The sequence below is a fragment of the Rhipicephalus microplus genome, chromosome 3 (genome assembly GCF_043290135.1).
Source record: "Rhipicephalus microplus isolate Deutch F79 chromosome 3, USDA_Rmic, whole genome shotgun sequence".
Taxonomy (NCBI): Eukaryota; Metazoa; Arthropoda; class Arachnida; order Ixodida; family Ixodidae; genus Rhipicephalus; species Rhipicephalus microplus.
Genome location: NC_134702.1, coordinates 87,781,889 through 87,853,977, shown reverse-complemented (window position 1 = coordinate 87,853,977; position 72,089 = coordinate 87,781,889). Strand labels below are relative to the sequence as shown.

General features: G+C 44.5%; 3 protein-coding genes across 3 annotated transcripts in view; 1 reads left to right on the top strand and 2 right to left on the bottom strand.

The window, feature by feature from the left end:
* The window catches only part of LOC119172655 (uncharacterized), a 6,308-nt gene extending 6,110 nt beyond the window's left edge, over positions 1 to 198 (top strand). The window contains exon 3 of the mRNA XM_037423810.2: positions 65 to 198. Within this exon, the coding sequence (XP_037279707.2) occupies positions 65 to 66 (2 nt within the window). The 3' untranslated portion in view covers positions 67 to 198. The remainder of the gene's footprint in view (positions 1 to 64) is intronic.
* Positions 199 to 24,869: 24,671 nt separating this feature from the next.
* On the bottom strand, positions 24,870 to 51,030 carry LOC119160421 (uncharacterized). Its single transcript, XM_075887912.1, has 5 exons — positions 50,971 to 51,030; positions 45,043 to 45,829; positions 41,845 to 41,981; positions 25,289 to 26,138; positions 24,870 to 24,993 (listed from the first exon to the last, which is right to left on the bottom strand). Coding segments are annotated over exons 1-5 (1,779 nt in total). The 5' UTR covers positions 50,974 to 51,030; the 3' UTR covers positions 24,870 to 24,991.
* Positions 51,031 to 60,411: 9,381 nt separating this feature from the next.
* Positions 60,412 to 72,089, bottom strand: part of LOC119160454 (uncharacterized) — a 15,460-nt gene continuing 3,782 nt past the window's right edge. Inside the window, exons 3-5 of the mRNA XM_075887911.1 lie at positions 62,038 to 62,096; positions 60,756 to 61,545; positions 60,412 to 60,511 (exon numbers count right to left, since the gene is read on the bottom strand). Coding sequence (XP_075744026.1) covers positions 60,510 to 60,511; positions 60,756 to 61,545; positions 62,038 to 62,096 — 851 coding nt within the window. The 3' untranslated portion in view covers positions 60,412 to 60,509. The remainder of the gene's footprint in view (positions 60,512 to 60,755; positions 61,546 to 62,037; positions 62,097 to 72,089) is intronic.

Genomic DNA, 72,089 nt, shown 5'->3' with positions numbered 1-72,089 from the left:
CCAATGATATGTAACATTTTGTTACGGAAAATTCTGACTATTGTAATCTTTCTTTCTCTTTCAGAAATTATTCATCACGAAAGAATCGGCATGAACATCTCCCTATTACGTCTTTGGAAGCTATGGAACCGGCGTTTTACTACGCTCATCATTACCTGCGAATTCTCAATAAAAATGTTATGAGATTTGGAATGTTAACACGTTTCTATATTTGTCTGTACGGCTTTCCTACCAAGCTTTACAAGTCAGCTTCTTCATTATTGAAAATAAATACTAAATTAAATTTAACAAATTTCGCCGTACAGGAAAAGCAGAAAATCAAACCACTTTATTACTGTAGTTCTTGCTGAATGCGGATCATCCCAATTAGCTTCGACATATAAAAAAATGCGGAGTGTTTCTCGCTGAAGTTGCTGCTGATATAAGCTTACTTTCCTATGCGCAAAGTTCCTATTTAGAGGGAGGGGGGCGAAAGTTTGGCAAAGCCTCCCCCTCCTGGTTACTTCCACGTATGGGTCAGACTACTTCGCCGGCACGCCTCTTTAGGTGTCTAGGCAGAGCTGCTCTGAGTATAATTCTCGACTGTCTCACAGAAAGCCAGGGTTGAACTCAAATTGGATTCTGGACAATTTGTATTCATTTCTTTGTTTTTCTCAATTCGAGCGATAACGAATACGTGCGATGGGGGCAAACAACTACGGAATTGGTAGGATCTCATAAAATATTTCGCAGTAAAATACCGGTAGCTTCTGAAGGCTACTATAGGTGCTTTGTGTTCAGTCGCATGCAAAAAGATTAGCCTTAAAGGGGCCCTGAAACACTTTTTTAATTATCATAAAATTAATTTACTGGAAATGCGTATTGCCTAAAAAATCAACGCCGCAAAAGTGTTAAGAATATGTCCAGTACGAACCGAGTCCCAAAGATTTGTCACACGATTCAATCGCATTCTCTCTTTTCTCGTCCCGACGAAAGCGCCCTGGAAGCTAAGCAAGAAAGGATGGGAGGGGCAAACAAAAACGTCATGCGGGCCTCCTGACCTTTTTTTTTCTACGAATGCGCGAGTTATCAGTGTGATCACGCGTGCACGCTTGGACAAGTAGCGCCCTCCAACGGAAATCTCTGTAACGACCAAGCGCGCGATGTTCAAATCACCGAATGGCTGATAGATGGGCGTACTTTGATAATTTATTGTCAATTCCAGGCCACGTGCAGCGCTCTAATATTTAGCTCACGTGTTGGCGGCAGCTTCTTCTACCGATCAGCAGCATTTTCTGACAATGCCCACAAAGTGTTGCAGGTCCCCTTTAAAATGTAGGGTACAGCTGAAATTGGCTGTTGCCATCAGAATTATTAGTTATGTAACACGCCTTTGTGCAAGTGTAATGTTCTTCTGCTGATAATATTTGTAACTAGCTACTTCGCCACACTGTCGGAACGGCCTGAATTATTGCAGAAAAATTAGGCATTTCTGAAGATCTTTATAAAGGTATGACTCATAAGCAGCCCAATATCAAGGACAATTACTGGCATAGTCATAAACACAAATGCATAATGGTGCTCGCCATACTTAAATAAAAATTCTCTAGGAGTACTATTATTTCCCTTCTTCTCCTAAGGGGTCACTTTTGCATGCTTTCGTTTGAATGCATGTAGAAAAAAAAACTACCGATATTCGTCGGAAGCATCATCCCCACGCTAAATTGCTTGTTTTTACATATCGGTATTTTGTCTAATATTTCATACTGAGCTCTGAAAATTTTGTGATAGTAGATGTGAAGCTCTGTAATAAAGTTTATGCCAGAAATTTCGTTATCCGGTGTATGAGCATGAGGTATGTCTTACACCGATGTACTAACTGCTCGTTTTTTTCCCTGCCCAACCCCTTATTTTCTTCTATTAACTTTAACAATTCACATAATTTACATCATTCCTTCCAGTCAAGTAGTCTGAAGAAGTCTGAAATGATTCCCTGGTCCCTGCAGGTGTTCTTTCAAACTTTTAGTTAATGCCATAGAGTCACAAACTAAGTGGCACACATTAAAAAGGCAGTTACGGGCTATTGGCGGTTGTATTCAGGAGAGAACATCGATACATGTTCGGCGACCAACTCTGGGGAAAATGTACAGGACAGCGACCTCAGCCTAAGCTTGAAAAAAAAATTTTGCCTTCGTCCCCGTAAAAACAAAAAAAAACGCGAATCAAAGACTTTTCAAAATTTATGAGAAAAGAAACCCCAAAATATATACACTGTCGCAAAACTCAAGTCAGCACGGAGCACATTTTAACAAAGGCGTACGACGCTCGCTGTCTGCGTAAATTCCCCATGACTGGTACTAAATTGTGATTACGTATTCATTTTCTTTTGCTGTGTCTTTGAAGAATTTGTAATGTATTGCAGCTATTGCAAACAATATTTTTTCACACCTAGGTTTAGAAAGTTGTGATTGATGCGCACCGAACACCCAATCAAATTAATCGCCTGAGCCCTACTACACATCCACGTTACACAATGTGGAAGTGGGTGGTTTGAAAACTCAATTCAGTGGTTGAAAACTCAATTCATGAAAACTCAATCAGACTCCCTGATTTAAAGCTGCTTAAAATCACAGAGTTTAGGAAGACACCTTGCACCGGTCTGCTAACGATTTTTAGGGCCTGCCCTGCCAGCTCAGTGATTTAGTGCAACATTGTCAAGACCATTTGAGAGTCTCTTTAAGCAGTGCCGAGCTGAGCAAGTCTGCAAGGTGTGAAATTACATTACAAGTTGATTCCTTTGAATGGCCTTCATACCACACCCTTTTTCCCTAAGTATGAATGAACATGTAGAAACGATGCTCACACCATCAAACAATTCTAAAACGCCATGATACTGTGAACGATAGTCCAGTGGGGCTGAACGTTTACTACTAAGTCTAAGTAAGGTAAGTTGCCTCCGATATTTGCCTGGTTTTCCGGTATTGTGTTAATGTGTGCCCTGATTAAATTTATGTAAAGCTCTTGTCTGTACAAATAATAAAGGGGTCAGTAACAATCGAAATAATTTGTCTTGATAGAGCTTCGAACATTTAAATAGTTAAAATAGTTTTCGGGAAAGTACGCGTCACTGCTCTTGCCCGGAAAACCTAAATTCACAGATTCCTGTACCGGCATGGGTAATACTGCTACTGACAAAATGTAGCGCGACATTCCCTCGTTAGAGTTTCAGAATAAAGCTTTACACCATTGTACTTTATATACAGCAGTTCCTGCGGGATGGCAACGCCTGCACATTGATTTGCACAGCGTGCGTCATCTAGTGAGAGAAAGTAGAACGCACATATATATCCCACGGCCTCCAAGATTAGCCTGCGGCGCGCCGTTGCTACTGCCGTCCCATTTGCACACAGAGTGCGTAATCGGAGGAGGGTTAACTACTCCCGCCGCAGCACGGAGGCGCATGCCCCCAAGGCTATCTTGCCGTGATGTAGGCACGCGCAGAGGACGAACGCGTGGCAATCGCAGCTCTGTGCGACGCGTAATAGCATATCGCAGCACGCTTGTGCCTACTAAAGGAAAAACGCCGCTCACTGGTGCAACTGCGCTATTGGCTGTATAGATCCCAAGCATACTTAGGACTACGGCGAGAGGCACATTGCCGAAAAACCATTCGCTGATGCCATACGTTACGTTTCTTTTTTTTTTGCTATACGCATTGGTGATTTTTTCTCGGGGACGATTTACAGCAAGAAACATAAAAATGGAATAGGCATGAACGCTGGTAGGTCGTTCTGCGCGTTGTACTGCGGTTGTTGTTTTTTCTGTTTTTTTTTCCTAGAAATCCTCCAGAGCTCGTCTTTGTTTTCTCGGTGCAGCTTCCTGGTGACATCTGCTTTTCTGAATACTTGCACTTTCAATCGGTTTATCGTCCCTAAACCTGACAACCTGCTTGGCAGCAGCTCATCGCTAATTTGCGTTGTAAAATCAACTGTCTCTTGCTTACCTTCATGAGCTGAAGCAGGTGCACCTAGTTCCCCACATCCTACGACCACAGAATCTTCAGACACATATGTGGGCACACTGCCTAAGCGGAGCTTGTGGTGATTGACTTGATTCCTGAAGTGCTTCTTCATTCAACATGCTATCTTCGCACTGTAAATGCAACCAGCAGGCGACAGTTTTCGAATTGTTTGTGCTGTTTTCATTACCATGGCCTGGATCACAGGCTGAATCACTACCACCTGTGGAAGTAGATGTCGTTTCTACAAAAATCGCTCTAATCTTCTTCCTTTTGGGGCTGCCGTGGTTGCATGTGGCTGGGTTATTTTTCGAACATGCTCGCAATACAGTTCTTCAGACGGCGTCCCTTTGTGGATAACAGAGCATAATCTCACTACAAAAAGTGATTGCTGCAGACAACACTGCTAGTGTACTTGTCATTTGGCCAAAAAATATTTCCTTGGTATCGATTTCAGACACGCTTGGCGAGGATCATCATTCGAGGGAAAATCATGAAAACTGATGCCAAGTCATTTTTTTCTGTCAAGTGGACAGAAAAGTACGCAGCACATTAAGCTGAAACATGAGGAAATAGGAAAGGTTTTGGAGCGAAGCTTCACTTATGTTATTTAATCATGCTTCAAGAATTTGATTTCATCAATAATTTAATTATAACACTACCTATGCCTAACAACCCGGACTTGCAGAAAAACATAAAACATCGAAAAAAAATTGCCAAGAAAAATCCAAAACGTCTTGACTTCATGAAGATGAATGAAAGAGCGGAGCTGTTGAATGCGGGTACGGGCAAATCTATTGTGGCGTTAGAGTACACAATTTTGTGCTCTCATTAAGGGAACCAAAGCACAGCGTCTTTGTAGAACAACAGGAATGAAAGAGAGGAAAGAAGAGGCACACGACCGTGGGAAGAATTTTTATCAGCTGGGGTTCTTCAAACTACACGGGCATTTAGCATGCTGCCTCCATCCAAGTCCGTCTCCCACCAAAAAGAAGAAAACTTGCGACTTCCATCAAATGGCGGCGAATCCAAGGAGGTTACACTGATAACCCTCTTGGGTGACACACGAAACAGTACAACTTAGATTTCTTATACGTGCGCCAAAACGTGGCTACACAAACCTTCAGCTGTCGCTTACATGTGAATGCGCTGGCTAAAAAAGAAAAAAAGAAAACAAGAAAACACAGAAATGAAAAGAGAGATGGATGGGGGGTGACATCAGGTGGTTCCTGCACTTGAACTTAACTATACCTACAGGAGCCTCCAGCCTACCATAAAATGAACCAACAAACAAACAGCGATCTTTCTGTGTTACCCACGCAAAAAAAAAAGAATTCTCGGGAGTTATCTACATCATAACAGCTCAGCTGAAGGAATTTCGCTTGAAGTGTGAGAGACAAAGCTGTTTTTCAACGCAGTAGCATACTTATAGTTTTTGAGCCAAAGAGAACTGTGAGGAATGTAGCATGCCGCAGTACTTTTGTGGTTGTGTTAGAATTACTAAGACAAGCTCTTTGACACTATCACGATTGAAAAAAGAAAAGCAGCATAATTCATGATAATACGGGTTGCAGCGCGAGCACGAATGTGCTAGAAAAAACAGACGAAAGTCGAGGTATGGAAGGCAAAGAGGACAACACGAGCGCTGCTCTTTGCCTTCCATACCTCGACTTTCGTCTGTTTTTTCTAGCACATTCGTGCTCGCGCTGCAACCCGTATTATCATGAACTCAAACCAACTAGCCCAAATCGCCATTCTTCTTCAAAAGCAGCATAGCCACGTGTCATATCTCGCGACAACTCGAAGAATGCCGTTCGGCAAGCTTGCGTCCAACCTAGGTAGTGTTGCGGTTACGCGGTAAAAGTAACGCCTCTAGCGATGACGCCTTATACTTTTTCGGGTAAGTTAGTAACGTATACTCGTTTGAATTTTAGAACAGTAAAGCTATTGTTTTCTGTATTTTTATTTGTACCAATCAAGTGGAAAGGGGTAGCCGTCGCCAAATAACAGTGACAAAAGCTCCTGCGTTTATTTTCTATTTCAATGAAAAACAGTAATGCGTAACGTACTTACGTTACAATATTTCAGTAATGTTCAGTGTTACGTTAATCGTTACTTTTTCATCTTGTAGGTGCCACTTTCTTTCCAGAGCTCACCCCGAGGAGTTGTTTTGTCGTAGAGTCGGACATCTGTCCGCCTGCAAGCTTTGACACTGAAAGCAAGTGTAGAATCTTTTTTCAGAAATTGCAGATCGAAACTTTTAAAACTTGCCGACCGCATGTGGGGACCTTGTAGCAAGTTTGCAGAAAGTCGCAGAATCCACCGTGACAACCTGTAAAAACATGTTTTGCATGGAAGTGGATTGTAGCAGGGGTAGTGCAGGACAGTGCACCTTCCCGCGCCCCAAAAAACAGGCTGCCCGGAGAAAAAGCGCATGTGTCGGTTTACTCCATAACACATGCTGATTGCCATGCTTCGTACGTGGGGAAAGCAGAAACTTCTCGGAGAGCCTGAGGCAACACAAAACTGACGTCTGCAAGTTAAAGTCACAAAAGAGTACACTCGATTATCAAGCGTGGTGAACGACTACCGCATAAAATTGGGCAAGGTCTGGATCATAAACTTAAAGCCAAATTTATAAGCTACTGTTTGTGAAATCCTCGCCCAACCAGGAGACAACGGTAACTTGACCGTTCTACAGGTACACTACAGTGGGAGCTTGCCTAGACGGGATTCCGCACATCACAGACAACACGCGTCACACCATGACGGGAAGAAAGCCTTTAAAAAGAATGCGAGTCAGGCTCGAAGCGTTCATTTCTTTCTTGTGAAGAATAAAAAAACCTTTTTACAATTTTCTTGCTACATTGGTTGGCTTCCTTTCTCGCTATGTCATCTGTTTCAACTAAAGGCCATTAATACCGCTGTCACTAGAACACCACGGCTAACAACAATTACAGGCAGCTCCACGGCAGACGCAACCGCAGTTGGTCTCCTACAACCGTAAGTATCGCAAAACAGAGGCTCTAGGCAGAACTCTTATTCGGGGACGGGGGAGGGGAGGTCATGATGATATGTGGGGTTCGACGTCCCAAAACCACCATATGAATATGAGAGGCGCGATAGTGGAGGGCTCCGGAAATTTCGCCCACCTGGGGTTCCCTAACGTGCTTCCAAATCTGAGCGCACGGGCCTACAGCATTTTCGCCTGTATTGAAAATGCAGCCGCCGCAGCCGCGATGCGTTACCGTGACCTATGGATCAGCAGCCGAGTACCTTAGCCACTAGACCACCGCGGCGAGGCAGAGAAAGGGGAGGGGTTCAAATCTTTGAGCTGAAGTGGTGGCCGAGCAGGCAAACGGTCATTTGGCGCCATTTTTGCCATGACCAAAAATATTTCGGGGGGTGGGAGGGGGGGGGGGCACAAGCTTGATGTGCTCACCCCTGGCTTAACAACTGTTGCAAGCGAGTGATTCCACGCGAGATCGAAACGAATCAAAAAACATTATTTTAGAATTTATTGAGTATTTCATAACCCAGTGGCCGAAAAAGGAACCCAGTTTCCTCTACAACTGCATAGTTTAAGATAAAAAATTATTAAACATAATAAACACGGAAAGACCAATTTAATCAAGAGTAATTATTAAAATTTCTTAATAATGAACACACAAATATCACCGTTACAAAGAAGACATTGTGTGTACAAGTTATATGCACTACAAAGCATGATGAAACGTTGTTTAAAACTTGTACAGCGAAGAAAAGTATTTTTACAAAATTTTTATACATGGGAGATTTTATTATGGTTGCTACAAAGTTGACCAGACTTTTCAAATTTGTTTTTCAAACTAAAACAAGTTTCCCTTCTTTCTCTCCGCAATGGCAGCTACGTTATCACTTATTGAACTACCGAACCAGCGATGCTGATCTTGAACACGCCCACATAAACACTCGCTAATTTTCGCGTTAGTTATACAGGCTGAAATGAACGAGAAGTGTGTATGCAGATTTTTTTTTACGTCTCTAGGCCGTAAACCATTTCCTTAGCGTGCCGTCAGAATAGGCCTTTTCTCTGTAGGTCATCCCCGCATGTGTGTCGGTGTCGATGAGGCACGCTTCATAAGTTCTGGCGGCCCAAAAGAGACGACGACAGTGAATCAAGAGACATCTGGTGTCACAAACATGCAAATGCCCCTTCCTCACTCAAGAAGAAAAAAGAAAAAGGGATGCGCCAATGCAGGCCTCCGCGATTGCCTACACTGGCTCAAGGTGGGCAATTTCGAAACCAAGGACCACCTTTTTTGGTTTAGATTATCTGCACTGGATGGGCTGTTCGGACCTAGAAAAAGCCAACTACTAAAGTTTTTTGAGAGTCAGTGATGCTTTCCGTGTGGCTAGCATGGATGACTGAATCGATATTGTGCATGATGTCGTATTGCGATAAAATCGCATCACCTTGGGCCACAGAGTCACAAGCCTTCACATGTAACTCTACAAGCAACTTTAAACCCTTCTAACATTGCTAAGTCATGTTACACTTGTATAAATAATACTCGTTCAATTAGCCTATTGAACATAATTCCTGTTTGGATTTTTTTTGTGAAATATCAATTTGAGATATAGAACTTATTATTGTCAGTTCCTGTGAAAAAGACAAATTGATTAAGGTTCATGATTGTCTGGTTGCGGCAGAGGTAACTTCTGTTACTTTTTTTTGGTAACGATAACGGTAACAGTAACGTTTTGTAGGTAACGTAGGGCGATAACGCGTTTTTTTTTTTTTGGTTGGAGTAAGGCGTAACGTATTTAGTGACTTCTTTTTTTTTTTTTTTGGTAACGAATACAACATTGAACCTCGATAGAATATTCCGCGCTAGCAGCCTCTGTTGCCCCATTCTGTTTTCAAACGACCACTAATGTTGCATGCAAAAGCGATGAGCAACATTTATTAGCATACCTGAATTTCTTTTCAACTGCCGCAAGGCATATACGCACGTCGACTGCGTGCTTAGAACGCGTCTGAAATAGAAACAATTGCACCAACACGGTTAATGTGACTGAAATGACTGAAATCACGCGCTGGAACATGCAAACGAGTGCCGCTCGATCTATGGCAAAACAGCGCCATCTCGCGCCGCCTTAACGAAGCGACAGAATTACACTCCGCTGGGTGAAGCGCCGAATCGGACGGCCTTAGCAACGGCGCGCCGCGGGGTAATCGCGGCGGCCACGTTTATCCATGCAGAATGCATCGTAAGGTTGCGTGGTGGTCGAGATGACTCTACTCAGGATTTTATTCACGTGGCATACCAGATAGACAGCGCTTACAATTAACTGCGCTTAGTCGAATAACTGAAATGCGTAAATGCGAGTATTAATTTTATGATCGTTTGAGAATATCTCGAAGTTTTCAGCCCGTGTTAAAGACCTAATAAACATACCGAAATATTTAAATGCAAAAGTGGTGAAAGAGTGCAATAAATTTTTATTCCCACGATGATTATGCAGGTATGAAGCATGATAGCATAACCAGTTTGTAATAATCATTTTGGTTATGATGTTGCTGGGATGAATGGCACCTACCAACACGTGAATCACCATGGGTATGGGGAATCATGTGGTCTTCATTTTTTTTTTCAAAACATATGAGGGGCTGGCGTCAAATAAATAGATGAGCAATTAATCATGAATTTGACTTATAGAGTATAAAATAAACCAAGATGGGTGAGCTCCGCTACAAATGAAATATTCTTCATAATACGTACCTGGTCATAAAACAAAGAAACTATTTATTTTTCTGACAATTAAATTTGTTCAACTGAGATATGTATTTCTTTAAAATCCTTCATATATTTTCGCCAGAGTTTCTCCACATCATACTCCAAAATAACAACAGTAAAGTCAAAATAACTGGCACACTAAGTTGCCACTGTACAATTTCAGTGGCTCTTCTGACACTGGAAGAACTTTGGATGTCCAGCAAGAAATGTTTGATTGTTTCTACCTCATTTCTGAAGCAATAATGAAAACAGAAAGGCAAACAGTGTGTGCACAAACCTATAGTTGGGGTTCTACATTGCATGCTCTTAACTACAATTTACACTGTTTACCACTCCAAGTAAACATACGCCACTCTGCGAACAACACTGTGTAACTTTTGCGATCGCCATGCACACTCTCTGAAGAGTTACGTTCGTGCTGAAAATTTCCTCTTTTGTTCTGTTGAGTTTGTGAATACTATGGTGGAAACATCGTTTCACAATGATGGTAGACTATCCCGTGATATATTAAAAAAAATCAAAATGTAAGCAACATTCGATTGACTCGAGACCTTCTAGCTCTGTTCCCTAAAATGGACCATTTGTTCAAACTTGTCACAAAGACGAGTCGAAAATTTCGGCATTTTGTTCACCCGAGGGACCCGTCGGGAGAGCCGAAATGATACTTGGAAACACTGATAAAAAATACTCAGATATTTTGTAATTTTAAACAAATCAGAACGACTTGTATAAGTTTCTGAAAGAAAAAATCTTCGCAAGTCTGAAAACTATGCTCTGGGATGCAGAAAGAACCATAAACGAAACAACTTTCTTAAACACCGTTTTTCGCGCCTTTTCTTTAGTTCCTGCTGCAAAGGTTAGATGACGCTGCTTCCCTTTGCCTTAGAGAAACTTGCTGCGTTTTTGTATAAACTGCGTTTATACAGACACGTAGTGGAACTTCAAGGCGCCGCGCTGTTTTTGAAAACTTGCTGGTCACGTAATACAGTTGCAGAAGGAGCCGCGCCCCTCGGCAGTCGCAATACCCCCTGTAAATTATACTGCTCAAATCTCCTCATCAGTAATTCTTCCCAGCAGGTTCCCGGTGTCACTACAGTAGCACGAAGAATGTGCTGCATATTGGCACTACATCAAAGCCGATGGCTTGGGATGATAGCGCGAGGCGCTACGGTGCATTCACTTGGAGGGTAAAACAAGAACTTTTATATGTTGACTTGGTACCATGTTTGTGATGGCCTTCACTGATGTAAAGGTTCGACCCTCCTGAATTATAAATGTATATACAACCGAATCAAGAAAATGAAAGCGGTGACTATAGCCAACTTTATCGCTCAAACTAGGATCTCATTGAAACCACGATTGTGGACTCCCAGTCACATATATTTGTATTACTTGTTTCATTACTCTGTTCTATACTGGAACACTGTTATTACAGCTGAATACTTAAATTGAATTATGACAACAACATTTGCCTGAGAAAGGGCAGAGGCAGATTTTTTTCGGAGAGGGGGGGGGGGCACCTTTTCAGTTTGAGTGGGAGATAGGCAGGCAGATGTGATCAGGTGCCAGTTCGTGCTCTATATGCCATGGCGAAAAAAATTCGGATGGAGGCACGGCTCCAATGTGCCACCGCCTGTCTACGCCACTGACCTCAGATGCCCAATCTTATTCGCAGTCGACTGAGAGTATCAAGACATGCATGGATAAAATGATATTAAATGCAAAGCATTTTATAGCGAACTTCGGTGACTTTGACCGTATCTATCTATCTATCTATCTATCTATCTATCTATCTATCTATCTATCTATCTATCTATCTATCTATCTATCTATCTATCTATCTATCTATCTATCTATCTATCTATCTATCTATCTATCTATCTATCTATCTATCTATCTATCTATCTATCTATCTATCTATCTACGACCTTTAGTTCTCCAGGTCATCAGGATAATGGGATCTATACCAAAAATGGTATGTCATAATGTGACTGCATGATGACCATAACTGCCTAGTCATAACATGATAATGATGACATATACATCATGAATGTCATGATTTACATGTCATTGTCTTGGTGCTCCTGCGGTGGTATCATTCACATCATATACCGCAAAATAGGTATGGTGTGACATGACTACATGGCCAACATAAGTGACAGGCCTTGCGTGGAAATCATGACAGCGTGTCATGTAAACACATGACTACATGCAACGCTCATGATGCGCTTGTGGCCGTTTGGCTTGCTCCACATATACCAAATTTAGTATTGCGTGATGTGAATGAATGATGAAAATATATGACTGGTGAAAACATATTAATCATTACATGCATGCCTTCTAAGAGCACGACTACATGCCATGCTCATGATGCGCTCGCTGCCGTTTCGCTAGGTTCACATACACCAAATACGCTGTTACGTGACGTGAGTGGATGACGAAGGTATTTCACTTGTGCAAACATGATGACCATGACATGCATGTCATGTGAGAACATGACATAATACCACGTTCTTGATGCACTGGCGGCTATTTCGCTAGCTTCACATATACCGAATGCGGTATTACGTGACATGAATGAATGATGATACTATTTGACTGGTACAAACATGATAATCATGGCATTCGCGTTATGTAAGAACATGACCACATGTCACGCCCATGATGCGCTTGCGGCCGTTTCGTCAGCTTCGCGTATACCATACTTAAAATTACGTAACGTGAATAGACGATGAAGGTAAACGGCACGTCCAAACATCATAATAATGACATGCGTGTCACGTAAAATATGACTACATGCTACACTCAAACCACGCTCGTGGCCGTTTCGCTCGCTCTACATATACCGAAATTAATATTATGTGACGTGAATGGACGAGAAACAAAATTGACGGTCGTAAACATGATAATCGTGATATGGAAGTCATGTACGGCATAATTTGCGTCCACTTCGTAATGTTGTGCTGATCGCCAAGCGACATTTCAACCTTACTCATTCGTGCTTCGCATAACATCAATTCTCACTGAACGTGGGATTAGCCATTTTTTATTTATCAAGAGAGTAAAGCTAGAATTGTAGTTTGGTACAACCGGACTTGAGCTTGACCTGCGATCGGCTGGTTATTTTTGAAGCGATGGCGGAAGAGACACCCATCGGCACTGCGCTCTTATCTAGTGACGTAACCCACCTCTACATCTGAGCTATTTAATAGCGCAAGTTGCATTTATTTATCTGCAATGGCAATGAAAGGACGAACCGGCAAATAATTGACCAACGTACCATCTCTGCATTGTGGGCACTCAACCATTTAACATTGTCTACCATTGGTAAGCCACGGCTTTGAAGTCACACACCGTATCAGGATCGTGTGAAAATTTATTTTCGAAGAATTATTTGTACAGATAGGTGTATTTGTAGTGGAGGGAGGTAGAGGGAAGATCCCCTCCAATCAACATGAAGAAGGGTGGGATGTGACGTGTGCCTTTACACTTTCCCAGTTATGGTTACGCAAGTTTTGGAGAAGAATGACGGCCAAAATTTCGTGCCGTTGCATTAAAAGAGCTGTTTATACTTTCTATCTTTACTTCAAGAAAGACATATTCGCCATTGTTAGCAGCGCGGATGGCTTAAGTTTTCGTTTTTTTCTTTTGTTCTTTTTTTTAATAGTGAAGCAGCTCGTCATTCTGAGGTGAAGAACGTGGCAAGCAGAGGGGCGTTGCGATAAAGACTTGCCCCTCCCCCACTTTCGTTGTAATGGGAAACAACCGTGCATTTGTGGGCAACGTGACACAGTCGTCCCCAATGGGAGATTATGGTCGCTGGCGAACAATTTAATTACACGTGGACGTCATTGACGTCAAACGTAAGATGGTCTCCATAGTAGCAAGCAAGTCAGGGACATAGACCTGGAATACTTGCAGCATAATGAGGCCCGCATTCCCAATATTGTAGTGCGCAAGAAATGTGGACAAAAGAAATTGTAAACAAATACCTAGTGATGATGTACTGGGGGGCGGGGGTCAAAAGTTCCTCGGCCGCTATCTCTTGCATTTTTGACGGACAGTGGCCTGGAAACTTTTGACCCCCCTTTACGCATGCATGGTGAATTGGATGGAAAAAAGGCTTTGAAAATTACCCCAAAAAGAGCAGTGTTACAAGTTAAGGAAACATGAAAACAAAAATGAGAAGAATGAATCGGGTTTTATGCCCTACATTCATGATATGAATATGAGAGCCGCCATTGTTGAAGGCTACAGAACGTCTGTCAGTCTGATGTTTTTTTTTTCTACTTGCACTGACATCGCACAGAACAGGGTTCTCTACCATTTCGCTAGTTAGGAAACGCGATTGCCACAGCCGCAATAGAACCTGCGACCTGGCACACCACTGTGGACCATGAACAAAAATACGCAGTCTCTTGCACATTTTGTTTGTAGATGAGGCTGCTCCGTGAATCTCCCGTGTTCAAACAATGGAAACTCAAATATCTATTAGAACACAGGGCGAGGAGTTTCAGCAACTCCGGCATTTCAGCATTTCATGCTGGCGCATATGTGAATAATTTACGCAAGGGGCAACAAGCTCTCATCGCCCACAAATATACTACAAGAATGAGTTCAGGAAAATGTGCTGTGAATGGCACTTGCGGCTCGTTCCATGTACAGGCTGAAAGCTAATTTATTGTTCATGAATTCTTCACGGTATATTCGCAGTAGTCTGCCACCGTGCGCTTTCCGCAATCGCCCGAGCCATGGTGCTGTGCGCTACACTTGGTGTATTGAAACCGCAGCAAAATGACCGAGAATACGATATTCAAGAACACAAATCTCTTCTTTCTTGCCCCCCCTCCTCCTCCCCCCTCCAAAAAAACTTGCGAAATCTCTACAAACGTAAATGAAGCTAAGCTCTCTAAGAACTGAGCTTTGGCCTCTCCTTTTCCGTCTTCTTCCTTACGCTTCCCCTGTTTTGCAGCGAAACTTGTTATGACAACACTACACGGGTCGGTAGCGTGGGGCGCCGCAGTTGTCATCCGCCGCCGCCGCCCGTGTCCGTAGCCACTATCACACGAAATAAAAATAAAGAACTCAGTTAATTAAAAGACACCTAGGACACAATGGCATTTGAACCCGGTTGCCCTGCGTGCCCAACGCTATTTACCGCGTGCTTACAGGAGGTTTTCAGAGGCCTAGAATGGCAACAGTTAGGCATAAGAGTTAATGAAGAGTACCTTAGCAACTTGTGCTTGGCCGATGACATTCTATTGCTGAGTAACTGTCACACATGTCCCATTTATTAGGGAGGCGATCGCCGGGCTAATTCCAAGGGCCGAAGTATTGGCCCCCCCGAACCGCACCACGAAAGCGTTGACAATTTAGAAGTGGTCCTTTTTGGCGCGCCAGCGGACGCCGGCTGTGGCCCAAAGAACAAGTCAGAGCCGAGAGTTGATAAACAAAACAAATATTATATTCTCAAAAATGGCAGATCGAAAACAATACACAAGAATACACACTCCACAATAGTTACATACAATACGTCGCCAATCAAACAACGTACTACACAGTACAATCAACCACACTTGAAACAACGGACGCAGACAACCATACGCACTACAATGCAGTCGCATGCATTGAACAACCAAGACACTTAAAGACTAAAGAGATAGAAAACCTATTCAGTCCAAAGTTCTTGGAACCAAAGTCTAGATGATACTCTTCCGAGAATCACTCACTCAAAGTCCAGCGTTGTTGTCGTTCCGCAGCCCTCGAAGTTTCTCTTCCAGGAAACCTCGCCGAAGTTTCTCTTCCAGGAAACCTCCCGTCTTCAATAGGCCACTCTCCAAGCTTCAAACTTCTTCGCCCGAACACGTCGGCTTCACACACGCAGCTGTTTCTACGCGTCCTCGCTCGATATCGGTAGACACACGCTCTTGCCTGTAGCTCGGGCCTTCACCCCTCAGGTGGAAATCCTCTTCATCTCCTGCTTGGTCCCTACGGACAAACCTTCGCCGACTACGCGGCGGGATTCCTTCGCACTCTGGCGCAACTTCCGTCTTCTCCTGATCTCTCATCTCGGCTGCTCGGTTAAATACCTTGCGCGCGACATTCCAGACGGTTCTCGTCATTTCGTCGGCGCGATACGCAGCGAAGGCTGGGAAGAGGGCGAGACGGTTGGAACGCCCTCCGCGGCAGATGACTCAGCTCGGTATGACCACGCCCCTTTCGTTCTGGAAATTTATAGCGCTTGCCCGGCCGCTGCTGTGGGGTGAGGAGGTTCATCAGCGAAGCCACGCTTCCGAGAGGAGAGGCGTCGCACGCCCGGGGAGCCTTGGATGCTTGTTTTCGCTTTTCTTTTTTTTTTCGTTGACCTCGCCGCGTCTCTCTGGGCGCGTTATCGCAAGAATTTGGCGGCGCGCCCGTTTTTAGCACTCGTTCTGTGACACTGCCCCCCACTTTAAGAATATTATCTCATAATATTCAAAACCACACAAACGAGCGCGAAAAGTCACCACACACTCTCACAGACTGTAACACAATCCGTCGCTCATGACACGTCACATTCACAATATATCACTCAATACAATTGGACATTACAATTCAATCTCACACACATGAAATATAATCTCAGGTACATGACTACAACACTTCATCACACATTCCAAACAATACAAACATACAAAGTTCTGTCTTTACAACAATTATACAACACTATACATCACATCACAGCACAGACACTTCGACACTTGTGACACAGGATAACACAGCTTCAACACAACATATGGCACTCAACACTGCCAAACACATTCGGATTCGACTTCAGCACTTATCCTGTGTACTTTGAGCGGCGCTTCCGCTCTTTCTTGCGGTGCTCGCTCGATCTCTTCTTGTGCTTCCACGTTCCTTTTCGGCGAGCCCTTTCCAACGACAATATCTGAGGCGGCGTCTCAGCCATAGTTGCCACTTCCGACCCTGCTAACGGGTCATGACGTCTGACGAGTCCTGTCTGTTTATTTACCAGCTTGTTCATGTCTCTACATTTGGCTCGGCTGGCCGACTCCGTCTCCTTTACACTGTCGGTTGGTTGGGGTCGTGCGGACGTACGTCCAGCGGCCCAGTGCGTGAACTCATTCAACACGATCGTCTTCTCATTCGCTTTTTCTTGCGCCGCGGCTTCACCTTGGGCTCTAGTGAGATCCGTCACGGGATGCTCCTCCACTGTATCTCGCGGTCGCTGGGTTGGCGAGGGCTCTATCTTAGGGTCTTCTCCCAAACATTCCGGATCATTCGGTCCTCGCGCCCCGGCGATGTTTCCGATGACAAGGTCGTAAAGGGGGGTCGTCATGCATAAAGCAGTAACCTTCCCGCTGAAGTACGGGGTTTCCACCTCAATCTCTGCTTCGGGAAGCATCCGAACCGTACGGTCAATTAGGCAAACCGGTTTCGTTCTGCCTGTCAACTCACTTTCCCGTACCAAATTTCTCCGCACGATAACCGTGGAGCTACCGGTATCTCTTAGAACGGTAATCTTCTTGCCTGCAACCTTTCCAGGCAGCGTGGGCATTCCCTTCGTAACATCGGTTGGCTGTTTTGACATTACAGCACCCACAATAGGAATTTTCTCCCCATTCTTCAACTTTACGAATCCATCGGTGACGGCGTTATTATCAGATTTCGGTGCCACTTGCACACAGGATACCTGGTGAGTTTGACTCACTCCGTTCCGACAAGCGTCTGCTTTGTGCCCAGTCTGACCACACTTAAAACATTTTACTGCTGTAGGGGTCGTAAAGATCGTTCGACAGTTTTTCGCGCGATGACCCACTCGATTGCACAGAAAACATCGCGGAATGCTCTCTGGTGCACGCTTCTTTTCTTCGGGAGCCAATTTCTTCGAATCATCGGGACAATCCTTCTTTACCTTGGCCAAATTAGTGCCACCTTGCGCTTCCAGGAATTGATCAGCCAATTCAAGCATTCCTTCAAGTGACTCAGCCTTCCTCTCTTTCAAATACAGCGACAGGCTTGGGTGGCAACTAGTAAGAAATTGTTCTCTAATTAGAAGCTCTCTAAGTTCATCGTACTCCTGCGCTGTCCCTGAAAGTTCAATCAATCTGTCGAAATAATGGCAAAGTCGGGCGGCATACTGCGTAGCCGTCTCACCATCCGCTGGCTTTCCTGTCCGAAATCTGTCCCGGAATCCTTCTACAGTAAATCTAAATCGCTTCAGCCAAGCAGCTTTCACCTTTGCATAGTTGGCTGCATCGGTCGGCGTCAGCCTACCGTACACACTGAGCGCTTCACCACTCAAGCAAGTACTCAAAGCAGTTGCCCATTGATGTTCCGGCCAATTCTGGCTCTTCGCAATCGTTTCAAATCGGTGAATGTACGCGTCAAGGTCGTTCTTCCTTTCATCAAACGCCACGAGCAGCTTGCTTGGGTTCAAGCGGAAGCCATGATCTTCCCTTTCGCTGCTTTCAACTCTAGGTTGGACGGGAGTTTCACTTCGCTGTTGCAACCGGAGCCGCTCGAGTTCCATCTCGTGCTGCCGCTGCCGTTCCCTTTCAGCCATCTCCGCTTCTCTTTCTTCTTTCAGCTGTCGCTCCCTCGCTTCTCTTTCCTCTCTCGCCCTTTCCACTGGAGAGTGCTGGAGAGAAAGAAGTTGGCAGCCTTTCGGCTGCCAACTTCTTTCTCTCCAGCACCTCTTTCTCCTTCTGGCTTACCCATTTCCGTAGATCGGGGCCAGCAAGACCCATCTTCTCACCAAGAGCAACTAACTTTTCGAGATCCATCGTGTCTCGCAAATAAAACCTTGCCGCGTGCAAAAAGTATCTGCCTCACTCAGTCTATCGGAACACTCCCCTGCACTCGTCAATGAGAACACTGAACACACAAAATCGTTCCGATAGCACTATCAACACTCGAGGCTCTTTCTCACTTCTTTGGACACACTGTGCACCAAAAGGTCCTGTGTCGCGGACGCCAGATTAATTGTCACACATGTCCCGTTTATTAGGGAGGCGATCGCCGGGCTAATTCCAAGGGCCGAAGTATTGGCCCCCCCCCGAACCGCACCACGAAAGCGTGGATAATTTAGAAGTGGTCCTTTTTGGCGCACCTGCGGACGCCGGCTGTGGCCCAAAGAACAAGTCAGAGCCGAGAGTTGATAAACAAAACAAATATTATATTCTCAAAAATGGCAAGTCGAAAACAATACACAAGAATACACACTCCACAATAGTTACATACAATACGTCGCCAATCAAACAACGTACTACACAGTACAATCAACCACACTTGAAACAACGGACGCAGACAACAATACGCACTACAATGCAGTCGCATGCATTGAACAACCAAGACACTTAAAGACTAAAGAGATAGAAAACTTATTCAGTCCAAAGTTCTTGGAACCAAAGTCTAGATGATACTCTTCCGAGAATCACTCACTCAAAGTCCAGCGTTGTTGTCGTTCCGCAGCCCTCGAAGTTTCTCTTCCAGGAAACCTCGCCGAAGTTTCTCTTCCAGGAAACCTCCCGTCTTCAATAGGCCACTCTCCAAGCTTCAAACTTCTTCGCCCGAACACGTCGGCTTCACACACGCAGCTGTTGCCACGCGTCCTCGCTCGATAGCGGTAGACACACGCTCTTGCCTGTAGCTCGGGCCTTCACCCCTCAGGTGGAAATCCTCTTCATCTCCTGCTTCGTCCCTACGGACAAACCTTCGCCGACTACGCGGCGGGATTCCTTCGCACTCTGGCGCAACTTCCGTCTTCTCCTGATCTCTCATCTCGGCTGCTCGGTTAAATACCTTGCGCGCGACATTCCAGACGGTTCTCGTCATTTCGTCGGCGCGATACGCAGCGAAGGCTGGGAAGAGGGCGAGACGGTTGGAACGCCCTCCGCGGCAGATGACTCAGCTCGGTATGACCACGCCCCTTTCGTTCTGGAAATTTCTAGCGCTTGCCCGGCCGCTGCTGTGGGGTGAGGAGGTTCATCGGCGAAGCCACGCTTCCGAAAGGAGAGGCGTCGCACGCCTGGGGAGCCTTGGATGCTTGTTTTCGCTTTTCTTTTTTTTTCGTTGACCTCGCCGCGTCTCTCTGGGCGCGTTATCGCAAGAATTTGGTGGCGCGCCCGTTTTTAGCGCTCGTTCTGTGACAGTAACTCAGGGGACTAATTGCAACTGGTGATAACGGAGTTAGACAAGGAGAGGCGAAAGGTAGGTCTTAAAATCAATCTGCAGAAAACGAAAACAATGTACAACAATCCTGGAAGAGAGCAGCGCTTCGAGACAGGTAACAGTGCACTTGGGACGTTGTAAATGACTATGTCTACTTAGGACAGGTACTAACCGCGGAGCCCACCCACGGCATTGAAGTAACTAGAAAAATAAGAATGAGGTGGAGCACATTTGATAAACATTCTCAAATCATGACAAGTCGGTTGCCACGATCCCTCAAGAGGAACGCATATAACAGCTGCGTCTTGCTGGTAATTTGCTAGGGAGCAGAAACCTGGAGACTTACAAAAAAGGTTCAGCTTAAATTGAGCACGACGCAACGAGCAATGAAAAGGATAATGGTAGGTTTAACTTTAAGAGACAAGAAGAGAGCAGAGTGGATCAGAGAACAAACGGCGGCTAAAGATATTATAGTTGAAATCAAGCAGAGCAAATGGACATGGGCCGGGCATGTAGCACGTAGACAGGATAACCGCTTGTAATTATGAGTAACTAACTGGATTCCTAGAGAAGGCAAGGGGGTTAGGGGCAGACAAAAGGTTAGGTGGGCAGGTGAGATTCAGAAGTTTGCGGGTATAAATTGGCAGCAGCAAGCACAGGACCAAATTTATTGGTGGAACATGGGAGAGGCCTTTGACCTGCAGTGGACGTAGTCAAGCTGATGATGATGATGATGATGATGATGATGATGATGATGATACCCTGCGTGCCAGTCCACTAGTCTATCACCGGGCCACGCCAGTGTTCGGAACTCGTTTGTAAGCTAGCCTTAGGCAGGCGTGACGTCGAGAAAGGCACCGCGTCAACGTAAGTAATGAAGCGTTTTAGAGCTGCAAAAACAACGAGGCGTCACACAAGGCGAATTACATATTTAATGGGTTATACAAATCTCTAACTCATCACAAGAGCTTGTTCTTGATCCCCTACGAACTGTCCGCCTTGTGTCCTGCCAACGCTCTTGGTGTCGCTTGTTGAATTAAATCTTCATCACTCTTCGTTACCTGCTTCGTCCCTCTTTGGTGTTTCGATGTTCAAACAATTGCAGCCTGTCAACGATTCCAAACACTTTGTCGACTGGCAATCTTGGAGTTACGCCGTGTGCAGCAATGTGTGGCTGCAGCCAGGGCTCACTGTGTGTGCTCTGATGAGTTGTGGAACGGCCGTTTCTAGACAGCATTTCTACTCTCTTTTAAACGTTCAACACAGGGATATAAGTTTCTTGACGCCACGGATGACCCTTTTAGCCATTCCATTGGCCTGCGGATGAAAGAGAGCGCAACAGCATAGCGTAACTCCACGGCTGTCAGCCCACTGCTGCAGCGTCTTGCTCAAAAATGCCGGTTTATTGTATGACATAACCACTTTAGGCTATGAGAAAGTCTCGGTCAAGCTGAGCTATAACGTCCGTTTCCTATTCTCGTCCTGGAGGCGCCGCTACCCTTTTGTGCACTGATCCTATCATAATCAGAAAAAAGTGGGACTTGCAAACTCCAGTACTCCTCTTTTTCGACTTCGAAAAGTCCACGTGCATACTACTTCTAAGAGTTTCTCCGAGTGGTTTGGCAAGATGAGCCCTTTGGGTTGGTGCTGGTATTTGGCTTTGTTCAACTGACCCAAGTGACATGACTAGACATTATCTTCAATTTTGTAGTGTTCTTTTTCAAGTCAACGACTGAGAATTTTGTTATAGCTCCGCAAAAACCTAGCATGAGGAACTGAATCCGCACTGCCAAGGCCTAAGTAAAGTGATTTTGTAATAAGTGTTTTTGTAACAGTGAACTTGCCATCCTAGAACTGAAGATTTTCATAGCTTTCCCATAATCTTGTCAAGTTTACAGTTTCATACGGGAAATCGATTGCTAATTGAGAAAAGGCATCTACGTCTGTAAGATGGCTACCTGCCCGACGGAAGAAATCAAAGTCGTACTGCTCATGTTGATTGACTCATCGGGCCAATTTTTCTATAGGCTCTGACATATTAGAAAGGTGCATTAGTGCATGGTCTTCTGTGTACATTGCAAACATTCCACCATCTCTGTATGATCAAAAGTAGCGGACCACTATCAAAACCGCAAGAGCCCCCTTCACAGTTGTCAAATAATTCTACTGAGTTCAGTATGAAGGCGTAGTAATGGTCTCCTACAACTCTCTGCTGCTGAGCTGGTGTTAAAAGGACATATCTTTGGTACAGAGCCGCCCCTGTACCATACTTTAAAGCGCCCGTGTTTATCTCAAAACGTAAGCTGTATTCTGGTAAGATAACATCAGGTTACGATAAAATGCTTTGTACGAGTTTCTGGCAAGGCCTTTTACATTACTTCGTCCAAAGTGGATTTCTTTCTTTGAAAGTTCCGTCAAGCACTTCGCCAGCTTCCAGAAATCTTTGACAACACCCCTGATGTCGCCCACGAGTCCTAAAAAAATTCGGAGTGAGGCTTCATATATTATGAGGCTTCATAAGTGTCGTAGTCCTTTATATGAACTCATGTTTAGCACTCTTCGTAGTTTCGTTTGACACTCTTCTGAAGAAAACGACTTTTGACTTGAAGAATTCACTTTTCTTCTCATTGATCTTCAGGTCCACGTCACTAAGTGCTTGTAGAACTTTTACAAGGTGTTCAGAGCGTTCCTCTACTAACCGCCAGTAGACGGGAATATCATCAATGTAAACGTTACAGAAGATAACCAAGTGTGGCTTCAAAAAACTTTTCATCATCTTCTGAAACCAGGCTAGCAAATATTCCAGCTAAGGGAAGTCTGTTGTATTCGTACACGTGCAATGGTGTAATGAACGCGCAGGAACTCTCCGTTTTCTTGCAGAGGCACTTGCCAGAATCCTTGCCAGAAAAGTAATGAAGGGCATCTTCATTGCTTTAGCACGGTTGTGTAGCCAAGAACTTCTATCACATCATATTCATAAAAGTCAAGCCAGGCTTGAACACTCATTGACGATGACTCATCGTAGACCTCTGGTTAAATAATTTCTCTTGATGTTTTTTTTATATCGGTCAGTGTATGTTCGCCTTATAAGCTGCAATAGATGTTTTGCCGCTTGCTGTTTTCTTCGCGCAGCCTGATTACAGATTCAAAAATATCAATACTTTTTAAAACACTGTTTACATCAGTGAAATCGATATCTGCTTTTGCGAGTCTAGCTTCCTGTGACCTGCCTTCGCTACGCCGCCCTGGAGCATGCGTGGTTGCCGCCAAGTTTGTAGTGACAAAGAAAATCACAGAGTCTGCACGGTCGCCTTTACTGTTTATTTCATTTCTTCTTGCTTTGTTTTTTTACAACGCCTGCAAGACCTGAATTTTTGTTTCTTCTTTTGTGTACACATTTGAAGCCCTTTGAAGCGAAAGCACCCTCTCGCTTAAGAAAAATTTCAAGAAAATATCGCAGGTTAAGGTGCAATAGTTCCCCAGATAGCCTCATGCATTATAGGCGTCTGCCTTAATGCTTTACCTAAAACGCCTTGGAGGGGCTATATGTGCCATAGGTGGTGAAAATACCTGTTTCTCATACGACGGGATGCCCATATATGATCGTTATGTAGGGTTTAACGTCCCAAAACCACCATACGCATATGAGAGACACCGTAGAGGAGGACTTCGGTAATTTAGACCACCTGGTGTTCTATAACGTGCACGTAAATCTGAGCACACTGGCATACAGCATTTCCGCCTTAATCGAAAATGCAGCCGCCGAAGCCGGGATTTGATCTCGCAACCTGGGGCTCAGCAGCGGAGTACCTTAGCCACTAAATCACAGCGGCGGGGCGACAGGGCACTGACTGATCACTGGAACTCTATAATTGAAAAAAAAAGACGTTGAATATTTTTCAGGGCTATCTTAGTAGAATGGACAGTTATGGGCGTATTTACACTTGTATCATATAATTGCGCGTATTTTGCGTCGGTTTATTATAAACTGATATTAAATAACACTACCACAACTGAAATGTGGCGCAGCTATACCAATGCGTGGTTGTAACACTAGTTGCCTTGTCATTTGGCATCGTACAGTGCTACGCCGTGTTTATAGAAAGACGCTCATGTAATTGAAAGTCTGTTATAATAATTGATAACCGGTGATAATTGTGTTTGGAATATTATCAACTCCCAAACTTAAGGTTGTCCTGGTTCACCAAACGGTCGTTCTCGTATTCTTAACGTTGTTTGTTACTAACAAGCCGAAAACCCCGTAAGATTTTGAACTGGTTTACTGTGCTCCATAAGGACTCGAATACTTTCCTTCTGTACAAGATAACGAAGCTCGAAGTGTGGACAAGGTAATAAAAGATTCTCCGCGGATTCCTTTCGAAAAAGGATTAACGTCCGTCGAGTTGCATACGGGCACCCTGTTGCCACGTTCACAGATCATTAACAGAGCCCATTCACACCACTTCTTGTTATGGAGACACACCAGTAGACTCAACTTGGCGTACTAGGCTGCCTTATGCGCATCTCTGTTGGAAGTGGTGCCATTGCACGTATGAAGCCATAAAAACAGATAAAACACTTACGTTCAACCATTGAGTGAATTTTACTCCACAGAACCTTCAAAGGGTGATGACATGGTCACCCAACAATTTGCGGTCTTCGGCCGAAAACGAAGGTAGAGGGTTGAATATGCTGGTACACGTGTGAAAGTTGGACCGTGACAGATTATTTCAGTCCAAAATAAGCTGTAAAATTCTTCGGCTGTAAACTCCGCCCACCGTCGGCGACTGTCATTTTGCCATGGCGTGCGTGGCGTCACAAACTGATGACGTCCCAAACAAGTCGCCGCTTTCAAAGAGTGTCTTTATGATGCTACGCCACGCGTAGGGCGAAGTGGTAAGAAAGAAAAGTAGGCAATATGTCAGGGCTTTCCAGATAAATTTTATTATTCTATTGCGTCGATCGTTCGAAAACACGCAATAGTTTTGCGGAGGCCTACAACGTTTCTTCCTTTTCTTCAGGTAAGTTACAGGTGGACCGTTTCTGTGAAAGGCAAATAAACGAAACACGATCAGTCAGCATCCTAGAGAAGAATAACAAAAAATGACGCGGTTGACGTTGCTTCATAATATTTGTTATGAAACATACCGTTTTGTAGATAGAACAATGCCATGAACATAATTGAACCACTGCCTCGAATGAAACTATTAGAGTGTCCTAACCAAGCATGTTATAAAAGTGTTGAAAACCTCTTTGGTACCAACCTACACAATACAATTTCCGTAATGTTTAGAGCTCACTTATATGTGCTGCTGAGGATACCTAAATATGTACTCACACTTCTTCTTGCGGAGGAGGGCACCGTAGTGGAAGGGAGAGCCGAGACCATAGCTATAGTTCAGGCCATAGCTGAGAAGACCGCGACCATAGGCGTAGTGGCCAGCGCCGTAGCCGTGGGCGCCGACTCCGTAGCTGTAGACTGGGGTGGCGTGGTAGGCAGCGACAGCTGGGGCAGTCGTGTAGGTGGCGACTGGAGCAGCAGCGTAGGTGGCGACAGCAGGAGCAGCTGCGTAGGTGGCAACTGGAGCGTGAGCCACGGTGGCGACAGCTGGAGCGTGGTAGGTTGTAGCAACCTTGGTCACGGCGGGAGCAGCGGCGTAGGTAGCGACTGGGGCAGCAGCGTAGGTGGCCACTGGAGCGTGAGCCACGGTGGCGACCTTGGTCACAGCTGGAGCAGCGGCAACAACTGGAGCAGCAGCGTAGGTGGCTACTGGGGTGGCAGCGTACGTTGTTACTGGAGCGTGAGCCACGGTGGCGACAGCTGGGGCATGGTAGGTGGTAGCAACCTTGGTCACAGCGGGAGCAGTGGCGTAGGTTGTGACTGGGGCAGCAGCGTAGGTGGCCACTGGAGCGTGAGCCACGGTGGCGACCTTGGTCACAGCTGGAGCAGCGGCAACAACTGGAGCAGCAGCGTAAGAGGCGACTGGAGCGTGGGCAACGGTGGTGACGGCTGGGGCAGTGTGCGCGACAGTGTGCACAGCTGGCGCGTATCCGGCATAGCTGAGACCGTAGCCGAATCCAAGGCCGCCAGAGCCAAAGCTGCCATAGCCGAGGCCATAACCTAGGCCGTAGCCGGTGTATCCAGCGAATGCGCTGGATGCAAGAACCAGGAGTATGCACGGACGGATCTGAAAGGTTAGGCGTACTTACATTAGGGCTCTCGCCACCTCGGATGGTTCTTGCATGTGTAAGTTGGAAATATTCTAGTCTTCAGATTTATTATATTTGACATCCTGTACTTCTTCAAGGAACAATCATGAAAGAGGTGTGCAGAAAGCCTTTACGCTGTCAAGAATCAACGCAACATTAAAGATTCCTTCACTCCCGCATAATGTCGATCATACAATCTGGATGCGTCTGGGTTTATGTACACCCACCTCCACCATCTGGTTGTCACTTCAAATTTGTGTTGCATACGAACTACCTAGATAGGAAAAACAGTACTTTGCCACCAGTGGCTTTGGGGGGAGCTTCGCAAACAGCTTTGCCTACGAAATCGCAACGGCAGCCAGCACTGCCTGTGATTGTGCGGCAGCGAGGTAGTGATTAGACACGTTCTTTGCAATTTTTCTCACAACAGCTACCAGGGACAACTACTGTCAACAACGCTAGTACACTTCCATAACCAGTGACTTTGCGGCCATTCAATCTTGTGGTTCTCGAACATTCGAGCTTCCAACCAGAATGCGACGATTTTGCTGTTGAAGTTTCTGCGGTCAAGCGGCCTAGCTAAACGACTCAACACTCGCATTCTTGAATGTGCTTGTGTTTTTTTCTGGAGAGCCTCTAGGTGCCCATTCCTTCGTTTAACGAATGCACCGTCGTCGGCATAATCGTACAGCGAAGAAGGACAAATTAGTGTGGAGAGAGACTGCCCTAAAATGTTTTCTGATATGATAGCGAACGAGGCGTGGAGTTGACGGCATGCTTGCGTGCTTGTCTTCGCGAGAGCATAACGTGATCACGTATAGTAGCAATTACCACAAAGAAACCCATACTGGCTTCTTATCTGCCGTGTTTTGAGCAAAAATATCTGATATGCGATTGCAAGTCAAAGCGCGGTGACTATACGGACCACTAGAACAAATGTGCGCAGCCCATTGACGAGTTCGAAATAAAAGCATACTTTTTGTTGTATCGTAATTATATTGCATATTACAAAGCGAAATGTTTAGAGCAATGAAATATGCAGTTGCGACTACAGTCCACACTAACTTCTCCTGCACCTCACTGGTGCCATCTAAACGACGTTGTTGTTTGGCAAATTTTCGTAATTTCTATGTTTCGAAAAGCGTACACGTGTCAATATTGTTGTTCCGATCGCGCTAATAGAATCTGCAACATCCGAGTGAGGGGACAATTAGAGTCTGATCATGGCTGTGACTCAAGCGCTGCTTAATTGCAAGTTAAATGCTTGTGCTTTGTTTTTTGAAGAAGCAGCTGCATGGTGCTTACAGCACAAGTAATGACAACGGCGTAATACGTTTGCAAACCGTTGCTGCGGTAAACATTCGGTTTTGTGCAGCCACGATGGTGCGCTACTCGCTAGTGGCGTACTGTGGCGAATTCGCCAGGCAGGCCCGGCAGAAATGATTTAGGAGTGCCGTTCAGTTCATAAGTCAATTCTAGTTTGCGCAGTTTTTTGTGGCATGCACAGGATTACGCAACGCATTGTTGATACATGGACGATCAGCTGACACCACCACCCTCCGCTCTGCGGCAAGAAATGAAGTAGCGAACAGTCAGCAGTTCTTATAGTTCAGGAACGCACTTTAGTACTATATACATTCGCTTGACGATCAAAAGTTCATCCAGTAAAAGCGACACGGGGAGTACATCTGTGGGTCCTATCTTTTCCTATTCGAGTTCACAGGTTGATCATCTCTCCGCAGCCATCTTGGATAGCACGGCGCGCCACCTATAGGCAGAGGAGATTGCGAATATCCCGCGGCGTCGGCTTCCGCATTCACACTAGACGTACGCAGCTCACACCATTCCCTCTCTGCAACAGCTGCGCATTACTCTCTCCACTTATCACGTGCCGTTTCTTGCTCTCGCTCTCACCTCTTTTTCCTCTGGGAATCTCTCCCAGCGGCGTTAACACCCCTTTGAAATAGGACCGTGAAATAGGCACAAAGTGAGTCAAACTCCCGTTGGTTACAACATTCAGTTACGCGCATTGCGACATAACAAGTGAGTAGGGCTTGGCCACCATTTTTCGAAATTCTTTGACCAGCGCTGCTATTGGTCCGTGGACACGAATTCGGCGGAAGACGCCGCAAAATTTGGTCCGAGAGCGATCGGCGTGGAGAGGGCCCTTTCGGCGGATCTCGCCGCCGTCGAATCGGATTCGAAGCACTTTCGGTGACCGGAGTGCTCAATGTGAACGCGCCCTAAGCGTTAACGCCCACTGCTTCGCATCTATCTATCTACACACGGTTCCTTTTAACGGGAGATGGCGCAATTTTTTTTATTCTGTGGTGGGGCTTTTCTCTGCGCACGGGCCCTAGAGAGTGGGTTCACTTGCGAGTCTTGAAAGACGAAGGCATACGCTGGTTGATTTGATGTTTTGTGTGTGAAATTCTCTTGGTGATTCTTGAGGGCCCTGTACCTGTATAGTCCGGCGCTGAGCTCGTGACAGCTAATGGCGGCGGACGTTGGCAGCGCCAGGTTCACCAATCATCACGTTACATCGATGCAAAAAGGCACCCTCAATCGAGCCCCGCCTGGCTGCCTCGAAGCCTGTGCCTTTTCTCAACTTATCGAGACAACTTAAAGAGGTGGTCTCGATAAGTTGGTGGTCTCTCCTCCTCCACCCTTGGTCATGGTAACCTCATCACATTTACTGATGATAGTTGTACCCGCAGTTCCCATGCTTTGAATGTAACACCTTTCTTTGCGCGTACTAATACCTTTAAATACAGTTTTTTTCCGCGTGCAATAGAACTGTGGAATTCCCTGCCTGGTAGCATTCGCTCCTTACTACTAAGCGACTTCATAGTTGCTGTCGATGATTATCTTACTGACGCGTAATTAACTTCATTTTTAGTTTTGCTTTGTTACGAGTCTACATGCTTCACAATTTGTATTATCTGTTTGTATTTTTTCTCTGTTGCCTACTATTATATAACGTCCCATTCCTGCCATAGCCCTGAATAAGCCTGCAGTATGTATAAATAAATAAATAAATAAATAAATAAATAAATAAATAAATAAATAAATAAATAAATAAACAAATAAAGGCGAGCTGCGAATCCATATGAGGCATCATCGTAATAACGGGTGAATAGTTTGCTTTGAACTTTTTGAACCCGCCATATTTTTTTCTTTCCTTACCTTCCCGCCACTTTTACCACTTTCGCCATGTCGGGTAGCAAATAAGATATTGTTCTTACGGTGAGTGTCGCCGCTTTTTCGTCAACGTTTATCTCTCTAACCTAGTCTTTGCAATCTAGTAACACAAGTTGTACGCTGGTTCTTTTACGAATATTGCAAATATTACACGCACGTGATGTGCTACCTGAAGCTTACGCACACGACGCGCAAGCGGTTTCCGTTGCACAAATGCTTCTCGACGCTCTAATTCGCGCTCGTTTTCCCCTTCGTCAAGTCTCCGTTCTGTGTCGCCTATGCGTCGATGACTCACGTCCATAGATGTGGTCCCACTTATGATTGTCTTGCTGCTTTACAACTACTTGTGTAATAATTAACCTTAAGCCTAAAATACAGGGCACATCTCTTGCGAAGCAAATTTGGTTTTGAACACTGATTATGTACGCAGCGGTGCTCCATGCAAACGTAGTTTTTTTTTTCAAACGCTTCAAACGATGGTCACTAATTAATGTAATATTCGGGCGTTTAGCCATCGAGACAAGAAATATTTCCTCTTCCGAAAAAGGTTTCATTGTGATCCAGGAAATGTCACAACAGTTTTTTTAAGGACTGGACTACTCTTAAACACACTGGTTAGTGTCCAGGAAAGATCTGGCATCAAACAAAAGTGTTAGCTGCTATGCTTACCTCTAGAAGATTATTGTTTGGAGTGCTCTTTAAGAATGCGCTAGCTTTCTCAGTTACTGAGGCTAAATTTCTTTCTTCGTGAAGACAAGAGAGAAAAGCTTTCTTACCATGGTGACTTTGGAGCTGCTGTCGAGGCAATTGCTGAATGTGATGTGGTTTGCGGGCGCTTTTATACTCGTAACGTTCCCACTAAAGTAGGAATTTCAGGCGAGTGCAAAATGTCAAAATGCACTGAAAAGCAAACATAATGAAGTTCGTGAGTCGTTTTGAGATTCCGGACGTCGCTTCACGGGAGAATAACCGGCATTGCCTGACACGGTGTACGTTGGTCGAACTGTAATGAAGCACCACGCCCTATCCTTGACGATGGCGCTACTGGGCTTTTGCATCAGGCAAGACTTATGAAGAATTCAACAGCCGCTAGTGGCTAAGATATGTGAATGCTTTGCTCGTGTGTTGCGATGGATGATAGGAGTTCACACTTAAAACTGTCACATCAATTGATTTTAAGATGACGTCAAATCTTTTCATATATTTTTAACTTTTTATATATCTTTTTATATATTTTTATATCTTTAACACGACGCCATATATATTTACCGTGACGCCATATGAAGCCACGAGAAAAATAATTCTTTACATGAAAGTATGCGTGGTGTGTGCACTGGTGCTGCCTTTGACATGACAAAAGCAGTAGTGCACAGGGCTAATTGGCACATAGTGTGTAATAAATACTGTTGTGTTTCATATTTCGAATTATCCTCAACTAAATTACAACCGAGGCATAGAACTTCGGTGACATCTATCTATCTATCTATCTATCTATCTATCTATCTATCTATCTATCTATCTATCTATCTATCTATCTATCTATCTATCTATCTATCTATCTATCTATCTATCTATCTATCTATCTATCTATCTATCTATCTATCTATCTATCTATCTATCTATCTATCTATCTATCTATCTATCTATCTATCTATCTATCTATCTATCTATCTATCTATCTATCTATCTATCTATCTATCCGCCTACGATTTTGTACTGTTATGACAGCTTTGTTAGTGGGATGTATACGAAATTTGGTATGGTATGGCATGACCGCATGGCGAACGCAAATGAGAGCTCATAGCATGAAAACCATGGTATGCATGTCATAACAGACATGATATACATGTCATGGCCCTGCTGCATGTGTGGACATTTCCCTAATTAGACGTAAATAAAAAATCATATGGCCTGACAAGAGTGTAGGACAAAGTATTGACAGATTCTAACACGTAATTCATCATAGGCATGTCATGCACCGCATCTTCTACATGAGATGGCCTCACAGTGCTCGCGGCTGTTTAATAAAACGATGATATAACAAAATTTGCATGATGAGACATTTTGTTATGGCAAATATTTATTTCAGTTGCCAACATAATAATCTTGATGTGCATGACATGAACAGAATTGCATACATACGACACGAGAGTGCGCTAATGATCGTTTTTTAGCTGGCTTATAATGCACCATATTTATCGCGTGACGTGACTGCATAATGAACATAAATTTCAAGTGGCAGCATGAAAAGCATGACATGCAGGTGATCTGCCAGACGGTTCACAATGGGCACCCATGCTGTGCTCGTGACCAAACCACTAGCATGACATGTACAAAATATGAGATTTCATGACGTGATGTTGCGACAAATATGAATGAAAAGTTACAACATAAATGACACGAGAAGCATGTCATGTACGACAAGAATTTGATGCCTTGCGCATGGCACGCTCACGGCGAATTTATAAGCTTTATCTCACACGTAAAATTGTACAGCTCTAGGAGACTGTATGACGAACACAAGTTACAGATGGTATCATGAAAATCACGACCTGCATGAGATATACAATCCAACGTAATCAACAAGAAATGTAATCTAGTACTGAGGCCTTCAATAGGTTGGATTACAGATGCTTACCAAATCATCGCGCAACTTCCGCACAGTCCATTTTGCCGCACCTGCAGTTCGATAATGATGGCGACCTTCCTTGGATGCTTGCCGGTCGTAATCGGTTCATGTGCTGCGTCCTCTCTGTGTGAACTTTGATCAACTACTGCGCCCCAGAATATCGGTTACAGAGGCCCGCCACAAACCTCCGGCATGGAAAATTCGGGTTGTGTACCTCTCCTCGCCAGAAGAAATGTTGCCTGTTGCGCTCTTGTTGCGGTCGTGGCCTTCGCTACCTTCATAAGAACCAGATTACGTAATGCGTGCCGTTACTCTGTGACGAATATAAATGACAGTTGCTTGCATAATAAAGATGAAATTCATTTCATTACATCATTCAGACGTCTTGCTCTTTATGAGCTCGTGTTCATTTCCGAGGCTTGATATGTACAAAAATTAGTAATGCGGGAAGTAATTGCATTATGACCAGAAATATACAGGTGGGAAGAAGAACATCATAAGGTGCTTGTCCTGCTCGATATCATTCACATGACTCGCTAATGGTGCGCTCCGGGTCCGCCCCGGTGGATAAGTGGCTAGGGTTCTGATCTACTGACTCTAAGGTAGTGGGTTCGATAATACCGGCTGCGATGGTTGCACTTCAATGGAGGTGAAATGTCAGAGACACAAGATGGTTCAAATTTCCAGAGGCATCAAATACCGCGATCATATCATGGTTTCGAAACGTAAAATCACACATCATATTAGATGGTCTGCTCGAGTCGAGGCTGTTTCAGTAGCTTGATATTCACAAAATTTGTATTGTGTGACGTCACTTTTAACGAACATAAATGACATGTCCTAAAGAGGACATCGCGATGTGCATGTCATTTACGAAATAATCTACATGACATTATCTTGGTGCACTGCCAACCCTTTGCTTAACTGTATAAGCACCAAAATCAGTACGGCAGGACAACACTGCAAAACGAAAATAAATGACAGGTCATGTTGTGTGCATATCATATGATAGGGCTGCAAAAGAAGAAACTTTTTGTGAACTACAAATATTGCTATTATCATCAGGCGCAGGTTGAATTTTTTCCAAGAAATCAAGCTAGCATGGAATCACAGGCTTGCATACATTCAATGGACTTCGCCGCAAATGACCGGCTTTGCTACTTTGTCCTGTTTTGGCATTTACCTGGCGAAACAATCTTCAATGTATACATTTACGAGACGATGGAGGTTCACACACGTACTTCACCTTGTCACGTTTGCCGACGCTGGCGTGATGTTGTAAAAGCGCTAGCATTAACACTGCCAGATGTCATGCGCTGTTGATCTTGCAGAGAGTTAGTGTCAAGAGATGGTATAGAAAAGAGGAAGGAAGGGAAAGAAGGTTAGTAACAGATGGTAAAACTTCTTTTAAAATGGATTATAGCACATTTATGAGTAGTTTGAGAGAGACATTGGGTGCTCGCATACCTTACGCTTCCCTGGTGTTTTAGATGTGCTCATTGAAAGTACATAAAAAAGCTTTATTGTATCATTTTTATTGGGTGCTTCTAGTTGGCATGCAATGCTGCTTTTCATTGGGCCTGAATCGCTGCTAGCGCTGGAAGATTGACACTCACAATAACTGCTTCGTTTTATTTTGTTTCCTTTCTGGTCAATATCTAATCCCATAAGTGAAGTGTACTTGTCATATTTATGCTAGAAGCAATGTGAAAGTAATGAGGCTTTACTTGTAATTCTGTGATTTTTGTAGTTGACGGCCGTCTTCCCACTCAGTCATACAGCAGCTTCCTGAGTGTAGCTTTTTGATGTCTCAAATGGTGTCATTAAATCATTTATTTTCTTCCTTAGAATAAAATTGCCAATGACTATGCTTTCACTTTAAACATCTATTTGCTTTCCACTGACATGTAGTACTTATTTTTAATTAAACCCTGAAAACGCCTCCACAGAAACGAAAACTGTCTATCCACAGAAAATCAGACATGACCTTTTTGAAAATTCGCATGGCAGTTGCCTATTGAATAGGCTCAGTTTCTCCCACTCTTGTTTTGATTTCTCGCACATCCACTTTTCCTTTCACTTTTCATCTCATATTTCTTTGCCATACCTTTAGTGCAGGGTCGCAAACCGGATTCTACAATTTTGAATGATCACCCTGCCATACTCCCGTTTTATTGTCTATCTCTCTCCCTCTCGCGTATTCGTCGCGTGTGGCACCGCAATTGTCAGCCACCGCCACCGCTGGTGTCCGTAGCCACTGTCAACCGAAATTAAAAAAAAGAACTCAGTAAATAAAAAACACCACGGACACAATGGGGTTTGAACCCGGGTGCCCAGCGTGCCGGCCCACCATTATATCACTAAGGCACGCCAGTGTTTGGAACCCGTTTGTAAACTGGCCTTAGGCAGGCGTGATGTCGGGAAAGCAATCGCGTCAACATAAGTAATAAATTGTTTTAGAACAGCAAAGGAACAACCAGGTGTCACACAACGCGAATTACGTATTGAATGAGTCGTCCAATCATCTTGTCCTTGATCCCCTATGTACTGTCCGCACTGTGTCTTGCCAACGTCCTTGGTGTCGCTTGTTTTAAATCTTCATCACTCTTTGGTACCCTGCTTGGTTCTTCGTTGGTGTTGCAATGTTTAAACAATTGCAGCTTGTCGTCGATTCCAAATATATTGTCGGCTGGAAATCTTGGAGTTTCGCCGTGTGCAGCAAAGTTTGGCTGCAGCCAGGGCTTGATGTGTATGTTCTGATGTGTTGTGGAACGGCCGCTTCTAGACAGCATTTCTACTTTCTTTCAAACGTTCAATACAGGTATATAAGTTTTTTGACGTCACGGACGATCCTTTCAGCCATTACATTGGCCTGTGGGTGAAAGAGAGCGCGACGGCATAGCGTAACTCCTCGGCTGTCTGCCCACTGCTGCCGCTTCTTGCTCAAAGTTGCCGGTTCATTGTGTGATATGACCATTTTCAGCTGTGAGAAAATCTCGGTCAAGCTGAAATATAACGCTGGTTTCCTCTTCTCGTCGAGGAGGCACCGCTACCATTCTCGTACACTGATCCATCACAATCAAGAGAAGCTGTCTTGCAAGCTCCAGCTATCCTCTTTATCAAATTCGGAAATTCCACAAGAATTTCTTCAAAGGGTTTCTCCGAGCGGTTTCGCAAAATGAGCTTGTTGGGTTGGGGCTGGTACTATGGATTTGTTCAACTGACACAAGTGGCATGACTTGACATTGTCTTCGATGTTTTTTGTGTTTTGTTTTTCATGCCAAAATCTGGAATTTTTTTATAAATCCGCCAAAAACCCTTATGAGCACCTGATTCCGCACTGTCAAGGTACAAGTGAAGCGATTTTGTATTAAGTGTCTCTGTAACAGTGAACTTTCCATCCTAGAACTGAAGACTTTCATAGCCTTCCCATATTCTTGTTTACAGTTTCATACGGGACCTCGACTGCTAATCGATACAAGGCATTGACGTCTGTAAGATGGCTACCTGCGCAATGGAAGAAATCAAAGTCGTACTGCTCAATTTATTGACCTATCGGGCCAATTTCCTTCTAGGCTTTGACATATTAGACAGGTGCATTAGTGCATGGTCTTCTGCGTACATTGCAAACTTTCACCATCTTTGTATGATCGAAAGTAGCGGACCGCCATCGAAACGGCAAGAGCCCCCTTCTCAGTTGTCGAATTGTTCTGCTGAGTTCGGTTGAAGGTGTAGGTGTGTTATCCTAAACCCCTCTGCTGCTGAGCTGGTGGTGAATGGACAACTCTGTGGCACAGAGCAGCCACTGTGCCATAATATGAAGCGTCCGTGTTCATCTCGAAACGTATGCTGTAGTCTCGTAAGATAAGATCAGGGTCCGATAAAATACGTTGTACGAGTTTCTTGTAAGGCCTTTTACATTTCTTGGTCCAAACAAAAAGCATTTCTTTCTTTCTAAGTTCCGGCAAGCACTTCGCCACCTTTGAGAAATCTTTGACAATACCACTGATGTGGCCAACGAGTCCTCAAAACTGTCGGAGTTAACGAATATTATGAGGCTTTGTAAGCGTCTTAATCCTTTGGACGGACTCCTGTTTAGTACTCTTGGTAGTTCCGTTGAATACTCTTCTATGGAAAACGACTTTTGACTTGAAAAATCCACTCTTTTTCTCATCAATCTTCAGGTTAACGTCACTAAGGGCTTTGAATACTTTTCGACGGTGTTCAGAGTATTCTTCTACTAACCGCTAGCAGACGGGAATATTATAACTGTAAACGTTACAGACGATTCTTTTCATCATCTTCTGAAACCAAGCTGGCAAATGTTCCAGCCAAATGAAAGTCTGTTGTATTCGTACACGTCAAAAAGTGTAATGAATGCGCAGGACCTCTGCGTTTCTTCTTGCAGAGGTACTTTCCGGAATCCTTTTAAAAGGTAGAGACAAGAGGAATCTTTGCAGCCTCCAGTTTCATTTATGATTTCGTCAACTAGGCGGTATCGAAAAAAGGAAACGGTCAGTTTTTTTTATTTGTCTGCAATTGGTGCAGAAACAAAATGTTCCGTCCTCTTTATGTGCTAGTTTATAGGCGAAGCAAAATGAGACGTAGAATGCCATGTGATGCCAGCATCAAGCATTTCCTGTAGCTCTCCCTTCAGCCAAAGCTTCATTTTTCTCGACATGTTATAGGCCTTCCGCTTCACCACTGTGGTATCTCGCCATTAGAATTGAAACTGAGAAACTTTGAGGTGGCTTTTGAGCATCCGCCCAGGCAAAGAAATTCTTGTTGTTGTTTTCTTTTGCACATGCCTCGTTCCCAATGGAGGAGATTGGCGGACAATAAGGTGAAACGTTTCAAGATACATGTGCACGACATCTTTGCGGCAATGGACTTACGGGGATGATCAACCACGGCAGTGAAGATCGGTAGCTGACGGCCATCTTGCGTGGTAGCTTTCCCATCTCATTAGAGATTCAAACGTGAGTGCGTGAGAGAGACTTTATTTACAGAAAGGTAGAGAAGTCGGCCTGAACTATAGTTTGTGCTGGCCTGCTACTCTACACTGGAGAACGGCGACCGGGGAGTGAAATAGTGATGAATGACGATGGTAAGGTAGAGAGATGATATGTTCTTATTAGGCTGGGTAACTCTACAGACATGCGTCCAGTCCAGTGGCTTCTAAGAGAGCGATGACGGCTAGTATAACCACATGTGTGCGGCTGGCGTCAGGCCAAGTACCTAACACAACCTCATTGGTTAATGGTCGACTGATATATCAGCCAATCGAAGATATCAGTTGCGGATGTTCGCTTACATATGCTGGACAGTCGCAAAATATATGTTCGAGCGTTTCTCGCCACCGACAGTGACCACTATTGGACCTGTGTCATTACAGCCAATCAAGTGGGTGTAACGTCTCGTGTAAGCCACACCGAGGCGAATGCGGTGGATAATGCATGGGATGCTTCGCTTTAACTTGTGGGGCACGCGGAACTTCATTTCCGGGTCCCATTTGTGCAGCCACTTGTGCTGGTGTTCTGGTTTCTGTCAGTGCCCTGAGATGGAGTAGCGCACTACGCGTCGAAGTAGGATGTTAGTATCTTGTCGAGAAAATGCGATGCACACTTCCGGGGCACTATTTAAAGCTCTCTTCGCTTCAGCGTCCGCCTCTTCATTGCTCATTATTCCACAATGAGCAGGTATCCATTGAAATGTTACATTGTGTCCATTTTTGTATCAATGCCAAGAAGCTCTGCTATTTCAATTGATAATGTATGATATGGACCTTGGCTCATGAAGCCATCGATGGTTTGATGAGGAGCTTTGACATCGCACAGTATCGTCCATTTACGAGCGGGTTCCGTCGACATGAAACGTATTGCCTCCCGAATAGCAACAAGTTCCGCGGCTGTTGATGTGGTCTTGTGATCTATCTTGAAACGTCGAGCTATCTTCATCTGCGGGATGACAATGACTGCGGCGGAGGTACGCGACTTGGTATATCCATCAGTATATGCGTGCGTTACACCGTCGTGCATAGTATGAATGTGCAGCAGTGTAAGTTGCTTTAGGCCAATCGGTGATACAAGAGACTTCTTCATAATTCCAGGAATCCGAAGTATGACAAGTGGTCTAGGCAGGAGCCACGGAGGTGTCTCAGGAACACGTGAGGGAGAAAATCTTGGTGGTATGATGTTCTCGAGCCGCGATATAGCTCTTGAATAACTGCAGTCTCGGTGGCTGGCAGGAAGCGCTAATAGGAGATGTTGCCTGTGTCGTGTTAACAGGCGAAGTTGGACTCGAAGAGGCTCGCAGAGCACAATATACTTTGATTGGACAAGCCCGAGCTTCGGCGAGAGTTCCCTTGGTTGATGTGCATTGAGGTAAGCCCAAACAGGTGCGCAATCCTTGAGCTTGGGTGTTTTCTAGCGTGCTCGCCCAACTGGGCTTCATGCTTGAAAGCACGGGCGTGCTGTATCGTAAGTACCCTACGAATAAGGATTGGTACAGTTGCAGGAGAGCTGCCTCCGAAGGGCCCCATCTTGCTCCGGCCATGACCCGAAGAACGTGGACAAAGCTCTTGAGCTTTGAGTTCAAGGCTGTGACGTGTTTTGACCACGATAGATTCCGGTCAAGGATAACACCTAGGAATTTGTGTTAGCAACAGCACAAACTTCTGTTCCATTTACAGTTAGTGGGTATCTTGTCATTTGTGTTCGTGTAAATCCAAGCACTGCGCACTTTTCAGTTGACAGTGCGAGACCCTGACGACGTAGGTACCTTGCTGTGATGGTCACTGCACGTTGCATTCGAGCACGCAGTTGGGGGCCCGTAGCTCCAGAAGCCCAGATGCAGATGTCGTCCGCATATGCGCTAACTTTCACCGTGTCAGGAAGTTCAGTAGCAAGTCCAATCAAGGTGATGTTAAAAAGTGTCGGACTGAGAACACTCCCTTGGGAAACACCATGGTGAATGTTATAATGAACTGTATCTCTATCACTTGTTGACATATACACGATATGGTCGCTAAGGTAGTTCACGATCCATGCATACAGTCGTTCACCGATTTCTAGATCCTCAAGCGCATCAAGAATGGCATAATGTAAGACATTGTCGTAGGCGCCTTTAATATCAAGAAAAACAGCAGCTACTAATCTGCCTCGACATATTTTCTGTTCAACATCGGAGACCAAGTTGATGACCCGTCAATGGCTGATCGGCCCCTCCTAAAGCCATTCATGAACGCAGGAAAGCGATTATTGCTCTTTAAGAGCCACTCTAATCTCGACAATACCATCCTTTCCATGACTTTGCCAACGCAGCTGCTTAAGGCGAGCGGCCGGTAAGATAAAAGCTCATTAGGGAACCTCCCCGGTTTAAGCAGTGCGATTATGCGGCTGCACTTTCACATATCTGGAACATTTCCTGACTCCCAGGAGGTGTTGAAGTAAGAGAACAGGATCTGTCGTGCTTTGGTATCAAGATAGCGAAGTGCAACGTACGTAATTCCGTCAGGCCCGGGTGCCGATGAGCGTCGGGAAAGTGAAATTGCAGCGTCCAGTTCCTGCGTTGTAAAAGACACTTCGAGGCATTCGTGGAAACACGGGAACACAGTGGTGGTAAGAGTTTGAGTCACAGTGTGAGCGGCGAAAACGACAAGGCTACAGTAGTCCTTGGCTACCTCTAGTTCACTCCAACCTTGATGTAGAGCCACCACACGGAATGGCCAAATTTGTTGCGGAGAAGATTGTAGACTTCGTACTATCCACCAGATTTTAAAGAGAGGCTATCTTGGGTCCAAAGAACCGTAGAACAACCTCCATCGTTGCCTGTACAGCTTGTCGAGATGCCGAAGAACGTGTCGTTGAGCTTGACAACAGGCTGAGAGGTATGACGGTGATCTTGTTCTTCTGTATCGCCGTACTGCGCGGCGACAAATGGCTCGAAGGGCCTCGTATTGTAAGTCGTTAGCTGATCGTTGCAGCGGAATGGTAACTTGTATTGTTGTGTCACGCAGGGACGAAGAAATGATGTCTTCTACTTCGGACGGTGTAGTAGTGCGCTGACAGCTGGTTTTCACAGATGACTTCAAGAGACGCCAGTCTGTCTGATGAACGCAGCGTGTGACTGAACGGCGGTGCCACCTAAACTGAGCATAAGTTGGCAAGTGATCACTACCGTGAGTCTCTATATCCGTGGACCAAGCTGCAGAAGACAGGAGACTTCTGGACACAAATGCAATCTCGAGGCAGCTGCTGTAAGAAGTACTCCGAATGAAAGTGGGCGATCCGTCGTTCAGCACCCTTAGTCCAAAATTACACACGAAGTCGCACAAATCTCTGCCACGGCCGAGATTCAAACGTAGTTTGTGTGTAACTGGACGGGACAGAAGAAGCTCATATTTCATCCCATGAAAGAACAACTATTTTTACGATGATTCTTTTGCCTTAACACGTTATAAGGATGCCTAACCATTTATAATGCACCCGTTTCTTTCCATCATGCCCATGTGCAATGGCAGAGGTCAATCCTTCTTTACATTCGACTCTAGAATCGGGGTCTTGTTGACTACAGATGCTCATTTGTCAACAAGAGCTTTCACGTTCCTTTCATTACCTTCCGTAGACACGTACACTTGTTTGGCCTGATAAGTGAGCGAAATTCTTTCTTGTGTTTGAGACAAGGCACTGTAAGACGTTCCTTTGAATATAACATGCTAGTTTTTTTGTCTCGTGTTGTATTTCACAGAAGAATACGGCTTGTTGAAGGTATGTTGCCATACAGAAGCTGGAAGTCTTTCAGGCATACTCACTGCTGTCGCCGCAAAATGTGGCTCTCGAATCAACAGTGTGATGTTCTGTAGTACCTCCTCTGGGATTTGAGGTATTTCAATATGAGTGTTGTGCTGAATGTATTTAGGTAGTAGCCCCGCCGCAGTGGTCTAGTGACTGAGGTACTCGGCTGCTGACCCGTAGGTCACGGTATCAAATCCCGGCTGTGGCGGTTGCATTTCCGATGGAGGCGGAAATGTTGTAGGCCCCTGTACTCAGATTTGGGTGCAGGTTAAAGAACCGCAGTTGGTCGAAATTTCCGGAGCCCTCTACTACGGCATCTCTCATAATCATATGGTGGTTTTGGGACGTTAAACTCCACATATCAATCAAATTTAGGTAGTCTCTATATTAACAGACACACAAGTGATGAGATGGAGAAAGCAGAATCTGCGGAATGCAATAGCCTTCATTTCTTTAAAATGAAGTTGACAACCGAACTCGGAAATATTAGGGTCCTCACTTTGAAACCTGATTTCACAGAAAGATGACAGAAAGTTCTGCCTCTAATCTGCGCAAATATGTCCGGCCTTTTGCTGTTGCTAGTATCTCGTGCCACGTGTCGCGAGGCCTCCGAAGTACAAGGGCATATTTATTACTTTACCACGAACGTGTAGCCAAGAATTTCTATTTCACACGTATTCATAAAAGTCAAGCCAGGCTTGAACACTCATTGACGATCACTCATCGTAGACCTCTGGTTAAATAATTTCTCTTGATGTTTTTTATATCGGTCAGTGTATGTTCGCGTTATACGCTTCAATTGATGTTTTGCCGCTTGCTGTTTTCTTCGCGCCGCTTGATTACAGCTTTAAAGATATCAATACCTTTAAAAACACTGTTTGTGTCAGTGAAATCAATATCTTCTTTTGCGAGTCTAGCTTCCTGTGGCCTGCCTTCGCTACGCTGCCCTGGAGCATGCGTGGTTGCCCTTTCAAGTTCGCGTCACTCACTGTCGGCAAGTTGTCACCGAACACTCAAAGCTCGCGCGAACAGGTCGTACTTCCATCATACAACGCTCACCGTCTTGACATCATCCATCTGGCTCGCAGCAATGTAGACGCACATTGTCCTCTGGAATTTCTGGCTACTCGGGGGCGCAACACAGGATCCTGTCAACGGCTGAGCCAAGTTTTTAATGACGCTGATAATCACAGAGCCTGCATGGTCGCCTTTACTGTTCATTTCATTTCTTCTTGTTTTGTTTGTTTTAATCCGCCTCGAAGAACTGAAATTTTGTCTCGTCTTTTCTGCACACATTTACAGCGCTTTGAAGTTATACAAGCACCGTCCTACTTAAAAAACATTTCAAGAAAATATTGCAGGTAAAGGTGCATTAGTTCCCCAGATAGCCTCATGCATTGATTGCGTCTGGCTTAATGCTTTACCGAAAGCACCTTTGAGGTGCTATATATGTATAGGCTATGAAAACACCTGTTGCTCATGTGACAGGATGCCAATATATGATTGATATGTAAGGTTTTACCTCCCAAAACCACCATATGAGTATGAGAGACGCCGTAGAGGAGGGCTCCGGTAATTTAGACCACGTGGGGTTATATAACGTGCATTTAAATCTCAGCACACTGGCCTATAGCATTTTCGCCTCAATCGAAAATGCACCCGCCGTAGGCGGGATTCGATCCCACAACCCGAGTTACCTTAGCCACTAGATCACCACGGCGGGGCGACAGGGCACCAACTGATCACTGACACTGTTTATTTAAACAAAAAGACGTTGAATATTTTTCAGGGCTACGTAAGCAGAATGGAAAGTTATGGGCGTATTTACACTGATAGCATATAGTTACAAATATTTCGCGTAGGTTTATTATAAAGTGATAATAAATATTGCTACTGAGCCTGAACTGTGGCACAGCTATACCAGTGCATGGTTGTAACACTAGTGCTCTTATCATTTGTTCTCGTACAGTGCTACGCCGTGTTTAGAGAAAGACGCTGGTGTAATTGAAAGTATGTGATAATCATTGATGACTGGTGATAAGTGTGTTTGGACGATTGTCAACTCTCAAAATTATGGTTATCTGGGTTTGCCAAATGGTCATTTTTGTATTGTTAAGGTTGTCTGTTACTAACACGCAAAAACTTTCGTAAGATTTTGAACTGGTGTACTGTACTCCATAATGAGACGAATACGTTCCTCTCGCACAAGATAAGGAAGCTCCAAGGGTAGACCAGGTAATAAAAGATTATTCATGCATCACTTCCGAAGAAGGATTAACGTCCGCCGACTTGCATACAGGCACCCTGTTGCCACGTTCACTGATCATTAATAGAGCCCATTAACACCACTTCTTGTTATAGAGACACACCAGTAGAATCAACTTAGCATATCAGGCCGCCTTAAACACATCTCTGTTGGGAGTGGGTTCTATTGCATTTATGAAGCCATAAAAACCGATAAAACACTGACATTATACAAATGCAAGAATTTCACTGCACAGAACCTTGAAGGGATCATGACATGGTCACCCAACAATTTGCAGTTTTCGGCGAAAAATGAAGGTAGAGTGCCGAATATGCTTGTACACGTGTAAAAAGTGGACTGTGAAAGATTATATCTGGATAAACTAAGCTGTCAAATTCTTCGGCTCTAAACTCCGCCCACCGCCGGTGACTGCCAATTTGCCGTGGCGTGCGTGACGCCACAAACCGATGGGAGTAGTGCCGTCGTCTGCTACCAAACGGCGCCTTCGACACGTGGTCAGTGTGTTCACTGTGTTGCGAGTGTTGCTGGCCGCGTGGTCCGCACGTGTGGCAAGTGTTGCGAAGTGGTACCGGTACCATCGCCATGTCGTCGGCATGATCATCAGCTCAATATTCGGCAATGATTCATCGAGCAGCATAAGCGGCGATGGCTTCGTGTACGCTGCGCATTTCTATTTCGATCCCATTGCTCCTAGCCCGAGCGATGAAGAAAGCGTCCAAGACGGGGCAAACCAAGATGCCAACAACCTCGGTGATGTGGCAGACGTTGCCGATGGCCTTCTTCAATAGTAAACAGCTTTTTTCAAGCGTGCTGCAGGTTGACAAACGAGCTTAACGATTAGGAGACGCTGCATTCGGGAGCACTCTTTGCGCAATGGAATTGGTAAAGCGTGCAAATTTTTGTTCGCTAGAACACGTGCATGCACGACCTAATAAGTAGTAGTAAGAATGCTGCGCGTACGGACCGCTGCTTTTGCGTGTTTTGGTATACGTGCGGCATGTATGTAAATATCACCTGAAGTAAACGGCATGTACTCAGTGCGACGCTGGTGCTACGCTATAGCACGACGCTAGGACCCTCCCTGCTCTGTACGCTCTGGCACCCACAGCACAGCAGGAGCGACATGGTGGCATTGCTTCCCCCACTGCAGGTCAATCGGTTCCAGTGGCCCGTTGCACAACACTGAAACAACTCGGTTGCAAGTGCAACTGACCATGCAAACCAGTCGCCCCCCGTAATTCCCTCCATGCAGAAGCTCGCGAAGCAAGCGATTCATTACGTCACGGCTAGCGACCGTGCCAGTGTTGCCCGACCACTAGGCTGCTCACTCGTTTATAAAGATATTCGGGTACAAGTTACCGGCACGACCGAATTCACGGAAATTTCACCAGCTTGTTTGTAAACGTGCAAAGACCAACCCACACAACAGAGATTATGGTCGAAAATTGGGTGTCATGACCCCTTTAAGCAACGTGAGGCAAGCTTCATCAAGCACGGCCGCCGCTTTGAAAGAGTGTCTTTGTGATGTTACGTCATGTGTAGAGCGAAGTAGGAAGAAAGAAAAGTAGGCTTCAGGGCTTCTCCAGATCAATTTTAATTTTCTATTGCGTCGATTGTTCAATTACACGCAATATTTTCGCGCAGGCTTACAACGTTTCTTCGTTTTCATCAGGTAAGCTACAGGTGGACCGTTTCTGCGAAAACAAATAAACAAAACAAGATCAGTCAGCATTCTATTTAAGAATAACTCAACAAATTACGCCGCGGACGTTGTCTCATAAATTTTGTTATAAACATACTATTGTGTAGATCGCAAAATACCACGAACATAATTGAAACACTGCCTCCAATGCAAACTAACAGAGTGTCCTAACCAAGGATGTTATAAAAAAAATTTTAAACCTCACTGGTCCTAACCTACACAATGCAATTTTAGTTATGTTTAGAGCTCCCTTATATTTGCTGCTGAGGATAGTAAAATATGTACTCACACTTCTTCTTGCGGAGGAGGGCACCGTAGTGGAAGGGAGAGCCGAGACCATAGCTATAGTTCAGGCCATAGCTGAGAAGACCGCTACCGTAGGCGTAGTGGCCAGCGCCGTAGCCGTGGGCGCCGACTCCGTAGCTGTAGACTGGGGTGGCGTGGTAGGCAGCGACAGCGGGAGCAGTCGCGTAGGTGGCGACTGGAGCGGCAACAGCTGTGGCGACTGGAGCGTGAGCCACGGTGGCGACAGCTGGAGCGTGGTAGGTTGTAGCAACCTTGGTCACGGCGGGAGCAGCGGCGTAGGTAGCGACTGGGGCAGCAGCGTAGGTAGCCACTGGAGCGTGAGCCACGGTGGCGACCTTGGCCACAGCTGGAGCAGCAGCAACAACTGGAGCAGCAGCGTAGGTGGCTACTGGGGTCGCAGCGTACGTTGTGACTGGAGCGTGAGCCACGGTGGCGACAGCTGGGGCATGGTAGGTGGTAGCAACCTTGGTCACAGCGGGAGCAGCGGCGTAGGTTGTGACTGGGGCAGCAGCGTAGGTGGCCACTGGAGCGTGAGCCACGGTGGCGACCTTGGTGACAGCTGGAGCAGCGGCAACAACTGGAGCAGCAGCGTAAGAGACGACTGGAGCGTGGGCAACGGTGGTAATGGCTGGGGCAGTGTGGGCGACAGTGTGCACAGCTGGTGCGTATCCGGCATAGCTGAGACCGTAGCCGAGGCCATAACCCACGCCGTAGCCGGTGTATCCAGCAAATGCGCTAGTGGCAAGAACCAGGAGGATGCACGCACGGATCTGAAAGGTTAGGCGTACTTACATTAGGGCTCTCGCCACCTCGGATGGTTCTTGCATGTGTAAGTTGGAAAGAATCTCGTCTTCAGAATTAGTTTAATTGACATCCTATATTTCTTCAAGGAACAATCATGAAAGGGGTGTGCAGAAAGCCCTTACACTGTCAAGAATTGACGTAACATTAAAGATTCATTCACTCCCGCATGATGTGGATCATACAATCTGGATGCGTCCGGTTTTCTGTACACCCGCCTCCACCATCTAGTTGTCACTTCAAATTTGTGTTGCATAGGAACTATCTAGATCAGAAAAACAGTATTTTGCCACCAGTGGCTTGGGGGGGGGGGTGCTTCGCGAACAGCGTTGCTTACAAAATCACAACGGCAGCCAGCACTGGCTGTGATTGTGCCGCAGCGAGGTAGTGATTAAACACGTTCTTGGTAATTGTTCTCACAACAGCTACCAGGGACAACTACTGTCAACAACGCTAGTACACTTCCACGACCAGTCACTTCCCGGGCATTCGATCTTGCGGTTCTCGAACATTCGAGCTTCCAACCAGAATGCGACGATTTTGCTGCTGAAGTTTCTGCGGTCAAGTGGCCTAGCTAAACGACTTTAACCCTCGGATTCTTCGATGTGTTTGTGTCTTTTTCTTAAGAGCCTTTAGGTGCCCGTTCCTTCATTGAACGAATGCGCCGTCGTCGGCATAATCGTACAGCGAAGAAGAGAGACTGTGAAGAAGAGAGAGCGTGGAGAGAGACTGCCACAAAATGTTTTCCGATACGATAGCGAACGAGGCGTGGAGTTGACGGCACGCTTGCGTGTTTGTCTTCGCGGGAGTATAACCTGGTAATGTGTACTAGCAATTACCACAAAGAAAAGCATACTCCCTTCTCATCTGCCATGTCTTGCACAAAAATATCTGATATGCGATCACATGTCAAAGCGAGGTCACTATACTTACCACTTGAACAAATGTGCGCAGCCCATTTACCTCCCGTGTGGGCGCTTTCGCTGTGATGGTGGAAGCCGGAACTTGCGCTCTCACCAGCTCAAAGAGCATTCGGCAGGTCTGACTTCTTTTTAGATGCAAATCATCGCTTGCTCGGGGCCATTCGCAATGTTCATAGACTGTCGCGCTGGCTAGCGGAATGCAGGAGCGTCCTCTCAAGGATCATCAAAAGGCTGACGCTCCCAACGCTCTCTTTTTCGGCGGTGCTAGCCTCAGTGTTAACGCGTTATCAAGAAATAAACACAAACCACTTTGTATGTTGCGTGCATCAGTAAATATACCGGACCGTTCGTGACACTAAAAATCTGAATCGTTCTTGCGAGAGGCGAAGCTTTCATGAAAATACGTGGCAACTTGCACTTTCGATTATAGCCTGCACAATACACATATAGCTTCGCGAGATTTTCCGCAACCACGTTGGATAGTTCAATCGTATTGTCTGACCTTTGCAGTTGAAACTCATCTTGTTTTAAGTACGTATAACATTTGTCAGTACTTTTGTAGTGCATGAATTTTATAGCAATCATTGCAAGCGGAAAGTAGCTCAGGCACACGATTTGCGCTTTTAAACCTTGATCTACGCTGCGCCGCTTGTTTTAGAAGTTCGTTGTAAGATGGCAGCACACTGCAAGCGATTCCTTTCTTGCCTGGTGTCAGAGCAAATTGTTCTCCGCACTCCCAGATAAATGTAGTGAGTGACGCCGTGTCGGGGTTGTGCAATGACGCGTTGTTGGTGCTATCGAAGTCGCTCAGCAGAGAGAATTCCTCAGATTACTTCCAGCAGGGATGTTCAAAGAAACTCTCTTGGTGTCGAGGATTTTGTACTGAACGTAGATGGTTTTCAACGTGCTGAGAGTGACCGCGAAGATGAACGATTAGTTGTTAGCTCACGAGCAAGGAGTTGCACTTCACGTCTTGTCGTGTGTTAATGTTTATTGACGCTCGTAAAATTAAGTGTACGTTGATTGTATTTATTCTATATTAGTCTTTAAGAAGCTCGAAATAAAAGCGTACTTTTTATTGCGCATTGAACGTATCCCAATTATGGTGGATATTATGGAGCGAAATGGAAATCCCAATTATGGAGCGAAATGGTTAGTGCAAGGATATACGGAGTTACGACTACAGTCCACACTAACTTCTCCTGCACTTCACTGGTGCCATCTAAATGACGTTGTTGTTCGGCAAACGTTCGCAATTTTGATGGTATGAAAAGCGTACGCGGGTCGATATCCTTGTTTCGATCGCGCTTATAGAACCTGCAACATCCTAGTGAGGGGAAGTGCGCACTGTTAGAATCTAATCATGACTGTGACTCAAGCGCTACTTAATGGGAAGTTAAATGTCTGTGTTCCTTTAAAGAAGAAGCTGCATGATGCTTACAGCGCAAGTAATGACAACGGCATAATATGTTTGCAAACCATCGCTGCGGTAAACATTCGGTCCTGTGCAGCCACGACGGCGCGCTACTCGCTAGTGGCCTACTGCGGCAAATTTAGCAGGCATGCTTGGCGCAAATGATCTAGGAGCGCCGTTCATTTCGTACGTGAATTCTAGTTCGCGCAGTTTTCTGTGGCACGCACAGGATTACGCAAGGCATTGTTGATACACGGACAATCAGCTGACATCACCATCCTCCGCACTGCGACAAGGAATGAGGTAGCGAACAGCTAGCAGTTCTTGTAGTTTGGGAAAGTAGTTTGGTACTATATACACTCACTTGATGATCAAGAGTTCATCCAATAAATACAGCACGGGGCGTACGTCTGTGGGTCCTATCTTTTCCTATGCGAGTTTAAGGGTTGATCATCTCTCCGCAGCCATCTTGGATTGCACGGCGCGCCACCTATAGGCAGTATAGATTGCGAATATCCCGCGGCGTTGGCTTCCGCATTCACACTACACGTACGCAGCTCACACCATTCCCTCTCTGCAACAGCTGCTCATTACTCTCTCCATTTATCACGTACCGTTTCTTGCTCTCGCTCTCACCTCTTTTTCCTCTGGGAATCTCTCCCAGCGGCGTTAACACCCCTTTGAGATAGGACCGTGAAATAGGCAAAAAGTGAGTTAAACTCCTCTTGGTTACAACATTCAGTTACGTGCATTGCGACATTACATGTGATTAGGGATTGGCCGCCATTTTTCAAAATTCTTTGACCAGCGCTCCCATTGGTCCGCGGACACGGATTCAGCAGCAGACGCCGCAAAATTTGGTCCGAGAGCGATCGGCGCGGAGAGGGCCTTTTCGGCGGATCTCGCCGCTGCCGAATCGGATTCGAAGCACTTTCGGCGACCGGAGTGCTCAGTGTGAACTCGCCCTAAGCATTAGCGCCCACTGCTTCGCATCTACACCGGGTTCCTTTTAGGGGGAGATGGCGCAAATATTGGCGCAAAAAAAAATTAAGAATAATAATGCTTTAACAAAATTGGCATCCTTACAGCAACATAATTGTTTTTATAAGTTTCTTCATTCCGAGCCTTGGATTGTTAACAAAAACAGAACTACATACGGTGACCAAATGCTACAATCTTGTTTACCTACTGTGCTAAATCAACTACACAAAGAAAATGGTCTCAGTGTATCAACTCTGTCGCTAAAAAAGCTACGCGACGTATTTATGTGATTGCTTGTGCTGCTAAGGGCTTATTTGTTTGTCCTTTTCTCTGTCTTTAGCACTTCGCTTATTTTTTCCCCTTGTTTCAAATGTTTCTATAATGACCTTGTTTATTTATTCTGACCATGGATGTTTACTGTTTTTGTGTCTTTTAGGTTAGTTCATTCATGATGTATACCATGTTTTTGTGTGACCGCTGTGAAGCTGCCCAGTGTATGAGGTGGCCAGGTTCCCCTCAAGCTGCTCAATGCAGCTTTTTTGCCGGGTCATCCTCGCAACTTTGTTGTTGTGAATAAACAATAAACAATTCAATATTTTCTTCAGTGGCGGGGCCTCTCTTTGCGCATGGGCCCTAGCGAGTGGGTTCACTATCGAGCCTTGGAAGAAGAAGGCGTACGTTGGTTGAATTGATGTTTTGTGTGTGAAATGCTCTACAAGATTCTTGAGGACCCCGTATAGCCGGCGCTGAGCTTGTGACAGCTAGTGGCGGCGGACGTTGGCGGCGCCAGGTTCATCAATCAACACGTTACATCGATCCGAAAATGCACCCACACTCGCGCCTCGCCTGGCTGCCTTGAGGCCCGCGCCTATGATCAACTTATCGAGACCACCTAAAGAGGTGAGCTGCGAATTCGCATGAGGCATCATCGTAATAACGGGTGAATACTTTGCTTTGAACTTTTTCAACCCATACTCTTTTTTTTCTTTTCTTACCTTCCCGCCCCTTTTACCGCTTTCGCCGTGCCGGGTAGCCAATCGGATATTGTTCCTACAGTGAGCCTCCCCGCTTTTTCCTCAACATTTATCTCTCTAACCTGGTCTTTGCAATCTAGTAAAACAAGTTGTTCGCTGGTTCTTTTACAAATATTGCAAATATCACACACGCCTCATGTGCCACCTGAAGTTTACGAACACGACGCGCAAGCGGCTTCCGGTACACAAACCTTTGCTTCTCGACGCTCTAATTGCCGCTCATTTTCGCCTTTGACAAGTCTTCGTTCTGTGTCGCCTATGCGTCGACGCCCCACGTTCATAGATATGGTCCCACTGGTGATTGTCTTGCTCCTTCACTACTACTTGTGTAATAATTAACCTTAAGCTTAAAACACAGGGCACATCTCTTGCGAAGCAAATTTGGTTTTGAACACTGAGTATGTACGCAGCGGTGCTCCATGCAAACGTTCTTTTTTTTTTCAAACGCTTCAAACGATGGTCACTAATTAATGTAATATTCGGGCGTTGAGCCATCGAGACAAGAAAATTTTCCTCTTCCGAAAAAGGTTTCATTGTGATCCAGGAAATGTCACAACAGTTTTTTTAAGGACTACATACTGGTTAGTGTCCATACTGGTTAGTGTCCAGGAAAGATCTGGCATCAAACGAAAATGTTAGCCGCTATGCTTATGTCTAGAGATTGCAGGTTGGAGTGCTCTTTCAAAATGCGCTAGCTTTCTGAGTTACTGAGGCTAAATTGCTTTCTTTGTGAAGACAATAGAGAAAAGCTTTCTTACCATGGTGACTTTCGAGCTGCTGTTGAGGCGATTGCTGAATGTGATGCGGTTCGCGGGCGCTTTTATACCCGTAATGTTCCCACTAGAGTAAGAATTTTAGGCGAGTGCGAAATGTCAAACCGTACTGAAAAGCAAATATAATGAAGCTCGTGAGTCGTTTTGAGATTCCAGACGTCGCTTCACGGCAGAATAACCGGCATTGCCTGACACGGTGTACGTTGGTTGAACTGTAATGAAGCACCACGCCCTATCCTTGACGATGGCGCTACTGGACTTTTGCATCAGGCAAGAGTTATGAAGAATTCAACAGCCGCAAGTAGCTAAGATATGTGAATGCTTTTCTCGTGCGTTGCGATGAATGATAGGAGTTCACACTTAAAAACGTCACATCAATTGATTTTAATATGACGTCATATGCGTTTATATATCTTTTTAATCTTTAACATGACGCCATATATATTTAACGTGACGCCATATGAAGCCATGAGAAAAATAATTTTTTAAATTAATATATGCGCGATGTGTGCATTGGCGCAGCCTTTCATCATAAGAAAAAAGCAGTAGTGCAGAGGGCGTATTGGCACACAATGTGTAATAAATACGGTTGTGTTTCATAGTTCGAATTATCCTCAACCAAATTACATCCGAGGCATAGAACTTCGGTGACATCTATCTATCTATCTATCTATCTATCTATCTATCTATCTATCTATCTATCTATCTATCTATCTATCTATCTATCTATCTATCTATCTATCTATCTATCTATCTATCTATCTATCTATCTATCTATCTATCTATCTATCTATCTATCTATCTATCTATCTATCTATCTATCTATCTATCTATCTATCTATCTATCTATCTATCTATCTATCTATCTATCTATCTATCTATCTATCTATCTTGCCGCCTACGACTTTGTACTGTTCTGGTGGCTTCGTTAGTGGGATGTACACGAAATTTGGTATGGCATAACATGACCGCATGGCGAACGCAAATGAGAACTCAGAGCATGAAAACCATAGTATGCATGTCATTAAAGACATCATATAGATGTCATAGGCCGACTGCACGCGTAGACATTTCCCTAATAGACCTAAATAAAAAAATTATATGGCATGACAAGAGTGTAGGACAAAGGGAATTGACAGATTCTAACACGTAAGTCATCATACGCATGTCATGTACTGCATTCTGTACATGATAAAGCCTGGCGGTGCTCGCGACCGTTTAATAAAAGGATGATATAACAAAATTGGTATGATGAGACATTTTTATGGCAAATATTTATGACAGTTGCCAACATAAAAATCTTGATGTGCATCGCATGAACGGCATTGCATACATACCGCACGAGAGTGAGCTAATGACCGTTTTTAGCTGGCTTTTAATGCATCATATTTGTCAGGTGACGTAACTGCATGGTGAACATAAACTTCAGGTGGTAGCATGAAAACCATGACATGCATGTCATCTGCCACACGGTTTACAACGGGCACCCATGCTGTGCTCGTGATCAATCCACTAGCATGACATGTACAAAATATGATGTTTCATGTCGTGATGGTGCGATAAATATGAATGATAAAGTACAGCATAAATGTCATGAGAAGCATGTCATGTACGACAAGAATTGGAAGACATGCTCATGGCACCCTCGCGGCCGATTTATAAGCTTCATCTTACACGTAAAATTGTACAGCTCGAGGAGACTGTATGACGAACGCAAGTTACAGATGGTATCTTGGAAATCATGACTTGCATGAGATATACGATGCTATGTAATAACAAGAAATGTATTTTAGTACTGATGCTTTCAATAGGTTGGATTACAGATGCTTACCAAATCACCGCACAACTTCCGCACAGTCCATTTTGCCGCACCTGCAGTTGGATGATGATGGGGACCTTCCTTGGATGCTTGCCGGTCGTAATCGGTTCCTGTGCTGCATCCTCTATGTGTAAACTTTGATTAACTACTGCACCCCCAGAATATGGGTTACAGAGGCCCGCCACAAACCTCCGGCGTGGAAAGTTTGAGTTGTGTACCTCTCCTCGCCAGAGCGAAAGCTAATTGTCGCGCTCTTGCTGCGGCCGAGGCCGTTTCGCTGTCTTGATTAGTACCAGAATACATAATGCGTATACTGTCATTCTATGGTGAATATAAATGCCAGGTGCTAGCATGATGTTGATGAAACTCATTCATTGTACATCATTCAGACGTCTCGCTCTTTATGAGTTCGCGTTCATTTCCCAGGCTAAATATGCGCGAAGATTGGTAATGTGTGAAGTAATTGCGTGACAAACAGAAATCACAGGTGGGAAGAGGAACATCATGAAATGCTTGTCATGCTCGAGATCAGTGACGTGACTCGCTAATGGTGCGCTTTAGGTCCACCTTGGTGAATCAGGGGCTAGGGTGCAGGTCTACTGAATATAAGGTAGCGGGTTCTATCTCGGCCGGTGTGGTCGCACTTCAATTGAGGCAAAATGGCAGAGATACAACATACCCCAAATTTCCAGATCCATAAAATACCGTGATCATATCAAGGTTTCAGAACGTAAAACCACAGATCCCATTTGAGGGTCCACTTGAGGCCACTTAAATAGCTTGATATTCACGAAAATTCGCATTGTGTGACGTCGCTGCTCAACGAACATAAATTGTATGTCACATTGCAATGTGCATGTCATGTACAAAATAATTCAAGACTTATCTTGGTGCACTTCCGACCCTTTTCCTAACTGTTTTGGCACCAAAGTCAGTACAGCAGGACAACACTGCACAACGAAGATAAATGACAGGGTCATGTTGTGTGCATATCATTTCAGAGAGCTGCAAAAGCAGAAACTTTTTTTTGAACTACTAAATCAGATTATCAATGAACTTTGCTACTTTTTTTAGCGTCATGTCTTTCCATCAGCCACATTACTCCACATAGCTTAGCGTTCCAACGCATTCATTCAACCATACGTTTTTGCATTTTGGCAGGTGGTATAAATATAGCAATATAGCGCACCATCCTAAATTCTTTCACGCTGATCAGTAGTCAAAGCCAAAACATGCCCCGGTGGCGTTCTTGTCACGAGGAGAAGCTCTGCAAAGGACGTCAGCATATAGTACTCAAGATACGTCGTACCTCGCACGTAACCATAGTAGCTATAGTAACTATAGTAGCTATAGCAGCTATACTTACTTTAGTAGCTATAGTAACGTCCTACCTCACACGGAACCATAGTAACTGTGCACAAAGGTCAAAGGTCATCAGCTACGCACATATAGTGGAAAAGACAACTTGATGCTATATAGAGAACAAACTCATGATAAGCTGTGGTTATCACAGGCTGACGCAAAAACATCGCCGTAAAAGTTGAAGTTGAGCTGCTGTCATCCTCGGACTCGAAATTTATTATCAATCTTTCAAGTGTGGTCAAAAGATATTTTGGTGTAGCGCGTGTTTTTTCTAGTTTTTTTTGCAACGCATCTGCGCAGTCATGCGCACGTGGCAGCGACGCCGTGGGATCGACTAGGGACACTAAATTTGGACCTGCATATGTAATAATGATCCAAGCGAAACAATAGTTGCTGGAAACTGTCTGAGAAGGACACGTCTACATTTTATACAGGCGGAAACACTTCAGAATTACTTTTTTTCTAGAGTAAATGTTTTCATCTCCTAGCAAAAGCTTTCAGTTAAATAGTTGGCATAGGTTTCTGGTAAATAATATTGCTCTTATTTTGATAAATAAATCAAAATTGTTTTTGCGATAAGAAAACTCTGACGTTTCTGTAGCATACCCACAAGAACACACACGTCTGTCAAGTTCACCAGCCAAGTGAATTTCGCTAACAACACACGCACTTTGATCAGTGTAATGTTCTGTGAAATTTCACTATATTGTTAAAATAGGCAAGTTCAATTTGATTATAAAAATGGAGTGACCAGAAAAATTACTAGAAAGTGCTTGGTGCACGAGAAATAAATTCAACGTGCTAAAATTGACGATTCAAATGGTCGATCACTAGTAATTTATCTGAATTGTCGTACCAACGAAAGAGTTAAGCAAGGCTCTAGAAATATCGCGCTTATCAGCTTTCGCATCAACTTAGATTCGCGTTCCTCGCTGGCCTGGCGTTTTTTTTTTCTACGGCGAACAAGAATGGCGTTAAAAAAAAACACGCGAAAAGATGTTTTTTTTTTCATGCGTGAATTCCTGCTTTCGCATTCAACCCGGCTACAAAAGACAAAAGGGACACAATGAGGTTTTTTTTTCTGGATATAAAGTTTGTGTTTCTTCCACTAAATTCACAGTAAATTGCCCAAGGAAGCTCCAGTCACGCTGTCGTGTGCCGTGAAGTGCTTTCTGCGAAGCTGCCCCAGCGGAAACGGTAGATGAGTAGCACTGCGTGCGCCAGCGCACACACACCACTCTGAACGCTCCTCTAGAACGGCTGCATCCTGCAAACACAAAATTATCACAAATAGTTCATTGCACATGTCAGAAGATGAAGACTTACACACATGGCAAATGCATGCAAGGCGAACTAGAAACACGGGTTCATAATATCACATGATGATAATTTTACCGTCGTGTTATACATCAATAGTGCATTTTGTGCCTTCATTGCGCGGCAGCTGAAATGTGGCAGCTGCAGCTCTGGCGCTAAGGTGCTACCAACCACCATGCCACCAACGTGTCTGCGAGTTTTCAGTGAGCGGTGTCGTACAGCTCGAGCAAGCCCGCCAACCACCACTGCTGTTAGCGAACCTAGAGCAATACAGTGAGCGAACGCGGGGCTGCCGCAACGAACGGCGCCAATCTGCTTGCGGTCGAGAGACGGGAATCAACGGTAAGCGCAACAAATATACACAAAGTTACTCGAGCGAGCATCAGTACAGCGAGTGATTGCTGGGCCTACCTAAAACACGCGTCATCGTGACATCTCTGCGACGTCGAACTGACGTCAGAAGTTTTGGCTACCTGTCAAGGCATCATCTGGTGATGATTGTTAGCCATAGGCGTCAACATGGAGGGGGGGGGTAGGTAGGGATGGGGACAGAAGGGTGCAGTGTCAGCCCCATACATTGCTGCGACGAATCATCACACTCTCCCCTCCTTCCCTGAAGGAGAACCCTGAGCACGCTTATTTTGTTAGCATCACTGATGTGGAAGACCTAGACACCAATATTGGCGGTCACCATTCGCCCTTTGTGAGGCCTCGGATGCTCTTGCCTAAACATACTTGCGTAGAAAACCATAGGACGCAACGCTCGACGCATGCGAAGACTTTAAATGCTGGTGCGCATAGCCTTGTACGTTTGTTTCAGGGAGAGTATTCGCCGCGTGTTCAGACTATAGTTTGCAGCACCATCGCCGCGTTAGGGAAAATAGGCGGATCCAAATGTACGCAGTGGCGCTTCTGTGTGATCGGTTTGGACCAATTATCGGCAAATAAAGCGCATTGACTGTAGTCTAATGGTAGAACGTAAGCCCTTCATTGCCACAGTAATGCTGCTATTACTTGTGAGAACAGCGCCATCAATCAAACAGTGCTGTCTTTGCCTTTGATAGCTGTCGCATTTCGCACCGTGCTCGAATATTTTCTTGTTTTAATTGCACGTGTTTTACGAGTTGTTTGCCTTGCTTAGCTCAGGCAATAAAATATTTACCTTTTACTCTTCCGGCATAATTACGCAAAATGTATATTTGCGTGCACTGACTTTCTATCTGCATGGGTACGTGTACCACTACAGTGATGTGTGACTTGAGGTCTTCTTCACCGCTAACCGGCATTTGCGGACAGTGGTTCATGTTTTGTGGTATCATAAAGTTTTCGAAATATACGACACTTCACAAGATGGTCGCGCGATTATTCTACAACAAGCTCACATTTTTAGTGCTTTTTCGCTCATGACTACGCTATATACATTGGCGGTGTGCTCTAACGACAAAGTGGCACCCACAATGAAATGATTTTGGTGAATGTATTACACAATGGTTACATTTAGTGCCATAGAAACACTTGCATGCACTGATCTTTCGGGGTGCGTAGGAACATCCGAAGGATAAATCTTTGTTTCTAGAGCTAGGAGGTTTTTGTACAGGCATTTGATACTGTGCTATCACAACAAATTTGCTGCTCTCAGAGCATGTGCCTGACTTCCGCACGCGTGTGAATAAATTTTGGCTACCCGATGGCCCTATAGAAGCAATCCACACTAAGGAGTTTTGTCCGCTTGCCGTCAGGTGCCGACTCTGTTCAACCTCGAGACACATACTTAGATTGCTGTCATCCATTTACTGAATAATGTTTTGGGAACATTGCCTCTAACAATTAAGATATTGTCAGCTGTATCCAATTCTATTGTGTTTTAAAGACACAGCTTGTTTCGCGTGCTCAGGGTGATGGCACATGGAACCCCAGAACAGCCGGGATGGTCGCATTCAGATCTATAATAATAATAATAATAATAATAATAATAATAATAATAATAATAATAATAATAATAATAATAATAATAATAATAATAATAATAATAATAATAATAATAATAATAATAATAATAATAATAATAATAATAATAATAATATTAACAACAACAACAAAGGGTTTACGTCCGAAGACCACTATATCAGTCGCATTTAGCCTCAAGCGGAAAGCCAGCAGCGCATGCACCTTCAATGCATGTTCAATAACACCTGATTGTTTCATTTACCGAAGAGCTCCACTACGTTGTCTATACTTATAAAATGCATTCGGCACGTAAAACCCGAAATAATATTACTAATATAATGCACCCAAAATGCATATTTGTGCGGAGGGTTCCTGTTTAGGGGGAAGGGGGCGTCAAGGTTTCCCGCTGTGCTCTTTTCACCATATCTTGCAAATTTATGGGGCTGACAGTGCGCCCCCCATGTCCCCTTTCCCCATACACTCAATGTATGGGGTGACTGTGCTCCCCCTCCCCCGCTCACCCTATTGCACCCCCTCCCCCATGTGTGTTACCCATGTCTGTTCTTGTTGTTACTGGGTAGATAACAAGTGTCAATCACCAGGCGCACATACCCGCGTGCCAGCGACACATACCCGCCCTCGGGTACGTGCCACTGTCTGGCGTCAAGTGTTTGACAAAGTATGTGACCGAATTGTGACAGTATTCATGTGTTGATCAGCGCGTCATATTCCTCAAATCAACTTACCCTCCCATAATAAATTTTGTTGATCCCGAGAGCCCTCCCATTTTAACCATATTATCTTCCCCTACTAATTAAGGTTGATCACGAGATCTAGCCGTTTATGGCTGAGTGATCATGAGAGCATCCAGCCATAAGGGGCCAGATAGATAGATAGATAGATAGATAGATAGATAGATAGATAGATAGATAGATAGATAGATAGATAGATAGATAGATAGAAGCCAAAAGTGCTTGCAGAACGAAAAGAAATGCTTCGTTCTTAACTTATGTCAGATATATCGCCAAAAAGAGGCTTAATCCTGCGGATCTTGTCACCACCTAATCGGAATACGCATATCTTTAAACGCTCACGCAGGATTTCCCCATTTTAGTCTGGTGTAACAGCCACATTTTAAATGCGAAGAATTCTTTAGCGAACTTCAACGACTCTAAGCGCATCTATCTATCTATCTATCTATCTATCTATCTATCTATCTATCTATCTATCTATCTATCTATCTATCTATCTATCTATCTATCTATCTATCTATCTATCTATCTATCTATCTATCTATCTATCTATCTATCTATCTATCTATCTATCTATCTATCTATCTATCTATCTATCTATCTATCTATCTATCTATCTATCTATCTATCTATCTATCTATCTATCTATCTATCTATCTATCTATCTATCTATCTATCTATTCATATTGATGCCTACGAATTTTAACTTTCCCTTGGCCTCTCCAAATATGGTATCCATACCAAAACTTTAAGTACATAACAAGACTCTCTGAAGAACAGAACTGAAAACTCATAATATGAAAGTTATACGTGTATGTCATGAATGTCATGATTTACATTTCATGGTCTAGCTGCTCTTGCGGTGGTTTTGTTCACATTACATACTTTAAAACTGGTAAGGTATGGCATGACTGCATGGTGGACAAAGTGACAGACCCTAACGTGGAAATCATAACATGAGTGTCATGTGTGTCTTGCCTTCAATGTCACGTTCATGGTGCGCTCGTGGTCGTTTCCCTTGCTTCACATATACCTAATTTGCTATTACGGGACGTGATTGAATAAAAATGTGTGTGACTGGTGCAACCATAATATTCATGAGATGCGAGTGATGTAGGAACATGATATACATCGTTCGTGAGGCGCTCGGGGGTGTTTTGCTACCTTCACCACTACTGAATTTGATATTACGAGATGTAAACGGACAACGGAGGTAAATCACATGTCTAAACACAATACTCATGGCATGCGTGTCATGTAAAACATTACAGCATGCTACACTTATAGTGCAATCGTGGTCGTTTCGCTTGCTTCATATTTACCAAATTTGATGTTGCGCGACATCGATGGCTCACAAAGGTATATGTCTGCGCAAGCATGACAACCATGATATGCGTCTCATGTCCTTCACGAGACATGAGACACGTATCATGTCTGAAAAGGAAAAAAGGAAACAGTTACGTCTGTTTCATTTTGCCTGAACACGGTGGCATGTAACTGTTTTTGACTCATGCCAAGTAAAAAGTATTATTATTTTGTAGGAACCTGACAACATACCACGCCCATGAGGTACTCGCGGACGTTTCGCTAGCTTCACATATACCAAATTTGGTATTGCGGGATGTGAACGAACGGCTAAGCTAAATTACACGTGTAAACATAAACATCATGTTTAGACACGTTTAGACGTGTCATGCTTGACATATCCAGAGTGAAAGAAAGATGTGTGATTGGAGCCTCCCCTTTCAGCCGAGGACCCAGACAGTATCAGCTGTTGCTGATTGATATGTGGGGTTTAACGTCCCAAAACCAACCATATGATTATGAGAGACACCGTAATGAAGAGCTCCGGAAATTTCGACGACCTGGTGTTTTTTAACGTGCACCCGAATCTGAGCACATGGGCCTACAATGTTTTAGCCTCCATCGAAAATGCAGCCACCGCAGGACACAGCTACTATCAACTAGGTCTTCCCTGCATATCTCGACAGTCTAAGGATTGTTTCCGCGACCTTGTAGTTGTGAGTAGTGTTTTGGTCGCATTTATGATTATTCCGGGTTCTGGCTTTTCTGCTACAGAATTCAGGTGGTTGCCGTAGAGCATGACACGATGGGAACTTAAGGCTCATTACATGCGAGCAAGTCTCTAAAGGGAAACTGAGCAATTTGTATTTCGTCCAGCTCGCGTAGTAAAACTCGATATCGCGATTTCGAAAACAAGATAGGAGATGTCGTGCAGATAGACTTTATTTGCTTATTGCATTCTGATGGAAGTAGATGCTCATAGCTTGTGTTCTTGATGTTCAAATAGGTTACAACTTGCAGGTTTCTGTAAAAAGAAAACAAAACATTTGCGTTAGGAACCACCCCGACAACTACGAAATCGTGTCAAAACTCTCTAAGATTTTTTTTCAAAGAATGATAACGATGTCTGCTGCCGTTCTGCGTGAGCACATGTTGTTTCAATGCTATCAACTTATCGATTGTGCAAGAAAAAAGATTGGCCTTGGATGTGAAATAAAATTAAGATATATGAAACTCCCTTCTAAGTAATGTACAATCCCTATACTCACACTTCCTCTTGCGGAGAAGATCGCCGTAGTGGAAGGGAGAGCCCAGACCGTAGCTGTAGTTCAGACCGTAGCCGAGCAGACCGTGGCCGTAGGCGTAGTCGCCAGTGCCGTAGCCGAGGGTGCCAACACCGTATCCGTAGACTGGGTTGGCGTGGTAGGCAGCGACAGCTGGAGCAGCGTGGACGGCAGTGACGGCTGGGGTGGTGGCGTAGGTGGCGACTGGGGTGGTAACAGCGGCGGCGACCGGGGCGTGGGCTACAGAAGCGAACGCTGGGGTAGCAGCATAAGTGGCAACTGGAGCGTGAGCCACGGTGGTGACAGCTGGGGCATGGTAGGTGGTAGCGACCTTGGTCACAGCAGGGGCAGCAGCGTATGTAGTGACTGGTGCAGCAGCGTAGGTGGCCACTGGAGCGTGAGCCACGGTGGCAACCTTGGTCGCAGCTGGAGCAGCGGCGTAGGTAGCGACTGGGGCAACAGCATAGGTGGCCACTGGAGCGTGAGCCAAGGTCTCGACCTTTGTGAAAGTTGGAGCAGCAGCGACAACTGGGGCAGCGGAATAGGTGGCGGCCACCCTGGTCACAGCTGGAGCAGCGGCAACAACTGGAGCAGCAGCGTAAGTGACGGCTGGGGCAGCGTGAGAGAAAGTGTGCACAGCTGGAGCATAGGCGGCGTAGCTGAAACCATTGCCGTATCCGAGACCGCTGTATCCAAGACCGTCATAGCCGAGACTATAGCCGGTGTAGCCAGCGAGAGCGCTGGTGGCAAGAGCCAAGAGGACGCAAGCACGGATCTGCAATGATTTATAAAAAACCTTGTCCGCTCCGTCTTCTCAGTTTTCGAAGCTATTACTACGACAATATACCAATATATCGAAGCAGTAATGCTTATACCCTGTGCTAGTTGTGTTATTCAGATCTAGCTGAATAGAAAAAAAAATTTCGTGGCTGAAATTCGGTGAACTTCCACGTTTCACGTTCAAGTTATTCGGTTACAACAGGTTACTCGGAAGATATGCTCCAAAAAATTTCCCAACAGGTGATCAGCTTGGCACACTCACCTGCGCGTTGGGGTTCTGGTTTTTTTCTAATGACTTAATAAACACTTTCGCAGAGCCAAGACAAATGTTCAGATTGGTATTTTATATAGGACAGGTAAGCATGAAAGAGTATCAACTGCAGCTTTTGCTTAACTGATAATTCACCGAAGAGGGGCTCTCTACCCAAAAGTTTTGTTAGCAACCTTTGTTCGTTCATTCAGGACTGCGGAAGAAAAGGTTTCTTACCATGATGACTTCAGAGCTGCTGTTGAGTGAACTACTGAATGTGTGGAGTTTGGCAGGCCCTTTTATACGAAAATTTATCCCTCTGCGGTATCCACCGAGGAATTAATAAAAGCACATTTCAAGACAAAAGAAACCAAACGGAGTTGGCAATCGTTTTGTTATTCTGCGCATCTCCGTAAAGCTCTAAAACCGGAGCTGGCTGGAATATCATACGATCGCCGAACTGTGATGAAGTACCACGCCTCAACCTTGACAATATTATGAGGAAGAGCTTTATTCGAGACGAGCTCGAGCTGGCACACACTGATGATGGTATCTACAGATGAAGAAATTATACAAAGGATGATGATTCGTCCAATTGATAAAGAAGAGTTGGTGACTGCGCTCACAATTTACTTAATATGATAATTCAGGTTGGGCATAAAAGAAGCGATAAGAAAAAAAATTTCAGCCATGCTGCAAGGCCAGGCCAACATGACACAAATGTGCTAAGGTGAGCATTGTGTGGAAAGACGTTTGATTTTTAGTGTCTTATGGCGGTATACAGTAACATTACATGTAAAGCTAAAAATAAATTCTCGTGGTTTTAATAAAAATGACCATATAAGATTTTCGCATCCGTCTGGGCATCACTAGTTCACAGAAATTGTCAGCACCGATGTGACATGCTTTTTCGCATCTATACTTATATTTTTTCATGCTACTACTATCAATTTTAACGTATTAGCCCTGTATGTATACGATGATATTCAGTTATTTAAAGCACAAGTATTCACGGTCGCCATTCTCCATGGACCACCACAGACAGCGCGAACAATTGAACTGACTCTGTTGGTAGTGGCTGATCTTGCGATTTTCCATTTCACCTCATAACTTTTAACGTGCACCTAAATCTAAGCACACGGGCCACAAGTTGCTCCGACTCCATCGAAAATGTGGCGGCCGCGGCCGGTTTCACTCACGCCACCTTCCACGGTAGCCGAGTGCTCTAGCCACTAGACCACTTTTGCGGGGTCGCTCACATTTCAAGGAAGTGAAGCGCAATGCTGTAAAAAAAACAAACAGACAAAAAAAAAGAATGAAAGAAAGGAGCAAAGAAAGAAGGAAAAGAACGAAACAAACGAAGAAAGAAGAAAAAAAGTAATGAACAAAGAAAGAAGGAAAGAAAGAAAGTGAGCAAAGAAAGAATGAAAAAAAAAGAGAAAGTGACAGCTTGTCAGGCTCACCCACGCCAAGCATTACTTGTCCTGATTAACCCAATAAGCAAGGGCTACTAATCTTTGAATGAGTGTGCACTGTTTGGTACTTGACACCCACTTTTGGTGCTGCGTTTTCGGCTGCACAGTCGCACATTATAGCATGTAGCCGGAAACGCGAAATTCCTATAGGTCCAATACTCAGTCCAGACATCTCCCGCCTGTTTTAAGAATAAACATGATTGATTGATATGTGGGGTTTAACATCCCAAAACCACAATATGATTATGAGAGATGCCACCGTGGAAGACTCCGGAAATTTCGACCACCTGGGGTTCTTTAACGTGCACCCAAATCTGAGCACACGGGCCTACAACATTTCCGCCTCCATCGGAAATGCAGCCGCCACAGCCGGGATTTGATCCTGCGACCTGCGGGTCAGCAGACGAGTACCTTAGCCACTAGACCACCGTGGCGGGGCATGAAAGCAACAACGGGCAGATGGATGTATGCTTTGCCCCACTCATCATGACCACCTGTTGTTGTATGCGTGTACATCCATCGGTTGACTAGCGTCAACCATTTTTACTCCATCAAAATGCAACCGCCGCGGCCGGGTTTGAAGTCTTTCTTGGCGCAGCTGCCCAGCACGGTAACCACTGTTTCACGGAGGCGAACTTTATTATAAAGTGTAGTGTAGGCGACAAGGATACCGCTTTTTCTTCATTGATCTCGGAGTGTTTTGGGGGGCTCTTTTCATAATCGTAATTGTTTTACGCTCCACGCTACCACTTGATTATAATAGGGACGTGCTAGTAGAGAGCTCCGACAATAGACCTCTTCCTATTTGTAAGCAGTGTTACGTTACAGCGAGCACCCCACCCACCATACCCTCTATCGAAGCAGGTGCTGGTTGGCAAGAAAGTTCCGCTGGCGGCATTTTTCTGCATAGCAGAGCGGCGTGTCTGCAATCCTTCGACAGAAACTTCTACATTGCTATGTTCTAAAGTCACAGCTTTCGAAAGAAGGGGTTCGCGGAAGGGTCGCTGCTCATAGTGCGGAAATTTACTTGTCGATGTTGGATGGATGCAGAAACTTTATTTAGAGTACTGAGAGACGCGACCAGCACGCAGTGGGCTTCACCCACGTGAATGGCTGTCATAAACAAGTGTGATCTTTTTCGAAACCGAAACTTTTGAATGTGCACGGTGAGTGACACATTGAGAAACGTTTGCGTGGCACGGATGTAAACTTCTTCAATTTCCATCGTGGCATGTGCAATGCAGTTTTAAACGACGTACAGCATTGGCGACGGCATGGTTTGGAGCTGCTGTGCGCGACGTCACGGTTAGAATTCTCACTCCTTTCGCAAAAGCCTGATTGTAGATGATTGAAAAAATAATAATAAACACATCTTGCCATGCGATAGGTTGAGGTTAACATATACTCGTGAATATAAAGTGAAATTATACCGCTGTGGTTTTCAATAACCCAGTCAAAATTCATGTGATGTAAAACCCGACAACTTAATAATATATAATATTATCTGGCACAGTTACTTTGCTGCATTTGACACCTATAACGTGCTTTCACAATATTGCCAGTTTCATCATCCGTAAAGGTGAACCAATATTGTCGGTGCCTTTCAATGCACGCTACACGCCACATTTAACACTGTACATTTTCAAACACGATGCCGCTGTTCCTCGCACAGGCTGCAAACGCGCGTTCACTCTTCCGAGATAGACAGCCAGCCAGCGTGGAGAATATCCCATCACGCACTTTACCACACACCTAGATGTTCTCTGACACATATCACAGCTACTGTTGCCACTGTGATATGAAGATTAAACTTTCAAAAAGAAAAACAAAACTTGCCTCAAGCCCCGAGCAACTGCACCCCACTCCGCCACCGGCGGGAGTGTTTTGCCAACCACCACCTTGCACGTGCACAAGTGACGTCACGCTTTGACATACCCTAGTAGAGGTCTATTTTGGTCCTCACTAACATTACTCGTCACGCATAGTCTATTGTGCACAACACACCATAATGATGTACATGAGGCGAGTTTTGGTACTTTGTCGAGTTTTGGCATTTACCTGAGGAAACAATGTTGAATATATACATTTTCAAGACGCAGTATACTTGCACACGTACTTCACCTTGTCACTTCTCTCAGACGCTCGCGTGATGTAGTAAAACAGTTAGCAGTGACACTGCCAGATGCTAAGCGCTGTTGATCTTGCAGAGAGTTTGTGTAAGAGATGGTTAAGAAAAAAGGAAGGACAGGGAGGTTAGGAACAGATCGTAAAACGACGCCTAAAAGTTATTATTTCACGTTAGTAATGGGTTCCTTTTTTGTAGTTTTTTTTCAAATGTAACCACTTTACATTCCAAGCTGGAGGTGGCCGCAAACAATACAGTACACTTCCCTGGCTTTTTAGAAGGGATGACTGACAATATATAAAAAAATATTTTAAGCATCCTTCTTATATAGTGCTCCTAGTTCGCATGGCATGCTGTTTTTCTGTGGGCCCGCCTCACTCCTGGCGCTGAAAGGTTGGCACTCATATTAACTGACCCGTTTTATTTTGTTTCCTTTTTTTCTATAATTATTACAATGAGTAAAGTGTACTGGCCATATTTATGCTAGAAATAACGTGAACGTAATAAGGCTTTTCTTGTAGTTCTGCAATTTTTTGAGTACGCCAATGACGGCCATCTCCCCACTCAGTCATACCTCAGCATCCTGATTCTAGCGTTTTGATTTCTTCAATGACGTTATTAAAATATTTTATTCGTTAGAATAAAATCTGCATTGAGTATACTACCATAAAAGATACTTATTTGGTTTCGATTGACATATCGCACTATATTTCTTTAAATAAAGCCTGAAACTGTCTCCAAAGAAACGGAAACAGGCTTTGCACAAAAAATTAGTCAAGGCCTTTTTGAAATTTTACAAGGCAGTGGCCTACCTTATGGGCTCTGGCGCGCTTACTATTGTCTTTGTTTTTTAGTGCGTCTACTTTTTTCCCCTTTCCTTCTCATATTTCTTTCTCTTCCTCTGACTGCAGGGTCACAAACCGGATGCTTCAATTCTGGTCGATCTCCTTACCTTTCTCTCATGTCATGCTCTCTCTCTTTCGTGTGTTTTGCAGGTAAAGGTGTTGAGAGATCCAAAGGGCACAATATTTTCTGCCGCCGTCAAAGCCAACGAACGCCTACCGCTATCACATGAATTCTAAAATCAACCAAATGAATGAGTAACAAATCCTGAAATGATTGATGGAATTCTGGGGTTTAACGTCACAGTAGCAGAGAGGTTATTAAGTGTTCATTTCATAAACGGTACGTTGGTGGTTTGAAAAATTCCCAAGGTACAATGGGCTATGAGCCTGAGTCCTCTGCGTAGCTGCTGAGTATTTTACCACAGAGCTGTCTCTCTGCTTGAAACTTTGGAGGAACTGACAATATGCAGGCGTAATACCCATTAAGAAGTCAAGTAAACATGTGTATACACGTCTCGAAACAGTAAAGTGACAACCTGGTGTCACCGAACATTAAATGTGTAACGACAGGGTTGTTTGAAGCTCCATTACAAAGGGCTCGGACATCATTCTTCACTGTCGTCAGTCGCAGCATCAACGAAGTGCGCATATTGCTTTACAAGTGTGGAGGGTACTAAAGTGCTCCAAAGAGTACGAATAGTGGTGGAACAGTCCACGCTTTTCTAAATCACAAAATTCAGGATAATTTATGGTGTATAGTTGGTTCCATGCAAGTGTATTTGTAGTGTTTTCCACAAAAGTTGTTCAACTTTCATTGCAGTACGAGAGCGGTTATTTTTCATATGTCTCGGGAAGATAGTTTTTGCCAGTTGAAAGGTACTTCAACAACTGCCCCGCCACAGTGGTCTAGTGGCCAAGGTACTCAGCTGCAGACCTGCAGGTCGCGGGATCAAATCCCGGCTGCAGCGGCTGCATTTTCGGTGAAAGCGAAGATGCTGTAGGTCCATAGGCTCAGATTTGGGTGCACATTAAAAAACACCAGGTGGGCGAAATATCTTGAGCCTTCTACGACGGTGTCTCTCATAATTAATTGCTGGTTTTGGGACGTTAAACCCCACATATTAGAAGTAGTCCAACACGTTTTGCAGTATACCAAGTTTTGTACAGTGAAGTGCTATTTGCAAAAAATATGTCTTGTACAGCAACAAAGATATTTTCGAATGAATAAAAATGTGAAAAGTGTAGTTTTTGGTTGCCAGCTGGTAAACAGTGCAACGAAAAACACAATATTGCAAAAATATTCAGAACAAACAAAAATTTGAGTATACATTTAGAATATATATAACCAAGGAACTGCACAATAAATAAGAAATGCTGTACAAAATGTTTGCGTCTACATATACAAAGAAAACCTTAACAAATGGTGATGAATTCCTCCTGCTTGCGGTGAAGTATGGCTTTGGTTTTCGTCAGACAAAAATCAAGTCGTATACTTTTCTGGATATTTTTGCGCTAATAGCTTGCAGGTGTTTCCGTAATGTGAATAATTTCTCTTTAAGTCAGATGTCCAAAGAACTTCGCTATTTTGTCTAACGTCACCTTTTTCTATAAGCCAATTACTTTTCCAACGTTGGTTGGCGTTCCAAAAATGCATTCAAGCGTATTGTTCTGCATATTGGCAGGTCGTATAAAAAACAATATAGCACGCATTCCTAAAACTTTTCTAGTCGATTCGTACTCAGGACCAAGATGAGCTCCGGCGGCCTTCTTGTCGCGCGAAGAAGCTGTGGAGCCGGCGCCAGCACACCACCCTCTAGCGACATACGGACCTCGTACGTAACCAGTGTAGCTATAATATTGTACGCATAGGTTAGCAGCTACAAACTTGCGGCGATGAAGACTACTTGAGGCTGTATACAAAACAAGCTCAGGAAAAGCTGCGGGTATCTTAGGCTGACGCAAAACATTGTCGCCGTGAAGCTTGAGGTGCGGTCATCCTTCGACTCGAAGTTCGTACTCAATCCACTCAAGTGTGGTTGAAAAACAGTTTTGAGTGGCACGTGTTTTTTTCAATGCAAGTGCGCACACATGCGCAAATGACAACGATGCCGTAGAAACGCGCTGCGCCTAATGTAACAACACAAGCGAAATTGAAGCTGCTGGAAACTGGTTCAGAAAGCACCACCACAGTTTATACATGTGGCAGACCTTCGAAATTTTTTTTTTGGAATAAACTTTCCCCAATTCCTAGCAACAGCTCCTAATTTATTAGCTAGCATAACTTTGTGGCAATTATTGATGCTTAGCAATGCAAGATCGCGATGCTGACACCTTGATCTAATATTCGCCTTGAAAGGGTTCTTGTGATGACATAAATTTGAGGTTTCTGTAGTAGGACCACCTGGAACACGCACATCTGTCAAGTTCACCAGCCAAGTGAATTTTGCGAACGCACGCACATTGCATGGTTAGTTTAAAGTTCTGTCAAAAATCACTATTTTGCCAAAACGGGCAAATCCAAATTGTTCCTCAAAGTTCAGTGGCTAGACTAACGACCAGAAAGTTCTGGAATTACGACAAAAAAATTCTTCAACGTGCCGAAATCTGCAATTCGAAACATCGATCACCAGTAATCGATAAAAATTGACGTGGTAACGAAAGAGGTAATCAATGCTCTAGAAACATCGCTCTTGAAAATTTTTGCTTTGTCTGAGCAGCACGTTCAGCGCAGGCCTGGCGTTTTCTATTTTTTTTTCATGGTGAGCAAAACTGGCGTGAAACAAAACACATGAAAATATATTTCGTCATGCGTGAATTGTTGCTTTTGCAGTCAATACGACAACAAGAAACAAAAGTCATACAATAAAATATTTTCTCTTTTACTGCATTTGGAGTTTATGTTCATATCGCTAAGTTTTCAGTAAAATACCCAAAGGAGGCTCAGCCACGCTTTCATGTCTTGTACAGTACTTTTTGCGAAGCTGCTCCAGAGGATACAAAGGATGGCTAACAATGCGTGCGCCAGCGCACACACCACTCGGCCCGCTTTTGGGCGATGCCTGTATTCTGAAAAGCATAAATGTTTGCAAATACGTGGCCACACATGAGAGAATATGAAGACGCCCACACAAGTCAAACGCATGCAAGGCGAAATGAGAAGACTCGTCCATAATATGACATGGAAATAATTTCACCATGATGTTATACAGCATAAAAGGTGCATTTCGAGCCCCACTGCGCAGCAGCTGAAATGTGGCAGCCGCAGCTCTGACGCTAAGGTCCCACACTAACGTATCGGTGAGCTTTCAGCGAGCGATGTCGTACACCTCGAGCAAGCCCGCCAACCACCGCTGTTGCCAGCAAACCTAGAGCAGTAATGCGAGTGAACGCGGGTCCACCGCAACGAACGGCGCCGATCTCTTTGCGAGCGAGAAACTGGAACCAACTGTAAGCGTAACTTATTTACGCAAAGTTACTATAGCGAGCGTCAGTAGAGTGAGTGATCGCGGAACCTACTTAGAACACGCGCCATCGTGACGACCTACGACGTCAAACTAACGTCAGACATTTTGGCTATCTGTGAAGTCATCGCATGGTGATGAATGTTAGCCATAGGCATGAGCTTGAGAGGGGCTGTGGGGCACAGTGTCAGCCTTGTACATCGGCATAAGGAGGGGGCACTGCGACGAACCATCGCGCCTTTTCCTTCCCCCCTGTAGGGAAATCCTGCGCACGCCTATGTTGGTAGTATCATTCGTGTTGCAGACCTCCTGGACACCGGCATTTTCGATCACTTTTCGCGCTTTTGAGGCTGCCGATGCTTTTGCCTAACTACAGTTGCTTAGAAGACCATTGAACACAACGCTCGATGCATGCAAAAAACTTGAAATATTGGTGCCCATAGCGTTTCGTGTTACAGTTCGCAGCACCGTTGCCGCATAAGTTAGAATAGGCGGATCCAAATGTACACAGTGGCGCGGCGCTGTGAATGGTTCGAGCCGATTAACGGCAAATAAAGTGCATTGACTGCAGTCTAAAAGTGATACATGAGCGCTTCAATGCCACGATAAGGCTCCTATTTAGGGTGTGAGAAACACGATCCACCGAACAATGCCGTCTTTGCCATCGATGGCCATCGCGTTTTTGCATCGTGCTTGGAGATGTTCTTCTTTTCTTTACACGTGTTTAACTAATTTTTGCCTAGCGCTGCTAAGACAATAAAATATTTACTTGCTGCCCTTTCGGCATAATTCTTCGAATAGAACTTTGTGCACACTGATTTTCCATTTGCATGAATACATGTACCGCTACAGTGGTGTGCGATTTGAAGTCTTCTTTACCGCTAACCGGTATTTGCAGACGCTGGTTTATGTTTTGTGGTATTACAAGGTTTTTGAAATTTACAACTCTTCAGGAAATGGTTTCTTGTAAATTCTGCATTAAGTCCCCTTATTTAGTGTCTCTTCGTTCAGGACGACGCCAAATGCACAAATGGTGTGCTCGAACGACAAGGTGGTACCCATACTGAAATAAATTTGGTGACTGGACTCACGATGGTTACACCTATAACTATAGAAACACTTGTACGCACTCATTTCTTGTTCGTTGTTCGTACAAACATCTGAAACAGAAATACTTGATTGCGTAGGAGGTACTTCTATAATTATTTGTGACTGTGCTATCACAATAAAATAAGCTGCCCTCAGAGCACTTCACTGACTTTCGCACGCGTGCATATAGGTTGTGGCTACCAGATGGCCCAAGAAACAATTCAAACTACGCAGTCTTGTCCGCTTGCCGTTAGGTGCCGACTCTGTTCAATCTCGAGACCCATACTTAAAGTGCCTTCGTCAATTTGCTCATTAGTGTTTATAGAACATTACCTCTAAAAATTGTGATATTGGCAGCTGTATCCTGCTGGTGTGTACTTTGAAGACACAGCTTGCGAAATTGCCAAAGACGATGACACAGGATCTCCGAAATTACCGGGATGGTTGTATTCATGTTTATAATACTACTACTACTGCTACTTCAAATAGTGATAATAATAGTAATATTAATAGTGATACCAATATTTCTTTTTGACGTCCGAAAACCACGATATCCATCGTCAGATTTAGATAGAAGGGGAATGCGAGCCACCTGTGTACGTAGCCTTGTCAATGGATGTTAAAAAAAACCAGATGATCGCACCATCTGAAGACCTTCACCGTGGCATGTGTACTCATACAACAAACTTGGCACGTAAAAACCGAGGTATTATCATTATTAATATGCACCCTAAAGGCATAAGCATGCGTAGAATTTTCGTTAAGGACAAGTGGGGGGGGGGGGGTGCGAAGGTTTCTCGCAGTGCCCTTTCCTCCCTATCATGTAAATTTATGGGGCTGACTTTGCGCCCTCCAGGCCCCCTTTCTCCATAATGTCGATACATGGGGTGACTTCACGCCTACCCTGTCACGCCACGTGTGTTACGCATGCGTGTTCCGACGATTCCTGGGCGGATACAGATTGTCCATCTGCAGTGGCACATACCCACATTCCAGTGGCATTTACCTGTCCTCGGGGATGTCCCACTGTCTGGCCTGAAGTGTTTGATGACGTATCTCATGGTATCGTGACACTATTTGTCTCTTGACCAGTGTGTCATATTTCTCAAACCATCTTACCCTGCCACCCTAATTTTCATTCGCGCCAAATTGAGGGATTGATCACGAGAGCAGCCAGCCGTAAGCGGCTACATAAAAAGATAGATAGATAGATAGATAGATAGATAGATAGATAGATAGATAGATAGATAGACAGATAGATGCCAAAAAAGCATGTAATTATTTTCAAACATAT

What these genes read in the sequence shown, in the direction of transcription:
- LOC119160421 (XM_075887912.1), bottom strand. An exon ending in CCTCCTCCGCAAGAAGAAGT is followed by an intron (nt 41,982 to 45,042) that starts GTGAGTACATAT and finishes GCGACCATGCAG; the next exon opens with GCTCTGTGATTATCAGCGTC. An exon ending in AGATGGATGATGTCAAGACG is followed by an intron (nt 26,139 to 41,844) that starts GTGAGCGTTGTA and finishes CTAACCTTTCAG; the next exon opens with ATCCGTCCGTGCATACTCCT.